The 71,306-nt window shown below is 46.1% G+C and overlaps 4 protein-coding genes across 5 annotated transcripts in view; 2 read left to right on the plus strand and 2 right to left on the minus strand.

Moving 5' to 3' along the window:
- Positions 1-4,783: 4,783 nt before the first annotated feature.
- LOC118232314 (unique cartilage matrix-associated protein-like) lies at positions 4,784-10,424 on the plus strand. Its single transcript, XM_035427210.1, has 6 exons — positions 4,784-4,891; positions 6,221-6,364; positions 6,719-6,787; positions 6,944-7,039; positions 9,291-9,389; positions 9,743-10,424. Exons 2-6 carry the CDS (start codon positions 6,307-6,309, stop codon positions 9,838-9,840), a joined length of 420 nt encoding a protein of 139 aa, XP_035283101.1. The 5' UTR covers positions 4,784-4,891; positions 6,221-6,306; the 3' UTR covers positions 9,841-10,424.
- Positions 10,425-12,533: 2,109 nt separating this feature from the next.
- On the minus strand, positions 12,534-26,333 carry optn (optineurin). Of its 2 annotated transcripts, none has more exons than XM_035426723.1 (16): positions 26,175-26,333; positions 24,865-25,038; positions 23,416-23,615; positions 22,778-22,936; positions 21,057-21,112; positions 20,819-20,944; positions 19,778-19,916; positions 17,950-18,065; positions 17,366-17,515; positions 17,040-17,124; positions 16,509-16,600; positions 16,007-16,091; positions 15,530-15,685; positions 15,140-15,282; positions 14,420-14,514; positions 12,534-13,966 (listed from the first exon to the last, which is right to left on the minus strand). In XM_035426723.1, exons 2-16 carry the CDS (start codon positions 25,016-25,018, stop codon positions 13,845-13,847), a joined length of 1,878 nt encoding a protein of 625 aa, XP_035282614.1. In that variant the 5' UTR covers positions 25,019-25,038; positions 26,175-26,333; the 3' UTR covers positions 12,534-13,844. The 2 variants fall into 2 exon arrangements, with proteins under 2 accessions (XP_035282614.1, XP_035282613.1); XM_035426722.1 differs by having other exon boundaries at positions 17,034-17,124.
- A 1,084-nt stretch (positions 26,334-27,417) lies between these two features.
- ccdc3a (coiled-coil domain containing 3a) lies at positions 27,418-46,301 on the plus strand. Its single transcript, XM_035425165.1, has 3 exons — positions 27,418-28,367; positions 30,097-30,271; positions 45,935-46,301. Exons 1-3 carry the CDS (start codon positions 27,988-27,990, stop codon positions 46,232-46,234), a joined length of 855 nt encoding a protein of 284 aa, XP_035281056.1. The 5' UTR covers positions 27,418-27,987; the 3' UTR covers positions 46,235-46,301.
- A 17,049-nt stretch (positions 46,302-63,350) lies between these two features.
- The window catches only part of camk1da (calcium/calmodulin-dependent protein kinase 1Da), an 89,888-nt gene continuing 81,932 nt past the window's right edge, over positions 63,351-71,306 (minus strand). The window contains exons 7-11 of the mRNA XM_035424668.1: positions 70,598-70,710; positions 68,806-68,884; positions 66,691-66,778; positions 66,338-66,572; positions 63,351-63,583 (exon numbers count right to left, since the gene is read on the minus strand). Of these exons, the coding sequence (XP_035280559.1) occupies positions 63,426-63,583; positions 66,338-66,572; positions 66,691-66,778; positions 68,806-68,884; positions 70,598-70,710 (673 nt within the window). The 3' untranslated portion in view covers positions 63,351-63,425. The remainder of the gene's footprint in view (positions 63,584-66,337; positions 66,573-66,690; positions 66,779-68,805; positions 68,885-70,597; positions 70,711-71,306) is intronic.

A 71,306-nucleotide genomic window follows, 5' to 3' on the forward strand; every position in this document is an offset into this window, starting at 1 on the left:
TGACTGATGCCAGTAAAAATCTTCATACTTGTCATTTCCCCCCAACTTGATTTATACACTTGAATTTGGTTACAGCGACTGCATAATGGAAATGACTTTCCAGCCAGGATGTCACACATTTCGCGAATGCGACTTTGTCTGTTTCAGCGGCTGCAGTGGCTGCATTTCTGCACGGAGGAATCTAGACCGTCTCTCGCACCCAGCATCAATCACAGCATACCCGTGCCCCGTTGCCCTAGCACAGTGTGTGATTCACACAGCGTGAGGATAATGTTGTATGTCTGGCTTCTTTATGCATTAGCTTCTCTTTGTTTAGCAGGGCACAATGTGAACGATGTGCTCGTTATTCAAGGAAAAAAAGGGGAACCAGCCATGACAACAGACCCCTGTTTCTCGGCAAGGGGAAACTGGGAAAATTGCCCTTTTCGAATGTGACTAGCTACATTAGATTGATGTTTTGATGATGGAAGTGGTTCACACAGAACGTTATTCTTGGAGCAGGGAGTTAAGCCCGGAGAGAAAAGGCTTTCTTTTCAATAAATGCTCAGATGAGCACAACTTCTTGCGGAAGTGGGGATAATCCTTGGTGTAATGTCAGGGAACAGCATACTTGTATTTTGCAACATGTTGTATTATACACAACTTTCACTTCAGGAGAAATAAATGAAAATTTTTCATCTGAAAGGTTCCATTCTTCTAAAATCTTCCCAGTGATATCTTGCAAGTTGTTACTGACTGTGAAAATGGTTTGTGGATTTGTGGTATGTTATATTTTCAAAGCAAAGACAGGTATGTCCAGTGAGTTATTATCTTGACAGACCCAGGCTATAAAGATTAACTGGGAGAAAGGAGGATGTGGAAGTAAGCACTGATAACCAATTTGTGTGAGAAGGTAGATTAGGGCTTCTGGCACAAAACTCACTTTCAGGCTTTTCTTGCACACAATGGGAGTACTGAGGCCAAAGACTTTGCAAAGCAGGATATTTATTGTGTACACACATTGTAAGACGACTGGATCATAGCCCTTGGCTACTTATTGCATTGTGAAGCTTTAGCTCGGTGGGCTAATGTACCTGCACTGAACATGAGCTCACCTAGGCTAGATCCGTAAATTACAAATCACAAGAAATCCATTAGATAAGCTAAGATACTGTACCTGTAATAATGTTGAGTGATATCTGAATAATAAATAGCCAAATCTGGTTTTGTGGACTATTTTTTGGCAATTCAAAGGTCAAAGAATGACATTACGTAGCTTACCTACGATTTCATTATTATTCAGGTTGCAGTTTGAATCTAGCTCATTTTTTTTGCACAGTAAAACATTTTTTGGCTACACATATTCATGACAGTTGTGTTCATTTATACAAAATAATAAGCACTAAACACTTCTTTTGTTTGAAACACAAGCAAACAAATAATGTAGAATAAAAAAGAGAACTCAGCTGTAGTTTGTTTTCTGTATGAGTTAAATATTATTGTAACAGCACTAAGTTTGCAGTGAAAATGGAACCGTATGTTATGACTAGAGGCTGTAAAATTTCCTTGCTATATACACTTGGGTTTGGATGGGTAGTTCTTGGATTCAAGTTAAGTTGAGGCTTAAATTTCAGGCCATTGTTGGTTCACAACATATGCTCGCAGCAGCGCCTGCAATGTCTTTTCTATAGGACCCAGCCTAAGCTCATGGAATTTACATTTGTCAACCAATCCCCTCAGGACCCCCCCACCCCCACCAATGCCCCACCCAATGCAATTACAGCAGTGGTATTTTTTCGGTCACAATAGTGAAGACTGAATTAGGATCACAGTGATCACATTTTACTGTTTTTTACTTTGTTGCTATCATCACTTCTCTTTTTGCATTTCCGAAGTTCTTGGGCAACCTCACCGCAAAGAGTGCTTCACAGAATAACCTCTGATTTGCCCAACATCACCCCCGCAGATTTTCTGAAAACAGCACGACTGATTTGACGCGTTCAGTCTGCACAGCAGGTCAAATGGAGTGCTGCAGTCCTGAGGGCGGACCGGACAGTTTATGATCCCGCAGTGCACAGTGGAGGCCGTTGAGATTTACTATCTGAATGGTCCTTCGTTTGGGGGATACATTTCTTCCACATTGTATTGGAAGCCTAGATCAACAGAGCACACGTCTCAATGCTAGCAGTACAGATGAAACAGAAGACTGATCCATTGCCTCATTTCACTGAATGATCCTGTCCCTTCGGACAGAGACTATTCATTCAGGGCTGAAATTAATCTGCTGTGAAAACAGAGATACGACGCCCCCAACCCCCCCCCCCCCCCCCCTTCCCCAGTCAGAACCTCAACCCTGTGGCGAACACTGACAGAGCAATTAATATGATCCGAGTTTTTTTAATGAGGCTGGGTTGGTTCAGGCTGTCACACTGACTTCAATGCATACTGCTATGCTCACTGCCGATTATACTGTTTCAAATGTGCCGGCCAATCAGGTGCAGCGAAGCCGGTTATGGTAAATCACGTCAGTGACAAAGGCGGCCGTGTCGCGGTCACCTGGGAGCAGAAACCGAGGGGCTTTGTCTGCGCGCATTTGTCTGCGAATTTCCATGCGTGCCTATTAAATCTGAGGGCTCCCGAGTGTCCTCGCTGTAATGAGAAAAACAATTTTTTGCTTCTTTTTTTTTTCTCTTCCTCAACAGTTTTTCTTTCATGCTGCCTTCTGGAGACGTGAACAAGGGCCCACGTGTTTTCTCCACACGTGCGCCGTTGTCTTTGTTTCCCGTTTTAAGTTTGATTCAGCAGCAGTTTTTGTCGGTTGGGGCCTAAGCTGGGCTCGTCTCACCCTCACTGTACCCAGCTCCTACAACGGTCAGGCATTGCTCAGGCATTTTAAATGATAAAAAAACAAAAACATAGAGATACCCTTGTGCATGTGTATTAACGGTGCAGAACTGTTCCCTTCCCCCCACGTAAAGATGCTGAGACCCCCCCCCCCCAAATCCCGAAACTGGAATTTCACAGTATTGCCCCCACCCTTACACTCCACCCCCCCCCCCACCCCCCAAGGCCTCATTAATATGCAGCTATGAAAGAAGCATGAAATTGGCTGTCAGGTGGATTAAAATGGAGTGGGACCCAACCCTACCCATTGTGGAAGCCCCCAAGCTCAACAACAGATTCTCTGCACGAGGAGCAAACGGCAGCAAGGACAAGAGACCCCCCAAATTATGCTGATGGTGCGAGCACCCGAAGGTTTCTTGCGGGTTTAAAGAAAAAAAAAAAAAAACGTAAGGGTGACGATTAATTAGCCTCATAAAGTGCTTTAATTGCAGACAAATGCACCCTGCCTCTGCGTCGGCCTGGAGCCCCGGATAGACCCCTCTGATTGGCTGTTGACCCAAACCAGAGCTGCGGGTGGGCGATGGTTTACTCCTTGAAGCGTCCTTCAAGATGGAATATGCACAAATAGAACCAGGGTGCTACACGCTGAACAAGTATGTGTTTGTTTCCGCATGCTTGTATTGGAATACCCAGTTTAATTTTTAGGCCTATCCTGTCGCTAAAATGTCTTCCACAGACTACCTATACCTGTATAGGCAGCAGGGCTGCATGACCATAGGGTAGGAGCGAGGGCTACACTACTTACTGCATGCAACTTACTGATAGACATGCTTCCTTGAGGGCCAACACTATGGACCCTGCAAGGCTGCCAGCCATAGTACTGGGACAGAGATGAGTTGATTCTGGAACGAGAACTTTTGTAGGATGTTGAGAGTGAGTAGTTTATTTGTCCATTTACATCCAAATAAACTGGATGAAATTTTGTTTGGATGAAATATTCAGCCTGAAATGGCCTTAGAAGTAAATATTTACTAACAGCCTGCACTGTACTCAGGCTCACACCTACATGTGTAGCAATGTGTTTTTCTCCGTTTCCACGGCTCCGTCTGTCGCCATGAGAACAGCTGTCTGGATGTCGATTGGTGAGGTTTAATGGTGGAGGTGCTGAGAAGGCGCTGATGAAACAGGCTGGTGTCTCCCGGGCTGAAGCACATGCTCACACACACACACACACATGCACACACACACACACACACACACATGCACACACACACACACATCCCTGGCACCTCCATCCAGCATCTGTGTTACAGTCATCAGCGGGAACCCCTCCCCTCCATCCAAAAGTGAGCACTGACATGAACGCTTATACACGAGTATAGTCACACTCTCTGAGACAGACAAACACACAGACAGACGCTTGCACACACGTTTAAACATGCGCATATATACACTAAAGCACTCTTGTTCACACACTCTGATGGTCGTGCACACACACACACACACACGCACACACACAGGCCCCCAAGCGATGTCCTGTCGCCAGCACCTCTCTCTCAACAATTTACACATTCACTCAGCCTGGGCCTCTGCTGCCAAACTCCAGGTGGGAGAACGCGCTGAACGGGAACAGAAACCTGCACAGTTTCCTCCAGGAGCTCGGAGAGCCAGGCTGAGAGGGGTACTCTGTCCCTGCGGGAGGTGCTGGGTTAACTCCTCCAGACCTGGCCGGAGGGGAGGGAGCACAGGAGGCTCTGTGTGTCCCCACACCACCTCCTCTTTGCCCCAGTTCAGCGCCACACGTCCCTGTTTACCCTGGACCTGATGCCAGGACAGAGAACATCCCACAGGAGATGGGTTCTGGCTGCATGCTCTCTTTTGCAGTACATTTTTCCTCCATCCTGAAATAGATATCATTCTTATCAGCGCATGGCGCCAAAGAAAAGCTTCCTGTCCGTCAGATCATCCGACAATCCGATTATACGTCAGGTTTGAAAGACTGGAGCCATTTAAATAATTTTTACATGGAAGCCCACAGATTATGTGATTATTCATAATTCACTGGAAGGTACAGTAAATTAGACCTCTTACGTAAGGAGTATTATAGAGCATTATGTAGATTAAATGCCATGTCAAGACACCTTTAACATTGTTTGTGGATTTCTGCAGAAGTAATGATTTCAGGCTCTCTGGTCGGAAAAATGATAATATGATGATTGAAAATACCATAGATAACCGAAAACCAACCAAAAACCTATTTTTATAAATCTATTTGGGGTTTTGAGCAGCAAAAACATTCTTTCCATGCTTTAAATATAAATGGAGAGAAAGAGAGAGAGAGAGAGAGAGAGGGAGAGGGAAGGAGGGGGGAGAGAGAGAAACATTTACAGGTCACAGGTGAACTGCATGCTCAGCACACTGTATGAGCCAGTCAGCAACACCAGTTGATCCAACGGGAATGTCTACCCAGGAGTTCATAAACACCGAAGGCCAATCTCTCAGCAGTTTCGCCGAACGTCGCGGTTGCGGAGACCGTTCTGACAACCGCACATCACGTAACATCGCTTTAATATCCACTCCCAGGTCCCTGGGACCGGCGTTTTTGCCCGGGAGATGTTTTGCAGCGTTCTTTCCCCGAGGTGTCACCGCGTTTGCGTGATTTACGGCAGCGGTGCTTCTCGGATTCCATCCTCGGGCCGACGAGCTCGAAGTGACGCCGGTCACCGTCGCGGCATGCTCCCGCTTGCCCGTAGGCCCCGAGGAGAGGTCGGAGGTCACCCGCACACAACACGTGACCATATAAGGGTTTCAATTGGTTCCACAGAAGAGTCGACCGACGATGACGGTTTGAAACAAACACATGCTGCTCGTAAAGAAATATCCCTCATTGCGTATTTTATGAATGTGAGGCACCGTTATAGACGCACTGCACTTGAGGCAAGGAATAAAAATGCGCTCGACATTTTGGAGTAGTTAATGACACCTTTTGCGCATCCACTGCCTTTAAAACATGCATCGACTAGACGAACACATTTTGCGCTCTCTGCAGGATCTCCTGAATAAAGCGTCAACTCTTCCACCCCTGAAGGGGTGTCTTTAAACGCTGGGGGAGGCAGCGGTCCACAGTGATCCGAGCGAGCGCTTGAACAAACAGAAAAGCCCAGTTTATAGCCTGATCTGAAATCATGAGCGTAATGAAAACCATGCCAGACCCGGGCGCCAAGTCCCATCCTGATGATAGAGAGATCTGTGCTGGGCCAAACGTCCACAGGGATATGGTGGCTTCTCATTGTGTGTGTGCGTGTGTGTGTGCGTGTGTGTGCGTGTGTGTGTTTCTGCTGAGCCCCTCCCCTATCCTTTCCTCCCTCTCCCCTATCCCCCCCCCATGAAATTCCAGGCTCCACTCAGGAGTAGCGCTCCCTCACTCTCTTCCTTCGCCATTGTTCTGATCTCACCTGCTGCACCCTGCTCAGCCCTCCAAAAATGAGCTGGACCCGTCCCGTCACCCTCGCCCTGCTTGCTGCGCTCCTCGTCCTGACCCGTGAGTATGACAGGGGACCCCGTTCTGCAGGGACACCCCTGCCCTTGGGGACAGGGAGGTACAGAGGGGTTAGGGCATCAAAGTTTGCAGTTTGTCAGCATTTCTACTTCAAGAGGACAATTTTTTAGGCGAGGGGCTGGATTAACCCACCTCCACCTCGTATTTCTCAGTAAGAGCAGTATTGTAAAGATTTCATGTGTTTAAACATAGCAGTTGATTCCTGACTTTTCCTTTGGAAAACTGCTCTGATTGTGAGATGTGATACTGTGAATGCGATACTCACACGGCAGCTTTGAAAATGATTTCCTGTAGAGGTTTGATTCCGACCCGTTCCTTTCTCCTGCCGTCCCACAGTGAGCCGGGGGTCCCAGGGCGCGGCTGTGCGGGACGACCCCGCCGACACGGAGACCGGGGCACCGCAAGGTGAGCGCAACCAAACCGCCCGATTCCTCCCCGCGCCTCCTCCCGCGCCTCCTCCCGAACCTCCTCCTATGAGTCTCAGCGCACTGTACGCTCAGGTCCGTGTGTGCGCCAGTAAATTTAACCTCTCACCTTCCTTCCCCCCCCCTTCCCATTCAGGAGCGGCGAGGAGGGTCTTCATGGCCGAGGCGGAAGCAGCAAACTTCTTCAGACGCCGGAGCAGGAGAACGGCAAAGTCACAGGCTGAGATAAACGGTGAGGCGAATTCTAACACTAAACTTCATTTGGGAGGGTACATTTTGGGGAGGGGGGGGGGGGGCACTGGAGGAACAGTCCTTCTACACCATAGATGAGGACAGAGAACAGATAGCCCCCCCCTCCTCAAAAGATTCTCTTGTCAGACAGTGTAGCGTGAGATTTGTAAATGTTAAACCCTGAGGAGTTGAGTGGAGCAGGCTGTTGTTTCGGGGTGGTAGTGCGGTCTGTGGTTGCACCTGGGTAACTGCCTCCTTGGCTTGGAATTGAGAAGAAAGGAGTCCACTGGTAATGCTGCGCTCGAGAAGCTCTAAAATCCAGACTGGGTCAGCTGAAGGCTGCTGCAGGAGTCACAGGTTACTCTGGAGCAGCCAACCTGCAATTCCACTGTCCCCTCCATCCCCAAAGCCAGTTTTCAGGAAAAGCAGCTACCGTTCGGACTCCTCCCTCCCCCTCCCCTCCCCTCCACGGCCCCTGTCAGTGAAGGACCTGTGTGATTCGCTGGAGAAAAACAGGCGGACTTTCCAGGAAAACCGCTGTAAAAAAAAGAGGGGTTTCTGTCCCCCAGTCAGGAGGCCGGTGAGAGTGACCCGCAGTGAACCTGCTGGCACAGAGGGGAGAGTCACACAGCAGGGAGCAGGAAGTGTGTGTGAGACGCTGGAGGAGGAACGCGCATACACACACACACACACACGCACGCACACACACACACACACACACGCACGCACACACATACACACGCACACACACACACACACGCACACACACACACACACACACGCACGCACACACATACACACGCACACACACACACACACACACGCACGCACACACATACACACGCACACACACACACACGTACACACACACACACACACACATACACACACACACACACACACACACACACGCACGCACACACATACACACACACACACACACGCGCACACACACACACACACACCTTGGCAGGGCAAGAGGGAGTATGGGGGGGGGGGGAAATGATAGCAGGAGAGAGAGAGTGTTATACAGCTATGTTGCTTGGAAACCACTGGCTTTCTCAACTAGGAGGTTAGGTGCTGGGGGTAGAGACCAGCCAAGTATGTTGTGCTATATATGGACCCAAAAAAATTGCTTTCAGCCAGTTGATGATACAATGTTATATGATGCTTGAGAGGATGGAATGTCAATTGAAACAGAGTATTATTAGTATTATTAATAGTATTATTCATGAATAAAACAAAATAGGCAGAACGGTAAAAAGTTATGGATTGAGTCCAGTCTCAGTTTACCCTGGCTAGCTAATCCAGGGGCTACTCAATGATTTTGGGACACCTCCAGCAGAGTGTGGGCTGAGACGCCGCATGATCTGATCGACCCTTTCGATGCCTTTTTCGCCAGCACTCAAGGCACCGTTGCTTTTTAGGCATTGTCTGGAGAGACCGCACTTGGCAGAACACACCGTGGTCAGAGGTGCCAAAGAAATCACAGGGCGGTTATGCAACAGGCCTTGGGAGAAAAAAAAAGGGCACGTATCCTCTTCAGAACTTCCCTCCAATAACTTCAGTCAAAGCTTTCCAACACGCTGTTACGTAACAGCAGAGTAATTATTGGCATCACTCACCTGACTCAACAGGTGATGAAGGTTTACGCCCTTTGTGGTTTCTTAAATTTGACAGACACTCGTGACTTCACTCAGTGATTTTACGCTCATCTACGGGCCGTAGACTCATTCAGCGCTAAACTTTAAGGAGATATTCCTTGAAAACATTTCCCAAAATTCTGTTCTCAAAGCTTTAACCGGCTGAACTGAACTTTTTACACTGTCCAGAAGACAGATCTCAGGGTGCAGTTCTAGACCTGCTTGCGTATGACTCCACCAATCAGAAGCCACGTTCACACCTCAGAAGCACGGGAAGAGGAATGCGAAGAGCTGCCTGGGGCAAATCAACTGTTACGCCAATCAGGATTATGATTGGGCGGTGTTCTCATGGTTAAACCTCTGATTGGGTACAGAATTTGGATACAAATTAAATTGAATGAAATATTTTTTTAAAACCTAATACCTTTAACCCAATACCTTTAGCCTGTAGTGCACGTAAAATATGCATTAAATTCGCAAGGAATATGGATAAAAAGAAGGATTTAGGCTTAGCTATGCGGTGAATGAATCACTATTCTCCCCATCCATGAGGCAGTTGAATGAGAGTTTCTACAGCTAAATGTCTCTTTCTCTCTCTCCCACCCCCAGCTGAACAGAGGCAGAGGTTGGCAGTGGATGAGCGCAGGAGAGAGTATCACGAGGAGCAGAGGAATGAATTTGAGAATTACGCGGAGGAAGAGCGTGATGGTAAGCAAAAAGGGGCGGGCGACTTTTGTTTTTAAAGCTGTCAATCAACTCACCAATTTCAGCTTGATTCATTTAATTTAACTATAAAAACTAACAACAGGCACTTGTGAACACCAGTTCTAGCCAAAATAGGGATTACTACAGTAGCCCCCTTATACAACAGACCTGGCAAATCAAGTGCAGATCATCAGATAAGAAAAATATGTAGCAAAGACAACAAATACTTATGCTAAAATATGTAAAGAATTCAGAAATCACCTGAAAGAAGTTTAGCCAAATAACAGCTTGGGAAAGCTCTTGACCTTTGACCTCGGAATGAACTCACAGGAGTGCCCCCCCCTTCCCCCCTACAGAACAGAACGAGAGGACCCGGGAGAAGGTCGAACAGTGGCGGGAGTTCCACTACGACGGGCTCTACCCCTCCTACCAGTACAATCGCCACCACGTCTGAGTCTTAACACTGCGTGGGGAGATATATGTAGGAGGGCCGGAAGAGAGCGTGGGGGGAATAGGCCTCCTTCTCCAGACCCTGCCCGTCCAACTCATCCCTCACAGACTCTGACACAGTCCCCAGCAAACAACTGCATTTTTTTTAATGCACCGTTGTCCAAGCTACAAACAATAAATAAATTAGGTTACCGCAGTTTGTATGAACATATTTTAGATGTATCAAGTTTCATTCAAGCTGTAAAACTGTAAAATGAGGTATATTTGAAGATAATACTTCTTTGTTCATAAACTTTATTCAATCTTTTCGTACACAATGTTTAAAAAAACTCTAGAGATTATTTCATATTAATTAGAGCAAGATTTATGTCTACGCCAGCATGCAGATTTTTGTATTTGACACCCTTGTGGATTGTATTTCATGGCAAGGTTTGTACAGAGCATTCTAAGATGTGTATGATATAGAGTTAGTCATAACACAAATGTAATATTATGCCTATGGAACTTGTTGTTGTTGAAATGTGGATTACTTGACCAAGAAAATCTCACTGATTATTTTGGTACTGGAAAAGCCTGTAATTCAGAACACCAGCAGCCAATAAATTCTATAATTCCAGCAAATATGGCTCTTCCATAAATAACAGCACTTTGATCGATACATCTCTCTCTCTCTCTCTCTCGCTGTCTCTCACACACACACACCCACACACACAATGCACGCATGCATGCACACACGCAGGCATGCACGCGAGCACACACACACAGAATCCTCTGAAATGATTGTTACCCTTGATTTGGAAATATGAGAAAATTATATCCTTCCAATGCTGATATGCTGAAATGAACATTATACCAGTAATGAAACTGTGTGAATGGTAAATGGTAAATGGACTGCATTTATATAGCGCTTTTATCCAAAGTGCTTTACTCTCTCTCTCTCTCTCTCTCTCTCTCTCTCTCTCTCTCTCTCTCTCTCTCTCTCTCTCTCTCTCTCTCTCTCTCTCTCTCTCTCTCTCTCTCTCTCTCTCTCTCTCTCTCTCTCTCTCTCTCTCTCTCTCTCTCTCTCTCTCTCTCTCTCTCTCTCTCTCTCTCTCTCTCTCTCTCTCTCTCTCTCTCTCTCTCTCTCTCTCTCTCTCTCTCTCTCTCTCTCTCTCTCTCTCTCTCTCTCTCTCTCTCTCTCTCTCTCTCTCTCTCTCTCTCTCTCTCTCTCACCACACACTGTAGAATCAAAATGAAACGGTCTGCATCCAGCTGCTAAATTCAGAGCGCCGGCACGAAAGCGCGAAAAGGCCTCACTGCCTTCCGTTCAGAAACACTTTCAACGCCGGCCACAACAAATGATACAACGTAGGTAAAGCATGCACACAGGAAGCAGGGTTACATCAGTGTAAAACTCTAATTTAGTCACAGATTGTGCACGGCAGAGAGGCAGAGTGACTTCTCTGGTCACACAGCACGGCTCAGTACAGACATTTCATCCCCAGTTGCGTATAAAAAGCAGAAAGCAACGTTAAAAATAAAGGCACTTTCACGAGGAAGACAGTTTAACCATCCTGCCGTTCGACAGACTTTTACGCAGTGAAGTTTTTTTTGGTTTTTCATCAAATGGCCTCTGCTGCAAAGAACCGACTTCCTATGAAAACAAAGGCAGTGGAAACGAGGCCAAACCGCAGGTCGTGCGCAAGGCCTCTGAAAATCAGGCAGAGGAAATGATGAAATACATTTTTAAAAATTTTTAAACTGCACTGTAAACTGTCAAGTCCACCGTCAAAGTGCCATCTTTCACCTTCTTTCCGGGGGTCCTGCTTAGTTTGTCGACATTTTGGAATGACCTCAGGATTTTTGTTTTCACAAAGCGAGTTCACGACTTAGCCAGACTTGTTACTGGGGTAACCGAGTCCTAAGCCCAAAGCTGCAAAAGTGCAGGTTTATGCTTAAATTAGCTGGATAACATAAGCCTATGAGCCACACGGTGAAATCACACACCACACCCCAACAGCAGAAATGAACGCGAGGTTCTTGTCGATGAACAAGCCATCATTGTAAGAAGAGCATTTAGAAGGGAACGTGTTTTTAAAAGGCCGACAAGATCCTTTAAGGCACTTTACGATCATCTTTATGAGTGCTACTGATTTAGTTGTGAGGGAATTATTTACTTTCAGCAATTTATAGTGGTGCACATTGCCAAGCTGGAGCGAAGCAAGCCCTAACAGGGGCACAGATGCTGTATTGAGCTCAGTTTCCTCTCACTGCTACACTTTATATACAGTTGGTGACGCTGAAAATATAATTAATTTTATTTGTTCACTTGTTCCATACATAAAATGCAACGTAGTGCTTTTCACAATAAAAGCAAAATAAAAACAAAGAAAATAACACAATATATACAGTAGATAAACAAGCAAATTAAAACAAGGCAGAGACTAAAAATTAAAGAAATAAATCGGGAAAATTCATCGGATTTCCTGGTTTCAAAGCAGATAATATCATTTGCAAGTTGCAGGTTTCACAGTGGTAATATTTACATAATCACTAAATAAATGTTTTGATAGCAATTCCAAATGTGCTGTGAGGTTAACCATGAATTTGCAGGCTACATTACCTAATCAAAAATATCAGAATTTCAATAAAGAGGCTTTGTTTGCAATATATTTTTTATTATATTTATTTTTTTAACTTTGACCTGCTGCCAGATCCTTTTACAGCTGCTGTCACATGCTGAAAAAATAGTATAATTTTATGTCTCAGTGTGGCAGCATTATTAGAAAGCAAATGAATGGAAGTCTTCTTATGTAGGCATAGCCAAGGCCTATTTAATTAATCAGCAAGTACCTGCCAGGAGCCCTCTCTCATTTTGGCCACTCCGGCTCAGTTTGATTGGCTAGTTAGAATTGTTTTCTCTAGATGAGTTCTTGATCTTTAGAGATTAAAAAAATATGCCCTCTCTAGTGTTGCCATAATTTCGCGATCTGCAACCCCAATGCAAAATAAAAAAACCACATACAGCAGGTTACATTATGAGAGTATGTAAAAATTTACAGGCATTTACAGAAACATATTGCTTTCGTCGATTTTAATGTGTCATGTGATTCCGCAAAGGACCACACCACCTCCCTCTGAGTCTATATAAGGAGTTTGATCCTGTTTTCAGTGTGCAATTCATCTCCCCTTTATAGCGGTGCAGGTGCACGCAGTTATCCAGGATGATTCAATCCCAGATTAACTAATCAAATCGTAAGTCACGTTTTCAGAAGCGAAGTAAACCCGAAAATTGAATTAATGAGATCATTTTATGAGATACGCTCCAAATTATACAGGGTCTCCTAAGCGACGTACGTGAAACAGACCCTGGTCTCCAAGCGCTGAGAATGTCATAAACATCAATCATGTCATACAGCTTCATACGTTGCCAAGCAAAATACGACAGTACAGTTTCAGCGGTGAAATAAATATTGTGAACAAAACTAGATTGCCTTAATTTCAATTAAAGATGGCATCCTCAACAGTAAAGTTTATATATTGCAGTCAATGGTATTCTTTGCAGCTATGCTCTGCATCCTCTTTTTTTCACTAGTTGCACAGGCTAATCACCTACATGTAAATTTGCATATTTTAAAAAGTTGCATACTGCACCTTATCTAAGCAATGCGAGCATTTTAACATATATTTTATTGTTGTTCTTTTATTCTCACGTCTCACCACAGGCTCCTGAATGCACCTCCTTTGCACCACAGGCATGAGCGAGGCACGTTACTTACTAAATTACACATCCCATAATATTACTATTATTCTTTGCTTCGCTTGGGAAAAGCCCAGACCACTTAACGAATAAGCACTGTCAGCGAAATAATTGTGATACTATCATTTTACATGAGTATTTTATTGGATATAAATATTACGCGCCCGTACAATCACAGTGCTTTGTTAAACTGTGTCACCACGGCTGGGCACAGTGCTCTATATATATATATATATACCGCTGCCTCGGCCTGTCGCTATGCAACGGGATCAGATGATGCAGTCCATGATGTGGATCTGGAGGGTGTCCAGGTCCGGGAGGATCTCGTTGCACTTGGGGCAGGCGTGCTCGGGGATGTCCTGCTGCTGCTCCCAGTCTCTGCTCATGGCACCTGGGAGAGGTGAGAGGGCAGGCAAGGTCTCACACTACACCCCCTGTGTTTTACCTGCACCGTGGCACACGTGAACACTGAAGAAGTGCACAGCCTCACTCTGGGGATATTCTCAACGCAGCCCCGCCCACTGTACACACACAAGCCCTCACTGCTGCTCAGGCAGCGTTCTGTATGGCTCTTTGCAGTGAATTAATAAACAAACCTAATCTAGTTCCTTTCCTTCTCCTACTAATTTCCTTCTTTCCAACTGATGGGTTTTGCAACACCACACATGTCCTTTGCAAATATCCAGACTGATATCTCTGCATTTAATTTTCGTAAGTACACACATGGCATGTACAATAAAAACCTGTATGATTTTGTTACACGGCAGCAGCAGTCGCTCCATACAGTACAAGATGTTGCAAGACGGTGTACGGTGTGCCGTGGTTTTTTTTTTTCCCCTCCTACCTCTGCCCTCCAGCCGGCCGTGCTGCTGGCCGCCCCCCCGGGGGCCGGCTCCACGCGCCACCTCGTGGCGCCTCTGCATCTCGTTCAGCGACTGCCTGCAATAAGAGACCGTGTCAGGACCGCGTCAGGACCGCGTGAAGCCCGTCAATTCAACACCGGGACGACTTCCTCTCCAGCACCGCCTACGCCCCTGCTGGGCTGGGGACGAACACAGAGGGGTCTCTTGTTGTGAATGAAGCGGCTGCGCTCCTCTCAGTTCACTGAGCACAGCGGGGCGCTGAGCGCTGTGTAATCAGGATTTGGCTCGCGTAATGCGAAGCGCGTCTTAAATGGCACTGAAACGGGCACTTCGGCCCTCACGTGCGCTGTCAGACGAGTCACAAGACGCCGACCTGCTTCGGCTAGGAGGTCCGCTAATATCACACTCAGTCCACAGAGGCAAGATGGCCACAGCAGGGACAGACACTAGATGACCGTGCGGGTCAGGTGACCACAGCAGTGACAGACAGTAGATGACCGTGCAGGTCAGGTGACCACAGCAGTGACAGACAGTAGATGACCGTGCAGGTCAGGTGACCACAGCAGGGACAGACAGTAGATGACCGTGCGGGTCAGGTGACCACAGCAAGTGACAGACACTAGATGACCGTGCAGGTCAGGTGACCACTGCAGACTGTGCAGGTCAGGCGGTCGATGAGCAGTAAGTGGGCGGAGCTCTACCTCCCCATGGACTCCATCTCGTCCTGCAGCTGGCTGTTCTGCTTCTTCACGAACTCCAGCTGGGCGGCCAGGCGCTCCTTCTCCTCGTGGATCTTCTCCCTGGCGGCCCGCTCCGCGTAGAAGTCTGACGAGTACACCTCCGCCTGGAGAGGCACACAGGCGACGTCATACCCCGTTGCCCCCAATCACCATCGCACCATCCCGTCTCATCTAAATACCCGTTCCCCATTCAACCCATCGCACATCTCTCCTGAACAAACACCTTCACGGGCACAACCACCAGAACACTCTGTTGAATACAGACTGAAGAGTCCCCCCCGTGCCTTGCTTGTGATTCCGAATCTCATTTGCACTTAAGTGCCAACAGATTTTTTTTTTTTTTTACAGCACCTGCGCCTGGAACACAGAGATGGTCTCCAGCTCCTGCTCCTTCTTGAAGATCTCCTGCTTCATCTCGTCGATCTTCTGCTGCTTGGCAGCCAAGGCCTTCTCCGCAGAATCCAGCCTGGCCTGGAGCTCCATTATCTCCTCTTTGGACACGGGGGGCTGCGACCGAGCATGGAATTGAGAATGCAGCATTTACCCCGTGGGGCACAGGCCAACACATACTGTACAGCGCTCTTGATTCCCAGCAGCGAAATTTCCTACAGTGAAATTTGACTCGACCAAACAAATAGGCCAAAGTAGATATATTGATGCCTGGGGTTAAAGCGAAGCAAGTGCAGCAGCAAGGCACATAATAAATTCCTTTTAAATGTGACATTTCAACAACAAACAATTATTTTAAACAAGACACATTACCCATGGTTATTCGTGGTAAAAGGACCAATGTAAAACAACAACTACAAAGTTTTGGCTACAGCTAACCTCTTTTTTCTTCATGTCCTGCTTCAGCCCATTATAATCCTCATAAAGCTTGGTGTATTCATCCTTTACTCGAGCCATATTGTTCCTATGAAGAGAAAGGAATCATTTAATACAAAAACTGTGGCCGTTCCGTACTCATAAGACTCTCCACTAGCGTAGCAGAGCCAATGGCGTTCCTCTGCTGAGCATCTCAGCCAATCACATCAGCGCTGAGGTACACCGGTTGATCATCTGGTGAGGGGTACCGTATTTGTACTTCACCTTCATTCCTGAATTTTTACATTGCATAATGTCTCACTTGCGTGAGTGAAGGGTGTGTGTGCACCCTGCGATAGATTGGCGGCCTGTCCAGGGTGTATTCTTGCCTCTAGGCCAATGCATGCTGGGATAGGCTCCAGCACCCCCCGCGACACCGCCCAGGATAAGCAGGTATAGGTAATGGATGGATGGATGGATGGATGAATTGATAATATCTTTCTCTGTAGTCGTCTGTGTCACATACCTCTCGTCCTCCGCCCTTTTCTGCTCAATCTTGACGGTGGTCTGCATGCTCTCCACCTGCAGTTTGAGCTTTTCATTCTCCGCCTGCACTTGCTGCAGAAGAAAAAGTCCTGCAGTGAATTTGACTTGCCAAACAAACAGACAAAATGCACAGTGCCGCAAAAAAGTATTAGCCCCCTTCCGGATTTCCTGGCAAACTGTCCAGGTCCCAAGGCAGCAAAGCATCCCCACACAGTCAGACTAATATTACATTTGGTCTAAATATCTAAAACCATTCAGTGTGACAAATATGCCATAATAGAGGAAATCAGGAAGGGGGAAAATACTTCTGCACGGCACTGTAGGTACCTTGTCCTGAGGCTAAAGTGAAGTACAGCAACAAAGCAGAGAAGAAAATTCCTTTTAAATGTGACACTTTAAACAACAAGCACTTCCCTTAAACAAGATACATTACCCATGGTTATCTGTGGTAAAAGTTCCAACGTACAAAATAAATAAGTAAATAAAAAATTTAAAAAAAACTTACGCTAACCTCTTTTGTCTTCATTTCCTGCTTCAGCGCATTGTAATCCTCGAGAAGCTTGATGTATTCGTCCTTCACTTGGGTCACATTGCTCCTATGTAGGGAATGGAATCATTTAATACAAACACTGTGGGGATTCTGTCCTCATCAGACTCTCCTCTATCGCAGCAGGGCCAATGGCGTTCCTCCGCTGAGCATCTCAGCCAATCGCATCAGCTCTGAGGTTACACCGGTGTTATCACCTGGTGAGGAGCGCCGTATCAGAGGCTCGTCTTCATTCCCGAAATTTTCACACTGCAGAATGTCTCACTCGGTAGGTGACAGCGGTCGCGTACCTCTCGTCCTCGGCGTTCTTCTGCTCCACCTGGATGGAGGTCTGCACGCTCTCCAGCTGCAGCCTCAGCCGCCTGTTCTCCGTCTGCACCTGCTGCTTCTCCACGAGCTGAGCCCGAAGCATGGTCAGCTCCTGCTCCATGTCCCTGCACCTGCACGCGGTCATTTTTTTTTTTTAAGCACACTGAACGTCGACATTCTGGAACCTTCTCTTACTCTTTCCACGGGGCCGTGTAGAACGGCTGACTAAATCGCTCCGTACAGTATAAAATTATTACGTGAACAACGTGGTCTTCATGAAACAATAATTTGTCTAGCAACACTGAAAAGGCTGATGCAATTCAGGCTGAAAGAGTTATTATTGGCCAATCACGCCCAATCATCTGTCCTCCTACCTGTTTGTTTTGTTTTTTGTTATTTAGAGCCATGTTGGCATCTAAGGCCATTTCATGGCAAGAACATGGTAATGATAACATTTCAATATATAGAAAGTAGTAATTGATCAATAGAAAACCAGAAAATTAAATAAAACCTACATAGGATGTTTCAAATGTACTTGTGATAACAGCTCTAAAATTCCTCCTACCTGTCATGTAGGCTCTTCTTCATGTCTTCTGCATCGTCCAGCTTGGTCTGAGCCTGCTGCAGGTCTTTGAATAGTTTGGTCATCTGACCCTTCAGATTCCCCAACTCGGCATCAGACTGAAACACAGAGCAGAGGGGAGGTAAAATACTCAAGAGTATGAACGGCCATGATCCTGAAAATATCACCAATGCCTCCAGTCTAATTTGACATTATTAAACCTGCTGTCTGTTACTATCCAGTACTGAGCCATTATTACACTATACGATTCCTGTCAAGAGCCTGCAGGATTCGATAAAAACAGTATCTAACAGTTCATTATGCATCATCCCAATGGCTGTAGTTGTTATAATGTCCCAAACTGTATAATGCATGCTTGATGTAAACAGCAGTAACTGGTTTTGCGCAAGTTAAACCTTTGCAAAAACCAGACAAGAACTGCATACAAGTCACACTAAAAAAACACAACTGTAACTACGAGAGAAACAGCAACACTGTGTGCTGCCTGGGTCCTTCATATTAAGCCCTTTGAAGAGTATGCTTTTGGAATGTTTTTTCAAAATTCTAAGACAGTGTTCTAGAACTCCATTGCTTTCAATTACCAGTAGTGACAGTTAGTTACATAAACTTTAGAATGTTCAGGTAAGAACATTTTAATCACACTGGAATGCTGTTACACCAGCATTAGAATGTTCAGTTAAGAACATTCCAATCACATATCTGTGAACTTACACCTTAAAGGGTTAAATTGTGTCGACATAAATGTGCAAAATGTCCAGTGCCAAAATAACTTATTTTTATGCAAGTTGTCCAAAATACAGTTGATGACCAATTCATAAAGATTATATTAATAAACATTCATAAAGATCACACCTTAAAATAAGCAGATTTTTAATATTTCAAACTGTGTGTTAATGCAAATCTTCCATACAGAGGTATCTTTGGATTAACAAAATAGACAAAAATGATTTTCCATTACAAGCTGAGTCATGCAAAACTAGAATTGCTTAATGGATTAGATAACATTGAAGCTGGCCCAGTAATTTGTTTTCTGCTGTAATTTAACCAGGCTATTTCACTGTGCAGAGACAAATATTTGGATATGTCAGATAGCCGTGTTACTTTAATCAAAATGAGTCATTCGAAATGGTCCAATTCTACGAACTGAGATAGTAAACTGTTCCAAGAAATATTGAATAGGTCCATTTGCTGGTCCTGCAATCAATCTCATGCGGCTCAGTGGCTCCTTTCTTTAGCCATTGTTCCTTCACAGTTCTTTGTGCGCCAAGCTAGAATTAATCCCTCGTAAAATCACAGGCAAGTTTCCAATTAATGTTATTGAATCAGCACTTGCTCCACGTCAAAAATAGATGTCAGAAAAACCATTTTGACCTTTTGCTTTATTTCTGCCTTCAGAGATAACTTGCCATCACGACCCATTTCAGAGTTTTTTTTTTATTTTTTTTTTTTAATCTGCTCGGACAACTGAGACCAAGGCCAATACAGCAGTGAAGCAGAAACTGCAACCCGTGCTCAAAAAATATCTTCTGAAGGCTGATCTGACAGATGGAACATCACGTTGCGCAATTTAAAAATGCCTTTATTATCGCACACAAGAACTGCATTTGTTAACCACTTGTGTGTGGTTGCACAGTTTCTTGATTCTGATCAACGCATTATAAACAGTCAACGGATGGCGATGGATTGGGTTAACAGTTGTTGCACAATTAAACGACGCAAAAAAAACCCCCGCGTTCTCTAATTTTTCCACGTAGCCGATCGGCCCTGCTTCGGTGGTTAGCGATCGGTTGACCCCCACAGCCCAAAATACCTCCTTCCTGGGAGCCTCCTGTGGAGGTTCTCCCTGGGGCTGGGACACCGTCGCAGGCTCCTCCATCTTCCCTCCCGCCAGCGTGGTCTGAGTCTCAACCTCCACCTGCTTCACAGCCTCGAGCTCCAGTTCCGAGATCCTGTATCAGAAGAAGCTCATGTCACCAAGCTCCATGTAATGGTGCACACAACACAATTAAAGCCCATATGCATCTCTTCTGTTCTGAATGGTCTGCATTGATATCTCGTATGAGTCTGTATTCACAAGCACTTAAATGGTGCTGGGCTGACACAGCGTCCAGAATGATACAATGTGTAGCATATATATCTCCTTTTATTGTGTATCCTCAGATATGAGAGAGAGGCAAATCTATTCTACCTATAGTGGGAACCAGAGTAATTAGCACAGGTGAATTGAGGGTTAAGATTACACCCTGTGTAGTCTTAATTCACACCTTTCACCTTTGCTACTTATAATGAATATAAACGACCTTTACCTTTGCTGTTTATAGGTCTAGCCTTTATCTGTTTGTTTTAGACCTGACAAACGGCCTTGACTGGCAGATTGTTATTTTTAAAGTGAGATAAATGAATTTACCAAAAGGGTGTGGGCTCTACTTTTTTTATTATTCTACATTGACATCTTACCACAATTCTTGATAGGTCTTTGCAAGCTGAAAATTTCCAATTTTCTGAAACCTTAACTAGAATAAAGTGTCATCAATGAGTATTTTATTCGTCCAGCAAGTAACTTCGCATGCATCGTGTGTAGTCAAAAATCCACCAGTGCTGATGTTGTCTTCATGTTGGCCACTTTTACTCGCACTTAAAACTTTTTCAAAAAACTGCGTCGTACACAGCTGGCCGCACGCAGCCCTGTCATGCTAACTGTCAACTTTTGCCGTCTCGTCTGAGATACGGACTACCAACACACTACAGCCTACTGTGTTTGCCGGAGAGAGCCGCTATAGAAGTTATGCCAGGAAAGTGCCGAGTGTTATCTCGGTGCTTTTGAAGGGGTGGACTGTGGCCTGGGGCCTACCTCTCTCTCGCAGCCAGGAGCTCGAGTTCCAGCTTCTCCACCCTCTGAGTCTCCTTCCGCAGGGACTGCAGCAGCTGGCTCACGGTCAGCTCCTCGGACTTTTGCCGGCACATTGTCGAGTCAGACCTGGTTGTTTGTTGAGCAACAGCATTGCAACACCCACAGTTAGTGTGGTTACGGGCCTCCGAGTTTTTGCTCGCTAGTAACACCAGTCATGAGCAGACCATTTTAAACTTACATCTCAGAGTCCTTCTGTCCATCCTCCAAATCTTTTGTCACGTTCACTTCTCCCTTCTGCAATAACCAACATCACGCAGGCATCAATTGGAATACAATAAACAGTTACTGAATTATGGAATTCTTTCCCTTTTTACCATATCCCATAACACACAAACAACGACTGTACGACTCATGCTTTTTGTATTGTTCAGCATGTCTAAATAATAATTTCGAATGCATTGTTTCTTTATGGAAATAAACCTACTGAAAAACACATCCATGCAGACAAAAAGAAGTATTGATGCGAATAAATGGAACACTTATTAAAATGCTCATTAAAATTTATAAGGAAGCAAAAAGCTGTCACGACTGAAAAGAAAATTAATACGGTTAATAAAACGGTGGTATCGAGTTTGTGGGTATCTTGTGCCGAAAGAAAATTGATAACGCAGTCGCCCGCTTTGCATTTTCAATTCCCTGTCTGACGCATCGCCTGTGACATATTGGAAATGAAAACGCGGTCATTCATTTTAAATGTCATTTTCGTTGAGGTCTTAGTACTACGAGACTGCAACGCGCAACACTGTGCAGAGAACAGTCGCTGCAGTCGACTCACAGACCGGATGGGCCCCATTGAATAACACAGCCACTATTGGTGAACTAGCCACCGTCTCCACACGGCAGCAAGATTTAGTTAACCAGTAAACAGCTGCCGATCTCTCAGTAGCCGGGCCCAAAGATCTATTTCCCTCATGGCCTGTGCTGCAGTGCTGTTCTTCCCATCTATCTTCACGATAGTTTATGATATATCACCAGATATGACAGCTAGCCAGCAAATTAAAAGTCTCTGGCATCTCAAGTGGCTAGCTATGGACAATTAATCACATCTATTACAGTGTAGAACCTGAAGTGCTTAGTAAGCTATCCTGAGCAGCAGTCCCTCTGCAAATAATTTCCACGAGGAACAAGCAGGAATTGTTAATATTATTGCAAACCAAAACAAATGAATGTTTTCGCAGGTTTGAAGAAACGCTCCACAGAAAATCACTGACATGCACATAGCATTTCATTTATCTAATTAATATTTTCTCTTAGACTCACAGCAGCTATCAAATGGAATACAGGATTTAAACTTTAGTACTGGCACAACTTAAATTTAGCACTGTTCTCACAACAAGGAAGTTGAATCCATACGCTGAATTATAATTTCCTTGTACTAAGACTGTCAAGAGAAATAAATGGAAATGAATGATCGTGTGACAATTTGTCACACATGATGCGAGAAACTGAAAATGCCAACTGGATGACTCCACTTCCACTTTCCTTCAGGCAAGAGATGTGCACACACTTTCCGACAAGGAAACAGGAAATTGTACCATTATATTTTCATTAACCAATCAACACATTCTCTTCAAACCTGGCATATTTTTGATTTTATTAAAACATCAACATTTGAGTGGCCAATAAAAGTCAGAATCATACTGAAACCCCAGACTGAAAGCTGCACATTTTACGTTGAACTGCTTACATTATAGGACTCCCTCTAGCATTTACATAATACAGCGAGCGAGCACATAACACAGACATACACCATCTTTAGTATCCAAAGTCAATTTGTCACCATTACCTGACGTTACTGAAAGTAATCTAATCTCAGGCTAATCTGAGGCGTGCGGAGGTTTCCGAGAGCAAGTGTGTTTTTCTGTTTTTTTTTTTTTTTTGCGGGTGCCCGTGACTCACCGCGATCCTGATCTCGATGAAGGAGTCGTCGGGCGAGCTGGGCCTCATCTTCAGCTGCAGCTCGGAGTTCATGGCCACCAAGTCGCTCTTCTCCGCCTGCAGCCTCACGATCTGAGCCTTCAGGGCCTCCAGCTCTAAAGCCCAATGGCTCGTCTCCCCCTGAGAACAAGGCCACAGGGCCACGTCAAACCAACCCACTCACTGATCCCGCTGTTGAAGAGCATGTTCTTTGGAACGTTTTTTCCAACATTCTAAGACAGTGTTCCAGAACTCCACTGCTGTCAATTACCGGTAGTGATTGTTACATCAGCACCAGAATGTTCAGTTTAAGAACATTCTAGTCACATAATTTGTGATCTTGCACCAACAAATGGGTTAAGGCTGCTTAGCTGTGGCTGATCTAGAATGGTTTGTGAAGACATGGCTATCTATATCCCTCATGGTCAAAGCACTTGACAAGCAAGACCCTGAAAAACATTTCTAATATTAAAGGGTGTACATGATGACACTGCAATCAAAAAAAGTGTGCCACTGGTTAGGAAGGTACCCAATGCACCTATGGGACCCCGAGTCCAGAACTCGACTGAAGAGGGAACAGCAGTTCCTCACGAGCTCGAATTGCAGGTGGATGACCTCACCTCCTCTGCCCCTTCAGCGCCCTCCAGAGCCTGTATCCTCTTCCTCTGGTCCTCGTTGCGCCTGGTGAGCACGGTCACGCGCTCCTTCGCCTCCACCAGCTTCCCTTCCAGGAAGTCCCTCTCCTCCTTCTGCTTGTCCTTCCAGGCGGACAGCCCCTCGAACCTTTCCTTCATGGTGGTGCTCGTCTGCTTCAGGGCCTCTGCAGGGATGCAAATCTTGTCAATACACTACAGACAGAGTACACTCCAGCAGAGACTGCATGATTCATATTCTCTGCACACTCGGAAATAATGATGAAAAAGTAAATCTAAAAAGTAAATGTCAAAACATAAGCAAGGTTTCACAATATATTGGCAAATATACAAGTTATTGCGACTTCAAGATATTACATTTCTGTAAAATATATTTATCCATAAGCTTTACTCTGGATATTGCATAAATATTGCAATATATCCAATTTCTGTAAAGGAAATTGGATATAATTACAAATCAACTAAGATTTGGAAAAACCCAATCCAAATTAGATTTCTTGTATTTAGACCACAGTTAAATGTGGCACATATCAGATTTTGTATATTGGATATATGTAGGAAATTGGATATACATATGCGTTGCATAAAAGGACAAGAGTAAATAGGGTCATATCCATTGATATGCTCTGGACTACACTTCCCATCAGACCCTTTGCGGAATGTTCTGTGACACAGCTCCCTTCTGAATGCACTCTAGCTGTTTGCTGTAGAGGCCCTTTAATGATCCAGCCACTGGATCACATTCATCCGGTACTTCTATTGCCTCACAATGGACTGATAGAGTGCAGAGTAATTTGGACCAACAGCAGAAAAATGTCTTTGATAAGTTTTTTTTTTTCTATTTTAAAAGAGGGATTTGCTGCACTGAAATGTGGTGTTATACTGTTGGTATAATTTTGTCATTTTAAATAAAGTTTATTTCTGACTTACACTCAGAAATCGAAAAATCACATTTTTTTAAAGAAGGAATATCTTGGATCTAGTTTATCAGTGAGACCATATGAAGAAATCTAATTGTTGTCAGCAGGCATTACATATGAATATGAATGACTTTTCATATATTTTTGATGGGTACTCATAATACCCAAAGTTTCCTGCTCATTCCTCAAATCACTTTTGAATCTGTGTCCTCCACCCAAACACTGACGCAAATTCCCACAAAAAGACATAAGTTTGCATATAACGCAAAAGACCCTGTGTACCGAGCAGCGAGAGAACGAGTTGTTATCTTGATTCTATTGACAAATACCACTATCCATGGCAAACTACATATTGAGATCTGCCAAACTATGAAATGGGCACGCAGGTAAAACCTTCAAAGATAACAAATCTTCATAGTTATCTTGACTACTTAGATGATTCATAGAATGGCCTTTGTACAGCGCAGGCCGTGAGTGCGAAATGGAAGCCACTCACCTTTCAATTCACTGTTCTCCTTTATAAGGACCTTCATCTGCTGGATGGTGTCTTCCAGAGTGCCCGTCTTGGGAACAAGGCAGTCCCCGTCCCCAGGCTTGTGACGGGAAGGGCCCTGAATGGCCCCATTCTCCACTGGGGGATTTGAAGCCATCCTGTTTCAACTTTATTTTCCTGGAATCCCAAATAAGAATGTTGTTACGTCCCCTGCCTCTGCTTGCCTGGGTAGTGCAGGTGGAGGTAGTTGCTTAACTGCTTAATTGCCTGATTGCTTCCACCTGCCTGTGGCCCAATATAAGCCCAGTAGTATGAGGCAGGGGAGATTTTCTTTTGGGGCTTGTGATTTGTGTGGAGAGCTTTGGTTTTGGTGAACTTTGTGTGTTTTTGTTTGTAATTTAGATTAATAAATGTCTGGGTTTGTTCAACTTCTTTAATTTAACAGCACCAGAGAAGAAAACACAGACCGGGAAAATGGCGATCATCATACCACTATAAAAAACTTCTGCAAACAGTAGGATGATTTCAGGTGTAGTGGGACGTAAGGATGAAATGGATTGGTGCGCTAGAACAGTATTGCCAGTCACCATTATTGGCAGTTAGCCAATGAAAAAAATTATTGGGTTATTTCTATGGAGGTACGTGTCACTTTAAAATATTGATTGGTGTGATGTTATTGGGATATGTACAGCCTACTTCAGAACAAAGCCAGTTTCATGCATGTATCAGGTAAACATTATGACCAATGTCACTTATATTTAGACTACTTGAGTTAGAGCCCTTTGATAGCTTTGAAAACTATTGTGAGTTTAATATTTTAGATAGCCGGGTGTGGCATTCAGTATCTGTAACAGTGATAAAGAGCTTGTTTCACAAAATAACACGAAATTCAAAGAAAAAAAGTTTAAAATATATGGACATGCATCATGTTCCAATCTTAACCAGTTAAATAACTGAAGAACAACAAGCAATATACTCGAATTCATAGGTGTTCAAATTCAATAAGCTCACATTAGTTACTGCGTAATGTTTTCATTCGAAACTAGTCTCTCTTTCGATTTCATTACGGCCCAAATCAGATTCAAAAACAGAGTTTCGCTGTTAAATGACAACGTGAATTCTCGGAAGTCTTTAATTCCAGCCTTACAAAAATACAGTTTAAACTTAATCGTTAACAGAGAAACACAGCAACAAATTTTCTCACGATCAAGCAAGCTAGTTGACAGCAATACACCTATGCTAGTGGCTCGGTTCTATTTTCACGACACCATTATCGATATAACCTGGGAGACGATATTTACGATTTTACTCACGAGCGATGGCGTATTTCCTTAAAGCAGCCTAGTCAAACAAACAAACAAAATTATATTTAGGATACGAATTCAACACTCAAACCACTGTACTCCGAAAAACTAGCCCAAGTCCTATTTCCTGGTTTTGACGTCTCATCGTCCTGGAACTCCTCCTGGATCACATGACAATTGCGTCATATTCAGAGGCCATCCATTTTTTTTCTTGGGGGATTTCCCATGAAGCACGACCTTGCTGTTGTTGACATCTGCCGGTCATTTGAAAGCACCAACCGAAAAAAAGGCAATGCATGACAATTTAGTGCTACAGGGGTTATTCATTTATGTGTGTAATTAAAATATGAATTTATTTTGATAAAAATGAAATTGATTTACATTCAAATCCACAAACAGGTTAACTGTATACCAACAGTTGAATGTAACATTTCTTAATACCGAGAATGGGATTATAAAAGAAACAAAACAACCAAATAGAAAAGAAACAATGATGTATCAGCTACCCAGAATCATATCACAGAACTGCCCAGACACGTCTAGGCCCACTACATTGCACACTTAAGTGCAGCCTTCTGACAGACACCACTGGATGGCAGTGCATCCTATGAATTGCAAACAAATCGGAATTAATAACCACTGTAATTCTCCTGAGTAATTATTCTCATTTGTATCAGAGCAAGTGATTGTTGAATACATCACATGAGGAACTACACTTAGGGGAGGGCAGCCTGCGTTCAATGTGGTTATAGCTCCGCTTCAGAAGGGAAACTTTAACCCTTTTAGACCCATTACGAGGTTGACTTCAATGTGAAAGGCGCACTTTATTTTATCTCATTTTATAGTAACAGTAGGCGTTTGAACAGTTTCACTGTTTGAAAATTTCACGTTGTTTTTACTGTTTCGTTGTACCCATATGTTGCTTTCATTCAGTCGTCTAGTGACCAAACTACGGTAATAACGCTAAAATAAAAAATCTTACGGGACATCGTTGCATCCTCTTGTTAGACTATCCTACGTACACTCTTGTTTTTCTGTATGAAATGCTCGCACAAACGAAATCCAATTAAAAACTTCTCTTACTCATAGATTACGCACACATTCCAGTCAGTGTAAAAAAAGAACAGTAGAATGATTGAAGGAGTGCAGCAATTGGCTGGAAAAACTTTGAGGCTATCTGATTGGCTTCCGCAAACTAACCTTGCAGATAATCGTTCTGACTAAACTTCAGGAAGAATTCAAGAGCGTCTCAGATGGGACAAGAATCCTTATACTGTAGGACTGTGCCAGGTCCAAAATCTACGTTTTTACAGCAGTCATCAGCAGACAGCAGACCAGTATTCTATTTTTTCTCAGTTCATTGGTGAGTGTTGGATTCTTCTGGATGATCTCTCCTGGATTTTTAAAAATGTTATTTGTGTAGGCTACACATTGCAAAATTGCAATAATCAATGATAGCCAACGCACATCGCTGGACCTTGTCCGAGAGAAAAAGCCAGCCCTGGGAGTACACTTTCATGAGCCCAGCCACAACTCCGTGCGCCGAGGAATCAACAAGTGATTTATAACTCTGCTACTGAAATAATCTAAACTCGTTATAAACAAAGAAAACGTTAAAAAAAATGGCAAGATACTTCAGTTTAATGAACAAGGAATCAAAGTAAAATTAATTTGTGTATTAATTTTAATAGGGTCTTCAAACGTAGTTTCCTGGGATTTCTGGAGTCAGAAAGTCAGTTCATTCTGTCCATTTGCAACAAAAGGATAAAAAAAGGATACTGCGGTTTCGCGAATGCATATCTAGATTAAAGTGCACAACGCGATGCTTCCAGTGTTCTTATTGGCCCTGGTATATCTTGCTTGTCAAATAAGAGTTGGGATAGGATGCCAGTTGCCTTCCGAATGGAGACCGCTCAGCGAGGGATGCCGAGCGGAGCTGGCGGAGATCATCGTGTACGCCAAGGTGCTGGCCATCCACCAAGAGACGTACAGCAGTAGCCTGTACAACTACCTGCCCTACCAGTACGAGGGCGCGGATGACGGACTTTTCTACTCGGCGGAAGTAGAACTGCAGTGCGACCAGGCGTGGGGCAGCATGCTTGAGGTGCCCGCCGGCTCGCGCCTCAACCTCACGGGGCTGGGGTACTTCTCGTGCCATTCGCACACGGTGTTGCAGAATTACTCCTACATCTTCTTCCTCAGGTCAGTGCGCGGCAGGCAGACACTCGCTTTTTGAACTTGCTTAAATAGAGCTGTTGACGGATATTTAATTACTATAAATAGGTCACTGGAAAAGCACTTGGACGGAAATTATTTTATTTATTTTTTATTTTATTTAATGCCTATGTCCTCGGACCCTCAGCCTTAGAGCCAGAGACCAGCACAGAGTTATTTCATAGAAAAATGTATGTAGCCAATTGCAAAATTATGAATGTAAAATGAATGAAGTTAAGCTTGCCCATTGAAGCAAGCCAGTGTCCGTCAGGTAATATTATTTCGCCTGAGTTTTATGCCTCTGTTATCTGGCCCACTGACTGGAGGTCAATATGAGCATTATTCAAGTTTATTAAATCTCATAACCCCCCTAAGCCTTGCTATGGAGTACATTATTTGATTCTCTGTTGGACGAGATGAGGAAAGGTCAGTCCGGTGCTGATGGATAGTTTAGACAATACCTCTTCGCATAACTGCGGCTCACAGGCTGTTCCTCCAGGAGTCATAGCGGGAGGAGGCAGCCAATCGCCTGTGTTCAAGGTGATGAGTCACAGGAGAGAGCGAGAGAGAGCTGCAGGATGGTCCTGCAGGACTGCAGATTATACTGTGCAGTCGCAGGAGGGCGTCTTAGTGTATCTGTTCACTGATGCTTTCTGCAGACCAGGGAGGAGAATTTATGATCCCCTTGTGCTGGAGACCAGATTTTAAGATCCGCCGTGTATTTCCAATACACCCCTTTCATAATATATTTAATCAGAGAGTAAATGAAGCATGTGACTTTGTCATTAAAAACACACGCATGTACATATAAATTCTCTCACAGTACATTGCTTACTCTTACCTAGTGAATTTGAGTACATCTACCTGAAGTATTGTTAACATGCAGCATTTTTTATAAGGTAGCAACTTGGCTTGATTGCTGGCGCACAAAAGTTCCCCACACATTAATAATTAATTGCGATGAAAACAATCACATTCAAAAGCCAGTGGTGCCCCCCCCACCCACCCACCACCCCCCACCCCCCCAAAAAAAAAAAAATGCAGGAGCTAACAACTGGTGCAGAGCCAGTATTTAGTTGTAATCACATGCAAATGCATTAGGGCTGCTTAGGCACATCCGTGATTGATTACATGGTGAGGTTTTGCTACCGTTGCCCAAGCTTGATGCAGCCTATCTTTCCACTCCTGCTGGGTTAAAAAGGTCAAAATGATTGATGCATTCACATTGTTTGGAGCCTCAGTTCAAGGTCCTTTCAAGCTGGTAAAACTGCAGGTCAGGACTGTGCGTTGAATCCCCCCTCCAGACACCATTATTAATCATCCCGTTTCCTTGATTTCTCCTTCAGTTTGTATGGCACACTGGCCCAGAGAAACATAAGCGCGTTTCCTCATTCACAGTGATTCCCTCTCTCCAAAATTTCCTCTTGTCACCCCTTCCCCCCAGCAAGATTGGCCCTCTTGCCGGTAACACATAAACTGTTATTAAAAGCAGGCTGTGTGTAGAATTCTGTACTTTTCACCTTGTAGTTTTAGATCAAATGCAAGTGTATTACTGCAGTGTCTGTGTGAATACTATTGCATTTCTACAGCAATCACTCCAGTAATGATCCATATTTATGCCAAGTAGGCCACAACAAACAAGGTTTAATATTGCATTAACCTCTGCCAATAATATCGGTTGTGACATAACGGTAATGGTATTGCGCTCTGTCACCAGGATGGATGAAAATTACAACATCCTTCCACACGGAGTCAACTTCCAGGACGCCATCTTCCCAGACACACAGGAGAACCGCAGAACCTTCTCCAGCCTGTTCCAGTTCTCCAACTGCTCCCACGGCCAGGCCCTCCAAAGCTTCAGCCCCGACTGGGAAGCCCAGGAGGACAGTCGGGTAAGACCTCCACCCACCCTGCCCCACCAACGTCGCGCGGGGGGCAAGAATTCAAGAAAATGGCAGGCATTGTAAGGCCCCACTACAGTGGTGAGAGTCAATATTTGTACTCACATCCATGCTTGTTAGACACATTTCACTACGCATAGCAGCACAAACACAAACACACACACACACGAACACACAAGTGCACACAAACACACACACACACATACATGCACCCACACAAGCATACACACGCACATGCATGCACACAGGCACACACACACACACACACACACAAACATTCACGATAGCTTAGATGTACTCAGATGCATCCATCGACATTTTTCATGTCATTAATACAGTGTCGTTTGTTTATGCGAAGGGCTCCCCGAAAGCTGCTCTTAACTCAAACACCTCTCAGCTTTCGTGCAGCTGGACCTATTCATCTCAACAGCCTCATAAACATAAATGTTTTTACTGCTGACATTGTGGATTTGTAACAATAGAGCACTTAGCTCAGCAGAGCTGCGCTCGTCACGCCAGCGAAGCCAGGCCGGGAATACATTTAATTCCCTGCTTTACCGCCTCTGTTTCCCAGAGAGGTGGCAGGTGCCAGCCTGCTGGTGTGTGTTCCAGAAGCCTCTCTAGATAATGGTACAGAAACTCAGAGGAAACAATGTCCAGTAATAACCACTCAGACAGGGCCCTGGTTCAAAGAGAGGGAACTACTGTTTTTAATACCTCCTGTTCTCAACCCAGGATACAGTACTTCCTGTTCCCTTCATAGACTTCTGATGTTCCTGGATTCTACTCAGGATAGCTTGTTTCCTGTAACCTGCTCTGCACAGATGTATAGTTCCTGTGTTCCACACGGGATTGTTTGTTCCAATAGTCTAGTCTCCATAGACATGTCATTTCTGTGTTCGGCACAGGATGGTTTGTTTCCTGTAATCTAGTCTACATAGACCTGAATAGTTCCTGTGTGCTACACAGGTCACTGATCTGTTTTACTGTGCTCTGTGTAAGTTTGTATATTTCCTGTGCACTACACAGATATATGTGTCTACACATGTAATGTTGACAAGTGTTTAAAACTGCTTTAAAAGCCATACAGGTGGTTTTGATTTTCTGCTGTCTTCTGCTTTTAATGTTGTGGGTGAGCGGTGTGTGCATTGGGGTATGGTGCTTTGAGCTGGGGCAGGGAAAGACTGCGTTGTGTGTTGATGTTTCCAGAGAGGTGAGGTGTATGGGGGGTTGTGGGTTTGGGTGTGTGTACAGTACTCTCTAGTGCCTGAGATGTGGGGGTGTGTATTTGGTGGAAGTCCTTACCCCCCATGTCTCTCCGCATGTCTCACAGAAGTTCTCTTTCACTACTCACTGAACCGAAAACCTCAAGCTTAAGCCGACACAAGCATCCTGGGCTTCCTTCCTTCTTTTCACAAATCACAGAAAAGGCAATACAGAGAACACACACACATATAAATGCAAGCACACAATCTCACACACACACACACACACACACAGACACACACACACAAGCACATGCAGACACACACACACACACACACACACACTCACACATACAAGCACATGCAGACACACACACGTATACACACTGCAATCATTGCAACAGATGGGGATACACAGACAACTACTAATCTCTCCAAGGCTCTCAAATCAACAGGGCATGTATGACCCAGAGTCCCTCTCATTTGGAGCAGAAAAGATTACAGGCCTTCTCCCCCATTTCTCATCGCAACAGTACTCCCTGGTCCCGAAGCCGCCATTTTCTAACCCCCCCCCCCATTCTCCATCTTCCCCGTCCCCTATTTTCCCCTGTTTCGCCATGGAAACCCTTCAAAGATGGTCAGAGCGACCCCTGCCGCCTCTCCCAAAACACACACGCGGAGAAAGAGAGGAACTGACACACTATCGTCTTATCAAAGGAAGGGCTTTGGGAAAAGAACAATAAATCAGACGCTGCAAACGAAAGCGCTGGGCTCCGCTCCGGAATGAATAGAATGTGCCGGAGAAATATACACATCTCCCGTCCAGCTGCTCGGTGCCGGGCGGTGTCCCAGCCTGTCTGTCAGCGGGCCGGCCGTGCGCTTACGTAATTAAGGGCACACGCCGGCGGGACATCAAAAGACCAAAAATCGAATATTTAATCTCTCCACCGAAACCCCAAAAACCGTTTCACGGATTACGCAGTGCGGATGTGGCTGACTCTGATAAGTGCTTAATCAGTTTCGCAACTCTTGTCAGTTTTGAAGATAAAACCACTTTTTTCTCTCTTTTTTTTTTTTTGCTTGAATATCGGCTTCTCACAAACAGACGGAGGGGAATATCAATTCCAATAAACGTACTGCTTTGCGCATTGGCTAGCTCCGCATGAGCCTTAGCTTTTGAGTTGTGCGTCTGCTTAACTTTTTTTTTTTTTAGGGGGCTGAGGTTATAGTGTGAAGTGGGACTGGAACAGTAGACCAAAGATAGGAAACTGATAGGATGTCAGGAGAAAACATCAAATCTGCTTTTCAAAATGGACACTTCCTGTTGGTTTTCCCATCTGTGGCCCTTGTGATCTTTTAAAAAAGATTCACATACATTTTTTTGACTAAGAAAATCTGGATTTACATCCAATGTTGATCTCTGCAGACCCATTCTTGAATACCTGAACGGTAGTATGAAGTATTAAGGGATTTAGAGAGCTTAGTAATGGTGGTACCTGCTATGGTTTACACCCCCACCACTAGCACTCTGTAGATTAAGCCATCGGTGTTTTCGCTGGACATCGACTAACACCGAGCCCTAGAAACAGCAGATTGTTTACTTCAAATTAGATCAGGATTTGTGGAACTCAGGGTTGAAGATCTCCTGCTTGGGAGGCCTCAGCTTTCTCAAAGGGGGATGGGGGGGGGGGGGGGGGGGGGGGGGGGGGGGGCAGGGTGAGGTGGGGTGAGGTGGGGTGGGTGACCTAACATGACTGGACGTGAGCGGAATTCCTCTGATCCCCATGTCCCTGTGATCTCGGCCGTGCCTTCTGTGAGCTGATGGCTCCTCAGGTCTCTCCGAACCGTCTGCAACGGAGACAAATCCCCTGGCCCCCCCTGGCCCCCCCCCTGGCCTCCCCTCCGGCCCCCACAAGCCTCCCCTCTGGCCCCCCCGCGAGCAGGTCGACAGTTGTAATTAGGCAAAAGGTCAAAGGCCGAGGAAGCGTCAGGAGGGGAGTTTCCATGTTATCACCAAAAAAAAAAAGGTTTTGGGCATTTCGGGCAGCAGCAGATCTGGGAAAATGTGTTTCTTGAACAAGATTTTTGATTTAGTGGGGCCTTTAGACACATTCCATAGGGGCCAGCAGGTGCAAGTTTACAAAATGAAGCAATGTATTTTTAAAGCAGGCAGCAGAATATAACCACACCCTACTATACATAAACCTCCACACACTGAATAGATTTTGATTCAGTACTGATTGCTCCAGATGAATTATTTGACCTTCTCCACCAAATCTACCCTACAGCACATTCAAATTCATACATATCAGGACCTTCGCAGTGAAACTTCAAAAACACACAATTCAGAGAAAGTGTGCAAAGCGATGAATGGAAGGAGAGACTGAGATTGGGGGAACAAGGAGAAAGGTGTAGACGGTGGCATGTGAAGCACTTAATATAGATCCTTCGCTACCGTGCGCTGGCACAGATGGAGGTGATTACGATGCCATGACAACGCCATGCTCGGCCGGGAAGCGGGTGGAGGATGAGGCCTGTTGCATTCTGGGTTTTTCCTGTGGGAAAGCAGAATTTACACGGCCTCAGACTGCACACCCAGGGCACCCGGCAATGGGACCGTTTCTTTAGTCAGGCGAGCGCGACTGTCCCGGAGCTGTCCCCCCCCCCCCCCCCCCCCCGCCACGGCAACACGCACCTTCACGACATCATCAATCTGACGCGCGTTCGCTGGAATTCGCATTTCTCCAAAAAAACGCCTCCGGTTTAACCCCCCGTTTTCCCCCCCGCCCGTCAGGGAGTTCCGGAATGCAGAGTGAATCCGCAGATTCCCTTTGAATCCCGTTTGACGCCGAGACTCGACCGCAGAGGCACGGCATTCCGTCCTTTGTTGCCTGGAATGCGAACGGAACCATTTTGAAATTGTTTTTTTTTCAGCGAGCAGTTTAATCTGAAGAGTGAATCTCTGGCAGGAGAGAACACTTTCTCTCAGTCGGAGGTTGAGTCCGTAATGGCTCCTGAGGTGTTCAGAATGCAGATCTATAACAGGCGTCTTCTCATTCCTTTCTCAGTGTTTGTTTCCGGCGCTTCTCCTGTGTGTGATGAACAGCCTTTGATCTTTAAAAAAATAAATGGATAAGAGGAGTTTCATCTAATTTGTCATACCCATTTAATAAACTGCTACCATTTTGCAGCTGGAGAAAGGAGAATGAAATGTGAATGACACTCTGTAGTAATAATAACTTAATATTCATGGCAAAGATTATATTATTTTATGAAGCCCGTTTTATTGGATGGGAGTGGGTGTCGCAGGAGCTGAGCTTTTGCATTTGCGAATTTCCACTTTTGTTTCGGGGTACATTTTCGGTTGCACCGTTTTTGTTCTCGTCGAAATTTTGCTGCCAACATCGTCTGTTAATTGCTGTGTTTGAAAACATTCACTTTATATTAGACATTCAAAACCTGGCAGGAAGTCTCTGCCTTAGTTCTGTCAGCGTGCGATAAGAGCGATGCTGTTGCCTCGGGCTGCCCAGGGGCACTCTGGGTGATTTCCCACAGTTCTCAGCACCAACCAAATGCCAGCTCTCACCAAGGATAGACAAATCTCTCTGTGTCTGTGCTATTTCCTGACTTTTCGTTTACATAGATAACGACTTGGCCATGATGGTGAAACACCATCTTGAATGTTCCACTCCTCTTTCAGATAAGTGCTACTGTAAACTAATGCCAGAGTTGCTTCGTCTTATTATAGTGAAAGCATTCCTGCGTAGACATTCAGCAAGTCTGAGTATTATTATTTTTTTTCTTTTGATGAATGCTGAAAGTGAGAGGAAACCAATTAGATACATACAGGATATACATTCACAACAAAGGACCAGATCAGGTCAGGGTCTCAACACAGGAAATAAAGGTGATCACATGACCTTGAAGATTTACATCAATTATTAAAGAAACAAGAATAGTCAACCCTCTTTCCACTTGGATACAAATTAGATTCCTACAGATTCTTATATTCTTATTCTCTCTCCCTTCCCTCTCTCTCTCTGTCCCTCTCTCTCTCTCTCTCTCTATCCTCATCTCTGCTATTCCCACTCGCACACAGCATGCATCCTAAGAAGACGGAAGTCTGTCTACAGGTCTGGATGAAATTCGGGTAGAAAACGCTGTGCTCGTTACTCCTACCCCACACCCTTAACATCCCAGGCCCGCTGTTATCCACCAGTGGGTGCTTACAAAACAGTTTTGACATCTGGAAGGAAACAGACGAGCTTAACATCTGCAGTACAACAGAAGTCGCACCAAAAATGATTTACCAGAAGAGGCTAGCTTGTCCCCAGAGCTCCCTGTTAGAGAATGAAAGATTGAATGTGATCATTTGTACCTTTCTCGTTTTTTCAAAAAGTAGAGAGTTTATTTTCTTGCATTTTGCATTGTTGGCTTTGTCGCGATTCCCCAGCGAGTCATCAGTGCATATTATTTTCATGCCAAAAGCTCGGGCACAAGACAAATGTTGAGCCCTCAGTCAGCTACAAAAAGGTGACATTATTCACTTGATAACTTGATTTGCTTGGTAATTTAACAGGCCCCAATAGCACAAAGAAATGATCACCATATTGCGGTTGATTTGCGTTCCATTTTTTACGTGCACATTTTACTAATGGCTCCTTAACTGGAGATTGAGACAATGGGCCTCATTCACGAAACACGCGTACGATCAGATTGGATCGTAAACTGCGCATAAGAACGTTTTTAGAAACATTTTGGCATTCCTTTTTTTTTTTTTGTCTTATTTGTATGTGTTCCTGGCTGTTTCCTTTTGAACAGGATTGCGCATACAATTTACAAACAGTCAGGAGCATTTATAAGAACAAAAGCGAGAATAATTTAAGAAAGGTTTTGTGAATGAGGCCCGTTAACCCTTGTGCATTTCAGAGGAGTATTACGAAGCTGACGAAGCCCTCAATACCTGAGCATACCTGCTGGGTGGCAAGTGATCATAAATTATGGAAATTCAAATAGCAGCTAAAGAAACAGAGAGAACAAGCCAGTTCCAGATTAATACATGCTCTTTTAATTAAGCGTTTCATTCCCCCACTGAGGAATGCGGATGCAGGAAGGCATCTGAGGTTAATTGTGATTAATGAAACAGATGCTCAGATGTTCGCAATAATTCAGGCAATCTCGGGGACGACCCCAGAGACAGGACCCCATGGTGTAAGATGCCGGTGGCAGTAGCCTGTGGAAGAAGGGCTGTGATTACCTGGCACAGGCTGATCTGGCACCAAACGTTCTCGAAAGCCTGCCGCAGTGTCGTGACAGCCTAGTGACATTAACATAACATAGCGTAACATAACATAACATAACATAACATAGCATAACATAGCGTAACATAACATAACATAACATAACATAACGTAGCGTAGCGTAACATAACATAATAAACATAATATAACGTAACATAACATAACATGACGAGAACATGCCATTTAGCTAAAAAATGTTCGCTATTTTCCTACCACTAAAAGTGTACCTAGTGCTCAGTTTACTTACAGACTCGATAGTGTCTAGCACCGCATCAAGCCCGGTCTTGAGAAACCACCAGAGCTGGAGCGTTACTGGAACGTTGCAGTAAGGTTGCGATAATGTTGCACTACCAGCTCAGGGGGGGTCTGTAATCCCCAGCCTTGTGTGGTCTTCCCCACGTCTCACCGCCCACGGTGCCCAGCGAGGGCGTGTCGCAGTGGCGCGTAATTAACGACGGGACTGAAGAAAACCCTCATTGTGTTCCTCTCCCTTTTCAAACGTCGTGAGTCGACGGCTCGGAAAAGCATGTGATGTGGGTGTGATTTTCTTTTTTTTTGTTGTTTTTTTTTTGGGGTGCATGGATTGACCTTACACCATAACTCCCCCCCCCCCCCCCCCCTCAACCGGGCCTTTTTTGGCGAGAGAGAGAGAGAGCTGACCTGTATCGTTTTCAAAATATAGGTCAAAGTTAAATCAATACCGTGACCTTCCCGGATGACAACAGATTACAAAGCCAACCCCTTGATCCCAGCCCCGAGCAGGCCCCGGGCCTGTGCGACAGACGCAGGAAGCTGTTATCTTTTAACAGGGCAGGGATTTGCGGTTCACGGAGGGGGACCGCTGCTTTGATTCCAGCCCCCACCCCCCCACCCCCACCCAGTGGGAGTTAGCCCCTGTGAAGAGGCATGCGAAGCGGTAGCCAGAATTTCACATATCACTCAGTCGGCTCTTCCTTCTGTTTACAACGGCGGGGATGAAGTGGTCTGGATGCATGCGTCTGGCTCTGGAAGCTTATTAAAGCACATTCCTCCTGACATTTGTGTGTTTTTTTTATCACAAGTATTTACAGGAAGAATTTATAGATTGGGGTTCTGCGTGTCTGCCGTGGATTCTGCTGATGAATATGATATTCTGAACTCCTTTCTGTGACATCATTTGGTCACAGATAATGTTGAGGCAAGATCACTGTTGTAATGGTGCAACAACCCCGTGAGTTAGCTAGCTAGGTCAGTATGGTAAATTGGCGGAGATTTCATTTGGATTCGGTCGGATTCCGTGCAGGAAGTGTTCACACATTTGTAGGTATCTTTAGCTAAACATCACTGCAGATCCTGACGCTTGCGGACACGTAGCTACCGGAGAAACACATGAGGCATCGAGTTACGAGACAGCGGTGCCTGTTTCGGTTCGCCGCTCTCCCTCCCCTGATGTGAGTCCGTGGAGAAGTTTCGCTAGTTTCTCAGCGGAAAGAGCGAACGATCGCCTCGGATGCCGGGCGCGCTCCGGTGCGCTCCCGATGCTGTCTACTGGCTCGCGGTCAAGCTCCCCATAGCGACGGAGCGTAATTACATTAGCCTGCCCTCTGCGTCTGTATTGTGGAGTTCGTTTATTTCTGCGCTCGCGGAGTTTCAACGCGAGACGTTCCAGTGACCCAGGAGTTGGCACAGCGGTTCGTCCTGCTCTTCTTTCTCGAAGGGCAGTCCTCCCTGGCGCCTGACAGAAATGTCCAAACATCTGCCCGTTTACTGCCAGGGGCTGGCCAGGTTCACGGACGTAATCTTTTTAAAAGTCTCGGTTTGATAAATCATCGCGGGGGGAATTGCCACAGAATTACAGGCTAGTGAGGTCAGTAAAAGTCAACAGTTTGATTTTATTGGTTACCGTGCAGCTGGGTACACACAGACCTGCTCCCCTCAACCCACAGAATTCCTTTATTAAAAAGCCAATGAATTCAGTGTAAATACTTAAACATAAGTATGCTGGCTTCTTTGTTGTCTTGGCTAGTTTTCTCAATAGAAATACCATTTCATTGCATTTTATCTCTTTTAAAAGGAAGTTCCCTTATCCCTCATAAATATATATATATATATATATATATTCTAATTCTCTCGTTCAAGGGACCACACAGACAGGCCCAATCCCCTTGTACAGCGTGCCCACAGGAGTCCAGTAATGTCCCAACAATCTGAGTGTGTGGAAACAGGTCATCTTCCATAGCTCCCTCGAGAGAGTAAGGAAGTCCAGCCCCAGGACTGACAGACAGGTAGCACGAGGTAGCACAGCTAATGTTGCCATGTTGCCTTTGGTTTACCGTATTTTTTTAAAATAATGGTGACTGCATTCGTTTCAAAAGCTCTTCACCTACTCCACCCTAGTCAGGGAAGAGGATGATATTTTGGGTAATGAGACATTGACGTTTTTCTTATGAAAAATGGTGAGACGGTTCATTTAGGTACTTGCAGGGGTAGTGAGGGGTGGGGTACTTAGAAATCTCAACAACATGTTAATTCATTTTTTGAACAGAGGTTCTGAGAATGAGCAACTTATTTTCTAAGCCACCGTGAATGCAGCAAACCAACAAACATAACAGCTGCATTCCTCGCGCAGATTCCACCTACCAAGTCCGCAGTATTTGACTAGCAAGGAATGGTAGGTCAGAATACATTTTCAATTAACTTGAGTGGTCTGTACGCATGAGTGCACTATCAACACAAATAGTCTGTCAGTGCAGATAAAGATTTCAAAATAAAGAGTCTGTCTGCTGCAGCAGTCAGGACAGTGAGCAGGCAAACTCAGAGGATATGTTCAGTCGCTAACTTTTACTGTAGCCGTGGTCCGTACATCTGTCTGTGTATGTCTGTTTTTCTGTAACTGTTCCCGTAGCACCATCTGTTGCTAGAGAAGTCCTCTGTGTTGTTTCAGATGTTTCCGTGGGTGTTGTGTTTGAACAGAAGATCTTGTCTGAGCTTGTCCTTTTTTCTGGCTTCTGGCTTGTTATGGTCAGACCAGTGGTCGAGGAGCCATCTCATCATGCCTGTGTTTGTGCGACACACGCACACACACTCACAGAAACACACACACACACAAACACACACTCAGTTCTAATGTGGAGGCGGTCCTCTCTGGCCCAGGTGTACACCCTTAAAGGTGACTTGATCACAGGTACAATGTGTGTAACATCCCGTGTAATGTCCAGCCATCTCCTGTATGGCGTCTTGCGGAAATTCACATTGTTCATTAGCAGTATCGAAGGACTCGAAGGATAGCATTTTGGAACCTGGCTAGAGTGGGTTTAGGCCGGCCAGTGTTCCGCAGGTTGCCAGGTTGGATATCTTCTCCCAGCTTGGGCCAGTTCTCATCAGTGGGAGACATTCCTGTTGTCCAATCCGTGGCAGCTCACACCTGGGGTATTGTGCAGCTTGTAGGGTACAAAATAATCCCTCAAATTAGTGCCCATATTTCATCTGCTGTGCCCCTGGCATGGGTGTGCTTGCACGTTCTGTCGTTCCAAATTTAAGTGGAAAATGGATGAAAAATAGTTTAAGAATGATTGTATCATTGATAGACTGGTTGCCAGATTTGTGACCGATCTAGAAGTCCTTTGTCTTAGATAATGATCCCAAGGGTCGCAGTCTGACTGTGATCCCATTTACCAGAATAGCCTGTCTTCTTCCTCCCAGGGGGTTTCTCTGTCTCCATCTCCAGCTGTGACAAGCAGACATTTTGTTTTCTTATCATCACTTTGTCACCAATGAGAAGTTAGCAATAGTACGAAGTTAGAAATCAGAGTACTGGTCATGGATGCAAAAATACTACAACACACTTAGCGCCTGATTTGCTAAGACCTTTAACATACGCAAAACCTTGTAGCACATGCAAAACTAATACCACAACTAATGACCATGAAAAACAAATGCCATGACTAATCATTGGTCATGTTATTGGTTTTTGTGTGTGCTACTGTAAAAGGATTTTATCCTAAGTTCGATGTTTACACGAGCTGGTGAAACTGTGGTCGGCCATACTGCAAGGATAACGTATTGGTTCAGACGCATCATTTTCTCCCAATATTATAAAAAAAACAAGTACATATACAACAGCTCTATAAATGGAAAGGCAAGAGCCACTTGTCTGGAAGGAGATTGCAGTGACAGCGTGTTTCCCGTCCTGTCAGATAAAAACCCTCCTGAAGCCGTCTGACGCGTAACACGGTCTGCCGGGCAGAGATCAGGTCGGAACCCGCAGAGAGGACTGGAGTCAGGATCATCACTCACCCAACGAAAGCATCCCGCTGTCTGGCCCGTTTTACCGCTAGCCTGTCAGACGGGGGTTCGGTAACAGACGTTTTCAACCCCGTCCCCGTCCTGCAGTGGCGTGACCACATCGCATGAAAAGGGGATTTGAGTCTGCAGACAAGGTCTAATCAAGATGGTCTGAATTATCCTCTGAAGATTAATCTTAAGTAGGGATATTACAGGACAGTAGGAAGCACCTGGATGTATCCAGCTGGATGGGATCTCTCTCTCTCTCTCTCTCTGTCTCCCTCCCTCTCCCTCTCTCTCTCTGTCTCTCTCTCTCCCTCTCTCTCTCTTTCTCTCTCTCTCCCTTCCTCTTGTACACTGATGACATAACTGTGTTGGTGAGAGACAGAGAGGAGTGCAGGCATTGGAGGACATCCTCAGGGCCTATGAGGTTGCCTCCACAGTGAGGGGAAAACTGGGGGAGAGTGAGTCATGGGCATGCGGGTCATGGAGGGAGGGGTCCTTGCCTTGCCTTGACTTGGCTGCCGGTTGGCTTGCAGTGGTGCCAGGCAGGGGTTAAGGTACTGGGAGTGTTATTACTTTTACGGTCCAAAATTAGGAGGGGGTCGCAGATAAGCTGCAGAACACAGTCTTGGAGCATGGACCATCCAGGGGCGACATGGCTCAGGAGGTAAGAGCGATTGTCTGGCAGTCGGAGGGTTGCCGGTTCAAACCCCGGCCTGGGCGTGTCGAAGTGTCCTTGAGCAAGACACCTAACCCCCAACTGCTCTGGGGAATGAGAGGCATCAATTGTAAAGAGCTTTGGGTAAAAGCGCTATATAAATGCAGTCCATTTACCATCCATTTACCATTTACCATGGGTGTGGAAGGAGCCTATTCTCCGCATACCCTGTGCCACTGAGGTCAGTCACCCTACAGCGGCGGTTTGTGGCGTAAGCCTGCGTCAACCAGCGGGGCGCGGTTTGGCCACAGCCCCAGAGACTAGCGGGGTGCACTGGGGTCCCCTCCATTGGGGGGGGGGGAGTCCCGCAGAGGTTGCTGGAGAGAGGAGTGATAAATCAGGCCCCTGAAGGGGAGCCCCCCCCCCCCCCCCACAGTTCCAAACAGTTACCATGACAGCAGCAGTAGAGGGGGGTGGCACAAGGGGGAGGGGGAATCTTTTATCTTTCACTTCTACAGGTTTGGGGAGTTTCAGGAGGTGAAGGGGAAGGACTTGTATGCACTTGTGTGTGTTAAGGTCAGGCACATTAAGGCTTTACTGGATAAAAAGAAGCACCACTGGCAGGATGAGCGAAGTCAACCTCGGTCCTAGGGGACCCCTGTGTATGCTAGTTTTCATTCCAACCACAACTGCAATGTTTTTGCGTGCGTTTAGGATGAGTGTAGTTGGGAATTATTGTTTATTTGTTTCCTGTTTTTTGGGGGGGGGTATGATGGGAAGGGGTGGGAGATTTGGATTTGCAAATATGATGTTGGTGTAGGTTTTAAGCTAATTATGGAAAGTTTTTTGTGTTTCAATAAATCGCTCTCTTTCTCTCTCGCTTTCTCTCTCCGTTTTCCCTCCCCTCTCTCTCTCTCAATTGCTCTCTCTTTCTATTCATCATTGTCATGTATTTCCGTCATTTGTTAGCAGCAGTCAACAGCTGATCACACCCTTTGATCGCATTCTGATTCATTTGGAGTCTGTGAGTCAGCTGTGCAGGAAGAATGGCACATTATTTAGGGTTGACTCATTAACAGGTGCATGTGGGGGGGGGGGTGTTGGGGCAGGGGACGGGGGAGGTTGGTGACTGGCAGAGAACTGGTCAGAGAGGGAGTTTGGCTACTGTGGGAAGTATTTCGCAGAGAGTCAGAGAGCAGGCTTTGAACTAAAGGCTATTTTAGACTGATTGGTTTGCTCAGGCAGATGCAGGGCACATAGCAGTTTAGACACACACACTCTCAGTGAGGGAGGTAATGGATAGGTTGTTTTTACAGGTGTGCCATTATTTTGCAGAGCCTGTTTTGTCGTACGGCAGTTATGAAATGGTCTGCCCAAAGTCTGAGTCATATTCCTCGCCTGTACTACATGCATCAAGCATTATGTAGCAAAGGATGGCTGTTTGGTTTCATTTGGTTATGTGAAATTGGGTTAGATACCAACTGTATGTTGGTACAGCTGCTCTCTGAATGGTCGACGCTGTGATGCTTCAGAGGCAAAAAGAAAAATATATCTTAGCACGGCAGATTTGCAACAGTTTACCATTATTAAAGTGTAGTGACCTATTCACAGTAAAATCTAATTCAAATATTCAAACTCTCAAGTCAACCCTTTAGAGTAAAGAGTCAAACCCCTTTTGACTCACAGCAGATAACTGAAAAAGCCATATATTACACGATTGCATTAGGGAATGTGCGTGCGCATGGATTATGTATATTTGTGAATATGAAATCGGTACAGAAAACACACAAAATGTGTTCTCCACAGTGGAGCATGTGGCTCCTGCAGCTGAACTTGAGGGTGAACCGTGGGTCATTTTATAGCATCACAATCAGCCTTCCCAAAGCAGCATCACCCGGCGATCTCACCCCAGGTTGACTGTGCCCCCCTTACGTCAGTCCCCCCCCCCCCCCCCCGCCTTCCCAGCGCCCGGCGTGACCCCCGTGGGGTGACCCCCGCGTTAGACGGGTCGCCACTGCCACTGACGTGGAAAATCACGTCCCCTCCGCTGGACGAGATGAAAGCCCAGAGTCCGCACTCCGGCGGGCCCCAAAAGAGGAAAAAAAGGCGGCCCCTCTTGCGAACCCTCCGCTCGGAGGGGCAGTGACCCGGCGCAGGGACCCCCTATGTGGGGGGGGGGGGGGGGCGTGGGGCAGCGGGGGGGGGGGGGGGGGAGAACAGGAGCAGGCTTTGTGCGGGCCGCCCTCTTCACGGGCCGCGGCTATTGTGAGGAGAGGGTTGTTAACGGCGACGGATTTCTCGCTCACCGCATGGGACTGGAGTCCCCTGCTAATCGAGCTACGCTAATTCCCACACATGCCCCCCCCCACCTCCCCCCCTCCCCATCCGTTAGCCAGAGTCTGTGACTGGGGACACGGCTTTGGGGTTCGGGACGTCCCACCAGAGCAGGCCCCACTGGCTTTCCCTCGTTAAAAAGCAACAAACAAACAGGGGACCCAATCATGTATCCATCAACCCCAGCTTTGGCCAGACCCTCAGAAATGTGCAGGGCGCCCCCCCCCCACCCCCAAAATAAGCACCCGGCAGAGATATTTCGTGGTAGCTGACAGTTACTGGCTCCACTGGGGAAAAGGACGTGGAGGACCGGGGTGGTGACCTGCGATTATCAGTCACTGAAACATGCAGAGTGGATGACCCATTAGCCGCCAATCTGTTAAAAAAACAACATGGTAAAATATCCCTCTCTGCCCTTCCCCCGTTCTTTATTCCATCGCTTTTGTCCCCTCGTTCCCTTTTCACACTGTCTCAAGCTCACGCACCCTTCCGTCCCTCTCATGCCGATCAAACCCAGTCAAAATGGGCCTGTTTGACGAGTATATTGCTACAGCAGTGTAACAACATATATGCCTCAGTGGCACCACGTGAACATCACAGGAAAAGGAAATAGTCGGCACTCCGCATATTAAATCAATGGTTTATTATTCACAACATTACCATTTGTTGTTCTGTCATTATGTCGTAACAGCGACTGTAATCAAGGACTGCAAATGAAATGCTAACGATAATGTAATGGAAAACCCCTTTGAATCTTCATCACATCAAATAAATACGGTAATGCAACATCGCGTCTGAGCGTAGATTGTAAATCGAGTGACTGCGTTTCTGCGATTGTCATTATTTTATTTCATAAGCAGAGCCCCCAGAGAACCCTGGGACTGGTTTCTAGCGTGAGTTTCAGTTCTCCGCCACCAAGGTGTCAATGTAGCTTCTGTTTGAAGCCATGTGTCGAACAATCATTCAATTAATTTTTGCAATCATCTCAGTTAATCTTTCAATTACCACTTAATCAGGCACATGGGAAGAAAAATTGGCCGATATTTGTAGGCACTTATCAGATGTCAAATTCAATACCGTGTATTAGGCAATGCTGCACTAGATGAAAATGTTCACCAATAGCACGTGGAAAATAGACAAATTGCTTTTCATTGAGGAAGCAGAACATATTTATGTAATGTGAGCAAAAATAGTAAAAAAAAATGTTTTTCTTTGAGGAGGTAGGAAATGTTTATGTAAAATAAGCAAAAATAGAAAAAAATTGTTTTTCTTTGAGGGGGTAGTAAACGTAGACGTGAAATGAACGATCTACTATGTGGCTTTTTTTTTTCGCAGTGGGAGCACATAACTAAAATCAGGGACATAAAATCAGGACGGCTCGGTCCTATAAATTTTCTAGTTACATCTATCATCATTGTCAGTTGGTTTGTTATGCCTTCTTTCATGTACTGACTTTGATGTGCTTGAACCGGCCCATAAGGAGACAGGCTTTTCGGGCGACACTGTGTGGTCCAGCCCATAGGGCAGCCAGCTCTCAGGCCCTTGTAAAGGTCCCCCCGTGTGGCTGAGGTTCTGATTCCCCCACTGCAACACTTCCTGTACCGTGATCCCATCCTTGTGTGTGACCCTCTCTGCTTTCCCCCGTTTGAATAATGTGAAGAAATACGAATGGTACAAGATTCACTTCTCTTTGCAATGACAAAATTCTGGCAAGAAGCATTGGCATTTTTATTTTCATTTTGTTTGCGACCTTTCTTTTTTTCCAATGATTCTTTTATGCCATTTTGTGGTTCTTTTACTCAGTGGTTCAAGGTTGTTTGCGTGTGTTTATTTTGTGCAAAGCTGCTTATGCAGTACCTCTGAGAGCTGTGTCTCCCCCCCCTTCCCCCAGCTCCTGTGCTCCTCGGTGCAGCTGGCCCTGTTTGAGGAAGAGGAGCGCGTGAGGAAGCTGCAGCAGCGCATGGCGCAGCTGGAGCAGCGGAACCGGCAGCTGAAGGAGCGCGTGCGCAAGGTGAAGCGCTCGCTGCGGCAGGCGCGCCGGGCCGGCCAGCGGGCCGAGCGGGACAACCAGGACCTGCGGGAGAAGCTCGCCACCGCCGCCGCCGCCGCCCCCGCTGGCCGCCAGGCGGGCCACCACCTCAACGCCGTTGAGCGGGAGACCCCGCCCCATCGCTACGCCAAGGGCAAGTGATCGGTGGGGGATGCTCAAAGCAACCCTCCCCTAAATGCCTCCCACCTTCCCCTCTCTCCCCTCTACGTCCCCACCCCAGTCCAGGAGGGTCACCACCTCAGACACCGTCGAGCGGGAGACCCCGCCCCACCGCTACGCCAAGGGGAAGTGATCGGCGGGGGGTGCTCAAAGCAACCCCCCCCCCCCCAAATGCCTCCCACCCACCCCATATCCCCCCGACGTCCCCACCCCAGTCCAAGTTTCCCAAGACTTTTTTTCAGAAGGCTGCTGGGCAGTCTCTGACCCCTCCCTCAACCCCCCCCCCCCCCAGGGTGAAAAATAAATCCACCCTCATTATTGTCCAAGCACATCAGGATTATGTCTCTATGTATGCCACACAGCTCATTTACTGCCTCTATCTGTGTCCTTGAACATAACTGTTCTGTCATACACTCGCCGTTGTTAAAGCTTTCTATCTTCCCGCCTTTAAAATTGGAAACGGCTGAACTCTCGAGCGCGTGCACTGAGGACCCCAGCCGTACGTCCAGAAAGACTGTTTTACATTTTCTAGTTAATTACATTAAACGGTAGATGTTATTCACATAATTGTCATGCTAATTGCTTAAAATGTCATTTGCTTTTTTTTTTTTTTTACTCACCAGCCTTTCTCTTTGAAAAATAAAAGTGGGGTATTTTATTGAGTGTGGCTCTTTTTTCCAATACCACAGAGATATGAGATCTGCCATTTTGTTTTCCGTGTCTCGTCTTTAATGCAAAGACATTTTAAAAATGAGCTCTGCCCTCCCTCAGCTCTTGCTACGCTTCACACAATAATACGTGCGAAAAACCCCTTTGCGTAGATACATGAAAAATATTTTATGACAAGATCACCAGCTGTCTTTGGAAAGAATGAAAATATGAGCTCTATGAGTGCATGTGAATGCTGCAGTTAGCTTAAATGACTATAATTACAAAATGGGTATGAAGATGAATGTGTGCAGGTGTAGCCTTCAAAAACTGAGAGAAATTGACCATTTTGTTGGTGCTTGTGTCATATACAGGTGTGATGCAATGGCTAGAAACACAGAACAAAAGTGAGATTTGACATTTAATACTTGAGTCAATATTTACAATCTCTCTCCAGTTTCTTAGTGCCAATTGTTACTTACATTTCCTACAATAACCGTTTTTTCTGCTATAACCTATGGACAAGTGATATAAACGATTTAATGGATGTAGGCCTAATCTGTGGACCATTTAAGCCGATTGCTTCCTGGTTTTGTTATAGGCTACGGCACAGCAAATAGGTATGAGAGCAGGAGGGGGAGCAGACCAATGAACAGGTGTGTGAAGTAGCAAAGTGTTCAAAGTGTATGACGGTTACCACCTTCCATTTGTATTTCGGCAGGGTGGGGGGTGTCCATACTCGGTTTGCACCTTCCACATATTTTAGCATTATCTCCAGCATTTTGTGGCCCACCCCCTATCACGTCTGAAGGCATGCGTAACGTGCAGTTCAGAATAAATGTATCAGTATGTCGAAATTGGAAAAGTCATATTCAACAACGACTCCTCGTCGTTTACGTAACACAATGATGACTGAAATATGCACTCATATTCACACACGATGTTCTGTGAACTTTAGACACAGGCTCGTCGGCACATAGGCTACGCTTATTTCGGACCGTCTGACTTCCTGGTCGCCCGGCTCATTACCGCGGACCGTTCGGCGATACTCTGGACCGTCTGGGACGAGAGCCGCTGAGGAGGCTGTTCACGGCGCCGTTCACTCGGAGGAATGTTTCGTTAAAATAAATGAAAAAGTGCCCGGTGTCCTCGACTATCCCTCGCGTTTAGCATTCAGCAGCAGTACAGCGGCTACTTCAGGCACCCAGCGTGATATCGGCACACGCAGAGGCTGTTGCCAAGACGCTCCTCTCTTAAAGTTATAGTTCGCTTTCTGGGGTACTGGGGTGTTATTTCAGCTTGAGCGCACGTTTTTGATTGGTTCAGACACTTTTTGTGTGCTGTGCTGGACGTGTTTTACACATTTATAGACGTTTATGATGGCTGGAACAGGAGCAGCATTTGGTGTCTGTAGTTTAAAGCAAATAAATAGCCTACGCGTCCAGTAACTCCGAAGTAACTCGTACAACAATGTTATGCCGTCACAGGTTGTAAATGTGTACATTACCTAACTACTCTTCAATAATAACGGTCCATCTTATTTTCAGTTTTAATTATTCTGCAGAAGTGCTCTGGATACAAACAATAAAGAGCTAAAAAAAAAAAAAAAAAAGCGCTAATCATCCGCAACAAAATGGGCGCTTCAGATCTATCGCAAACAAGTAGCCTAACAATAAATGTACATCTTGTTAAGGTAGCTGATTGCCTTAATTGCCTAGGCGTCTGTGGTAAACACATGAAAGAAAGCAATAAATATTCTATAGATGACCCGTCCCACCCACTTCTCCTTGCATTTGGAAAACTACCAACTAGAAACATATTAAATACTTATTTTATTAGCATATTAAATGCGCAATTTATTTATTTTTAGTGAATTATTCTTTTCACCTTGTACTTTACACAAAATTATTCCCGTCTGTGCTAGAATTGATCGTATCTCCCAATGGACAGGGAGGGCATCCCATCTAATTGAACAGGAGAGAAGATGCCCCCTGTTGGTCAACGTCTGCGATGTCCTATCTTGGCCATGGGTAAGCTTTACAGTATGAAAGCACATGATAGCATGGCGTATGCTCTGGCTGCAGTTAAATCAAATCCGTGGAAAATCCTGATAATTACTGACCCGATACGCTGAGCAGGGCGTCACTAGTCAGAGGGCTTCTGCAACTGTGACCTCTAATTGCACTCCCTTTTTTATTTTCGATTAGAGTTTAAGTCAAAGTGTTCGTTTAATTTGATGGAGGTCTAGGGGGAATTAAATGTGGATTTTTAAAAGCTGCTCTGCAATCTCCAATATATATATATATTTGCAACAGTGAGCTTTTGATCTCTGGTCTCTCGTTTCCTGTCATCGTAAAAAATAAAGTACGCCTCCTTCGGTGGCTGGCTCTGGCCCTTGTGTGTAAAACAATACGATGCTTTTAAAGTGAAGGGAAATTAAATCAAATTAAAAGTCCCCACGGCCGGGCTGACTCTGACACTTACTGTACACAGAGGAGAAACGATCCCTCAGCTGCTCATAAGAGTACGTACTGTCTAATAATCCTTTCTGTAAACCTTCCGCCAGTGATACTGCTGCCAGCAGTTAGTTTATTCAGCCTGAGTGGATAGGCCGCAGCAATAAAAAGCTATTCCTCAGAACCCCGCTCTTTTGTCATCGTATTTCTTGTTCGGTCATGTGATCATGGCCTTGTTCATCTCACCATAGAGACCCGGCTAACCGGAGCGGCTCACAAGATTGAATGTTAGCGGGGCAGAAACCAGTCATCATATCTTGTGTCTGACCTTGTAACTCCTGTCTTTATTAATCTTACTATATAAACACCACTGCATTGCCACAGTGGCCACAGTGCAAGCCATTTGTATGCAGGACTTGAAGGGATTGGATAGGATTTAAGCTTGAAAGCATAGAAACTTCACTTGTAGCTAAGTGTAATTCAACATCTAAAACAAAACTGTTGCTTACAGTATGTAGATCAACAAGGAGCCGCTCTCATTGTGGCCATCAATCCAATTGCTGTGTAACATTATATCAAAAAGAGTGAAAAACCAGTCTGTTAATTCTACAGCTGTGATGACTACAATCTCCCTGAGACCTGAACAGAGATACCGTCGACAAATTAAGCGAATCAAATTTTCTATTCTGTCTCTCCTGTGCAGACCGAGGTGATGATGTATTATTTCCACCCCCCCAAACCCAACCTGAGCTCCGAGCTCTAATCAGTCCCACGAGCACTGTGGACCTTGTATCTGATTGGTACTCTCTCCATCTCCATTGTGAAGGAAAAGAATCCCCACCTCACCCTGGTTACTGTTGCTATGTTATTGAGCCGTGGATCGCACCTGGCACGAGGAGCGGAGAAATGTGAGCGGTCCTGCGCGTCGAGCAAGGAAATTTCCCGGAGAATTCAAGACCGGAATCTGGGGGACTGGCCGTAAAAATCCACTGCCGGATTCTGTGTCTGCTGTCCCTGCCAGCGATCTGTGTGCAGAAAAGCAGCCCATTGGCATGTGACTGTGGAAGGTATGAGTTCATAATGAACATTACATCACATCAGTTATTTGCTGTGAGGCGATGCACAGAGTGGCTTGAATTGCATTTTTATATGTTAGGTAGCTTATTTACACAGCTGGATTTTAAATAATAGAATGAATTACAAGGTATACTGCATTAACACTGCTCCACACTGCTGCCCTAATCAAGTGCTCCACCCTGCTGCTCTGACCACTGCTCCACACTGCTGCTCTGACCACTGCTCCACCCTGCTGCTCTGACCACTGCTCCATACTGCTGCTCTGACCACTGCTCCACACTGCTGCTCTGACCACTGCTCCACCCTGCTGCTCTGACCACTGCTCCATACTGCTGCTCTGACCACTGCTCCACACTGCTGCTCTGACCACTGCTCCACACTGCTTCTCTGTGACCACCGCTCCACACTGCAGCGCCACGAACTACGAAAACTCGCTGACGATTCAAAATGCGCAATACATAACCAGAAGACTAATTTGTAATAAATGACTGGAAACAGCACAAGGCAGCACTGTTCCCAGTTCATGGCCCTAATGACAGGAACAGGAAATCACAAATCCGGCACAGATATATCTTCTGCTCGGAAGTATGTTTTACTGGGCTTCTCTAAACAGCGGCGAGGGACACTACAGGTATTGTGTGTTCCGTCCAATGACATCTCGGAGTACTCCAATTAAAACACTCATCATAAGCATGCAGTGTGGCCGGTGCCAACATACACATCTCTAGTTATTATTCTTCGCATGTGGCCATCCTGGAAAACAATACACGGCTTTCCTCACAGGGTCTGTTCCCCGAAATCACGAATCTCTTTTGCTGTAAGCAACACAAAGGACGCAACCTCCCTCGTATTGCCAAGGGTGAGTGGATATAATTAAAGTAGTATCTGTCCCATTAGCATAGCACGAATGTTAATCGTATTCACTTCGGTTTATCTTCATACCACTCTGAACAATGCCCCAGTCCTGTTCAATAGGGAAACTGCCTGTTTACCAAATGCATGGTGATATTGGCTCATACACAGTCAAAGATCATAGAAACAAGCCCACATAAAGGCATGACCAGTGGCTTCCATGCAACAGGAAAGACATACACACACACACACACACACACACACGCACCCACACATGCACCTGTTGCATTTCAGAGCACCTGAAAGAGAGCATAGAATTAAAGAGAACCCATCCTTCCTTACTGAAGTCAGCATGCGGGGAATTTGAAGTCGGTCTCTGAGACCACAACATTCCTCTGGTCTGAAAAAAGGCCATATTTGGTTCAAACGTTATATAATCAAGTAGTGTGGTTCAGTAGTTACATAACCAAGCTGTGTACAGGCAGTGGGGATTCAATTACCAGAAAATCTGGAAATCTGCAATGTGTGGTCAAATGAATACAGTGCTACAAATAACCTGTCAAACCAAAGGTTTACACAGGGATATAGACAGCATTATTTCAGTTATGGAAATACTTGTTTTTGTTGGCATCAACCAACATTTTCCGGGTGAATATGTTATGCATTCACATACGCAAACATACATTCCCCAGACAGCTGGTGACCCCAAGCCGGATTTGTGCTGGTTGTGGTCTGGCAGTGCTGACTTTGTGACCAGACTTGGTACAGATCCGGCCCAGAGTCACTTGCTATCTGGGTTCTGTTTCTAACACGTGTACATCTAAAATATCAATAAATATTGGCTTAGTTCTTTTGGAAAAGAAAATCAATCCACGTGGTGTTTTATTTATCCTTTCAATATTGTTTTGGTCTTTCGCGGTCTTTTCCGAGTTCAGACTATAAGCTCAACTTCTGTGATCATATTCAAAAAGACCTGTCTGCTTTGAAGGGAAATTAATTTAGTCATTACCAAGCTCTGTGGAAAGAGCTGCAATTGGCTTTGACGCACAGGTGGTTCACAATGTGATTGTAACTGTGCTACACCCTGAACCGCCAAACCTCCCTGCCGCCGTCTGTGCAGAGCAGCCAGCCGAGCTTTGTGTGTTTGTCTGCTTTGCATGAGAATAACGAATATAGACGCCATCAAAGGCCATCTGCCTCGTCCACAGACTCTTTTGGCAGTTTCATTTCACTTGGATTCTTTCCACCCCGGAGACCTGAAAAAAAAAAAAACAGAAAAATCCTTTAAAATATACACCAGCTCGCAGCGTCACACGGAGCTGTCTTCTCCTGTCTCGCGGCAACTCGTTGCTAGGTACCCTACAGCTTTGAGTCTGAACGTTACTTTGCCAGTGCCGAAGGCTGGCAGACCTGTGAAGGGGGGTGGGGGGGTTGGGGGAGTGGTAGGGGGTGCATAATTGCCTAAAAGTGACCCCCACACGGGGAGGGGCACATTTGACAGAAGACCCCCCCCCCCCTCCCCAGCCTTATTGCGCAGGAGCATCTTGAATGCGCAGCTGCAGTCTGCCTGCACCCGCTGAGATAACAGCGCAGTCGGCTATCGCAGTGGCTGCGCAGCTGGACTGCACTGCACACTGAGAAGAACCACAAGCTAGCTACACGAATGAGAGCCCCGGGCCCAGGCAGGGGGGGGCCCAGGATGTGAGGTGTAACTATTTTTAATGGGCGCCCCCCCCCCCCCCCCCAATATATTTCGCCCTGGGGCTGAGAATTCGTAGTTACTGCCCTGCTGAGGACACTTCGGCTGGCCTGCAGTCTCCCAAACGTGAGAGTGCTGCAGCAGTGTGACAGGACTACAAATGCAGCCGCATTTCAAACAGAGGGGGAAAGGAAAAGTAAAGAGCAAAAAAGATTCTAGAAGAATGACAAAGGGGCAGAATTGGCACCGTTTAATTATACCAAGGGGTTTGGAAAATATACGGTGAGTAGTAGTTGCAAAATAATTATTATATTGTATTACATATTGCATTGCTTTATTTGGTAAGTGCTTATAGTAAACTCTTCTATTGTAGAATTGTGCAGCAAGTCCCACTGTAATACCATGGATACCACTACTTCCCCTTCTACTCACGAACAATCCCATCACTTATCATGTGCATCTGGCATGGTATAGCATCTGTGTGTCACGTCTATTTCTTCACAACAGTAGCTATCGCAGCACAGGACAGAGTCACTGTTGCCTCACAGCAAACATCTGGACTTTCTCTTGACATCTGTATCAAAGCTGGGAGGCGGTATTGTGGGTTGAATTAAGGAGAAGCTCCAGAAGATTTTGACACAAGGTTTTCCACGTGGAGAGCCCTCCTCTTCCTCCTGCCCGTGTGCAGCAGGATGATTGATCATCTGGACAGAGCCACCCAAGCCCACAGCAAACCCCAGAGCAGGCCAAAGGCTTCCAGTTTGCAGCATTATGTGAAAGACCAGAGCACATTTCAGAGAGGAGTTTGTCTAATGTGTCAAGCAGTAGGTTGACATCACACAACCTTCCCATGGTGCGCTGCTTCACCACAGCCAACTGCATGCATCCCCATTCTCAGAGTTGCAGTAAGGGTGAGCAGAGACTGCTACGATCTTGGGTCCATATTCTCTCAGTGCTTTCTCGTTTTCTTCGATGGCATTCCTCTTAGGAAATGCTTTCTTGATAAATGTTCTGCGCCTCTGCACCGGAGGGCCCGTCCAGGGTGACGGCGGGGGCACGGTTCACGGCCTCCGACACGTTCGTTCCTCAGCTTCCTCAGATAACCCAGCCGGGATGAGAGCGAATCACAACTAATCCCTTTAAAAGGCGATACGGACATTGAGAGTCCACCCCCCCCTACCCCCTAGTTACCTCCACCCCCCCCCCCCCCCCCGGGGTCCGGAGAGACATTTTGGAGGCACGTACACAGCAGAAAGGCAAAGCGCTTTTTGTTCCTTCGTCCGTCCGGCCGGCCTTGGCCGGGAGCGGGAGCTCGAGCGCATTCAGAGCACGCGGCTAAGCGCAGGACGTGAAAGACTGGAGGCGCTCTCTCCCGCAGAGCTATCCCTGGCGCTGCGGTCCGGTTCCATACCGTGCGTTTGGGCTCGAATAAGTCAGGGCTAGACTGAATAAATCAGGGTGACGCGAAAAGACCTGTCGCCAATTTGGAGCAAACTGGTTTGATTTTCTTTTCATTTTGCCAGCATATACTACATTACATTACATGAAATTTATTCAGCAGTTGATTTTATCCAAAGCGACGTACAAAAGTGCATATCACGGCCGTTGCAACAACAACAAAACACAGGTTTGAAAAGGTTTGAAAGATACTCATTTCGTACAGCAATTTAATGTATGAGAAACTACCACACGGTGGTCGTGCTACAAAATAGCGCTGGAAACTGCAGCTGTGGTTCAGCACAAGAGAGGAGAATGGCAGACAGCGACCCTGTGACAGATTTTGATCCTGTTCATACCTTATCGCAGACTGATAAGGCCTTATCCCTCCAGAGCTGCACAGAAGAAAGGAGAGAGAGCGGAGTAGTAAAGGTTTATAATCCGCAAAGGAGACCTGGAGCCAAAGTGCTGGTTTTTATAGAGTCTGGAAGGCATTCTGTGCACCCAACACCCCTCCAGTCCATCACTGGAGGAATTAAACATGTGCAACTTTCACACTGAAATGCCGCAGCTTTTAAGGTAAAAAGTTAACTCTTAACATCAGTTCCTATACAAGTTATGTTCCTCTAAGAAATGAGGGCATTATACGTTATGGTTTCATATTAGTTAACAAATAAAGTATCTGTTTTCTCCTCTTTCTGCAGAGTACTAACTGCACCAGTGATAAATTAAATAGTGAATTCACTTTTTTCAATTATGAAATGCGAGCAAAAAATACCAAAGCTGTTGAAGACTGTAGTTACATATTGGCGTTGTATTTGATGGGATTCCACTGAGGAATGCTTTCTTGATCATTTTCTGCTAGCATATTAAACGCCCATTGAAAACTGCTTAACCTAGTAAGCTAAGCTTCACTCTGCTAAGAGACAGTACCCGGAGTGTTTGTGTGCACCACGTCCGTGAAGCATCCACAAAACGTGTGTGAAGCGTGTGCGTTGTCGCGGTCCTAAGGCTGGCGGCGTGGTGGTATCCGCGCGGTCATCTCCAGCGCGCGAAGCGGCTAGGAATGCGTCAATATTTACGCGCTGGCTGAGCCGCGGAAAGATCCGGAGCAGGAAGTGGAGCAGGAAGCGGAAGATCCTATTGCAGCTTTGAAGGGGAGCCAGGGAGAGGAGATAAAGCCTTTTGGAGCCGTCTCCCCCCCTGACTGCTCGCAGGCCTTCGACAGCAGACGTTGGGGCGGGAGAAAGACTCTCCTCCGATGCCCCCCCCCCCCCATTTCAGTTACAGGAATGGGACTGCCCCCCCACTATCTCAGAGAGGCCTGGTCAAGATAAAGGCACCCCACCCTACACAGTGTTTGCTCAGGTTTACTCTGTACTCCGCTGGAACACATTCATATTAAACTGTCAATTTTCCCTCTGCTTCTCGGGTGTGTGGGAGGGGCTATAGCGAGTCTGTGTGTTCCGTTTTCTACGTTTGTGGAGCGGTGCATGGGATACTGCCCAGAACATGCATGTGTACACATATGCATGACAGGCGCACAAATGCATGCCCACACATGCATGCACTGCCCTTTGATTGAATATTCAAGTTTTCTGGCCATCGATGGTCAGTTCTGCTGTACGGTACAAGGTCAAGTGCACTGAAATATTATTCACCCAGTAGACCCCTGCAAAAGGTACATTCTTCATAGTATCCATTAGTGTGACAGGGCATCTGCGTAGGTAATTCAAGTTAAGTGCCCTCCTCTGACAGAACAGCAGTGTCCCACCTGGACACAACACCTGGAGCCTCCTCACCAACCCGACACCTTAATCACCATGGCAAACAGCCGCCTACAGCGAACACGTTTACATACCTCTCTCCTCTCCCCCCCCCCCCCCCCCCCCCACCCCTCCCCCCCCCCCCCCCCGGCTGGGAACTGAACCCCCCATTACCAGCTCACTGGCCCACTTCCTTAACAGAAACACCATACCTATGCAGCGAGGTTTGAAACCGCGCTGCATTTCCCACGGAGATCTGGACAGTGAAGCAATTGGCCAAGGAGGGCCTATTCCCTATCCCAGGGAATATGAGCCATTGCTGATTGTGCCCATACTTCTATCTGAGTACAGTGCTGTTTTGGGCTCATTTCTCCTCCCTCTTCTTCTCCCCCCGCTCTTTCTTACTCCACCCTGAGCAACAAAGGCTTCCTTAAGCAAAGATGACACCAGGCTGAACTCCCCTGACCCGGCTGAATTTTCAGACTCGTTGGTGTTACTGTAGAGGAAGAAGCTAACGTTCTATCCCTGAAGCACATTGGATGAAAGCCCCACACCCCCAGTTCACTGTATGCTGCAATAAACTATGATGTATGTATTGAACGTATGAACCAACGTCATTACATTCATGTGTCTATACTGATATATAGAAAAGCCTTCAACTTGTAATATATTAAAGGATTTTTCCAGGAATATTTCTAGACTACCTTCCAAAGTTTCCAAAGTTCAAGGAATAATTTAGAATTTTTCCTTTCCACACTTGATCTGGTTTCAGATTTCCCCCCCCCCCGCTGAAAACACATTTTGCTCCGCATTTTGTGAAAGCATACTTGTAATAAATGTCCCATATCAAATTCTTATAAAAACATTTGTTATGGGACAAACCTGTGACAAAACCACAGGTTTATCTTCATTCACGTCATTATAATGCAGCATATTCAGAGCAAATTCTGATTTACAAGAGAATTTCCGAAAAATAATCCCAGACTGGCAGAGCAGTGAGCAACAGCACCTGGCAGTGTGTGACAGGCGAGCCCTATCTGGGAGGCAACCCCTGTCTGCGGCAAAGGTCAAAGGTCAAACCACAGCAACGAGAGCTTTAGGAAAGCAAAGTCAGAAAACAGAACAACGTCCCTTACGAGACAGTCCAAAGAATGATGTTCCGGGTGATTGTCTTGGGAATGTGAGTTTTAACCCTGTACGACACAAAGTGATACTTTCATCCAACGATGCAACGGATAAAGTTTTAGTCGTCTTTAGCGATCGTGCCGGAAAGAAAGAAAGGCAGTGCGAGAAAGAGAGACGCAGCAACAATGATCATTCAGAATTTATTGGAGGGGAAAAAAAACAATCCATCACTCCCACTTTTCTGCTCTTCACGGTATAAACTCTGATATGTGCACATGATTGTCAAAGGCATTTGTTATATAAGCCCCATAACAAATTGCCACATCACAGTAATATTAGAATGGGTTTGCCACTTCAGAGAAACAGATTGCCTTTATAACATGCAAAGAGTAAATATTTCACATTTCATTGGGCTTTTGGAGAATATTTTTACGGAAATGTAATCACAAGACCTGGAGTTCCACTGGTGTGAAGTCTTTTTTTTAATATATGTATATATATATATAGAGATATATTTATGAGGGTACAATATATTACCTATGCAAATACTTGTGGAGTTTTTTTCAGCGGTTTCAACATGCTTGAGTTTCATAAAAATTCTTTTAAAGCGTGTGGAACAGATTCATAGTTTTATTTATTAATAGCTTTTACGAGCACTAGCAATAACAATTTTCTTTTTAAATCAAAATTTGTACTTCTGGGATGTGTGTATATTGTATACAGAGCACAGACTGTTGTCAGTCGACAATAAAATTAAATTACAGCATTGGGACTGTACCGTAAGAGGATAAAATTTAAAGGCTAAATTTGGCTAGAAGAAATGAAATATTGAATGATTTACATATTAGAACATAAAGCTGTGATAAGCTCATAAGCTAACCACAATAATTAGGAGTTTACACGTTCTCCCCGTGCCTGTGTAGGTTTGCTCCGGGTACTCCGGTTTCCTCCCACAGACCAAAGACAACGTACGCTCCAGCAGTCACTCACAAAAGAGATGTCGATCTCAATGTGACTACCATGGATAAATATAGAGAAATAAAATTTTAAAAGCAATAACATGAAAAATGATGGGTAAAGTTCTGATAAAATCCTTTAAGGCCAAACTTTGGTCTGTGCTCTTGTGTCCTGTGACTGATTCAAAGTATCCTAAGTGGATCAGAAAACTCATTTTTGACAATGTCTCCGTTTTGTCTTAATAGTAAAGATTGGGTGCATATGACTTCAATACAAACAGTCAGTGTGGTGATGGGATCATTGAAATGATACTTATTTGACACAGATTTAACAAGCAAAAAGAAAAACAAAAAACAATACAATGCAATCTTCCCTCACGGATTCAGGCATCCACACCCGCACAATGCCATTCTCAAAGGTCAGTCCTTTATGAAAACACAGTATTTACAGTTTATTCACAAATACACAGATACACAATGCATCCATTTCAGAAAACAAGAAACAAAACAGAAAAATCAAAACAGTCAAGGACGCTAAAGAGGGGAGGGGAAAAACAGAAAACGTCAAAAGAAAGAACGTCTTCATAAGAATCACACTTAAAACGACGACAGACAGAACGATGGAACCAAGGGCCCAGTTGCACCAAACAGACGGTTTATAAATTTTTTTGGGCCCGGTTGTAATGCAAAGCCTAGTAACTCGCTGTGAGATTTTCACAGAACCCAGACAAACTAGCCTGCCTCCTGAAACCTACTGTACGTCTTTGCGGATACGATCACAGGGCGGATTCGGGCGCGTAAAGGGGAAGAAAGACGCATTCGAACAGTGTCTCGGTCTGGAATGTGAGGATCAGACGGACCGCTTCGCCTTCTCCCCGTCTGGAGGGTTCTGGGGGAGACGTTACGCTTCACACACCTGACTTCACCCACCCGCCCGCCCGCCATCGAGGAGGGGTGCCTCATTCAAACGGTTTCCTGAATGATTTCAAGATTTCAAGCCCTTAAATAATACTAGGATTTTTTTTTTACGTGCGGCGGCGTTCTGGCCTACTACGGTGGACGAAGGATTTCTAGGATTCTCTACTTTCTACGTGTCTTTGGTAACCACCTGCAGTTCGATTCAGTGACGCTAAACTGGACTCGGGTCCAAGCAGAAGACTTTTCAAAGCGGAACCCACCTGAACGTGACCGCAACAGGACACGCCTCTGGAGCTTCTTTTGATTAAAGATCAATCAGTCAGCTGCTGCTGACTCAGTCAAAAGGCAGGCGTGCGCAAACATCTGTTAACCGTTCATTCTCAGGGGACACCTGGTGAACTGAAGAGATCTGTGCCATTTTTAAGCCAACCAACCGGCAGAACAGACGAAAGACAAACAAAAAAAAAACCATAGGTGTCGCAGCAGTGTAGCATAATGGCTACGGGACTGGGCGCGTAGCGCAAAGGTTGTGGGTTTCGATTTCCAGCTGTAGCGCAGTATAAGCAGATTTCATATAAAGATACAATCTGTGAAATATAATGTGAAACACGACAGAAAATTCTAAGCAATATAAAAAAGGACCAAGCTCTTAACCGGAATCCTTTCTCATTTGATTTTTATGGTCTTTCCAGTGTAATTTATTTAGACATAATGAGAGGGGCACCTGTCCAACAGTCCCACTGATGTTCAAAGCACAGCCAAAGATTTACAACCGCTCAGTTAAGATGTGTAGCCGCAACAATCACAACGTCCACACGCCTTTCACTATATTCGTCTCAGATCCTCAGCAGGTGCTATGAACTAAAGTAATAAACAATCGGGGAGGATAAATCCAATCAATAATCCAGACATTACGGTCATACTTTGCTGATTGCATAAAACGAAAACCAAATGAGCAATAACGGAAAGGCAACAAACCCTCCTGATTGGATGAACTGTAATCTTCATGGACCTTAAATGGTTTTCGGGTCAAGGATTTCGTTACCGCAACGCCTCTCTTCCAAATTAAATTCAGACGGAGAACAGGAACTGAATAATGGGTTTAATATGAGAGCCGGGCATTCCCAACTCCATTTAATCAGAACTGATGAATTGCATTTCGTCTTCATTTTCTTATTAAAAAAAAGCGTCACCACCAGACAGAAAGGATATTTGGAAAACAACATATTAAAGCAGATTTTTTTTTAAAAGAATGTATGTTCATAAATGCGTTTTAATACATTCCACAGATTACTTTCTGTCACTTGTTCAATCATAGAGGTTTGGAAATATATAAGCAATACAACAGCAACTCAATGAAGATTTCAATTTTTTTTTTCCACCAGCACAAATTACAGTGATGAACTGTTTGTTAGAGGCAGCTTTACAGCTTCATCTAAACTGAAAAATTACAGCCAATATTAACACATTTATAGTACTAACACATTTTAGCCAATTTACATACTATTGATGTCTGATCATTCCCTTTGCACGTATGCAACAAAAATGTTTATAATCCGGTTATTTTCCTATTTTACGCTCCTTAACCCACGATTTGCATACTTCAATCTGAGAAGAGCGCACTTCCATCTTAAAAGGAGCGTTTAAAGCACGGACGTCCAAACGCTCATGGGGCTTAAATCTTAATTGGGTCGTTTTCACATAATGGGCCACTTACTCAGCTAGCCACGGTCAGCCCCGTTGGTCCCCGATTTCACGGCAGGAGCGTTTGACTCATCCCTCCAGAACGACCTGAACATACGATGACTGGATTTTTTTTTGGGGGGGGGATGTTAAAATAAAAAAGGGAAAAACACAGCAGAGATTTTGAGGGCCTTGAGGCGGTAAACCGGTTCGATGTCGGGGACGTAATGAGATAAGCGGAAGCTTCCGGTCTTACGGCTGTTGCTTTTTGACTGAGTAATAAGTAAACATCCTCGCTGAGCGGAGCAGCACTATCGAGAAGCGAAGCCATTCCCAGAAGACCCTGGGAGGCAGTCATTACTGCTTTCATTTGAACCAGTCCCCCCTTCCTTTTATATGTACACAGGGAGAGAGATCTACTGAGATTCAAGAACAAAAAAAAAAGAAAAAAAAAGAAAATCATACCTACCAGTTCAGTAATCATATCTACCAGTTCAATAAGTCATAACGTTTTCTCTCTTTCGCATTATAGCATCAGCCCGTTTCCACAAATAAATAATTTAGTTCAAAATAAACAGCTGATTTTTCAGTGTCAATATGACAGGCAACGTAAAGAGTAAGAACACTCGTCCCGTGTCGGACGGGGAACGTTAGGGGCGAGGGTTCGAAAGGAAGCGGGCAGCGAGAGACCAGACGGCGATAATCTTTGAGCTCAGCTACTAGCCTCACTTCTGTTGCCATAGCGACAAGGCTCCACTGCAAACAACGTGATTGACAGCTCGCAGTGTCGGGAAGGAGGAGCATGAAGACTGGTGGCGTGCTGAATAAAAGAACGTCAAACTGAACCCATGACCGTCATGCAACACACTCAACTCATGATTCAAAGGACAACGTTTGGAAAATAATGATAGGGCAGGACAACTGAAAACAAACGGCTCTGATGACACCTTCTGAATAAATGTCACCTCTTTTTGGATTGTACGTGTTCTTTGCCGTATCACCAGCAAACAAGGGGGGGGGACTCTGAACCTTAAGCGATGATAACAGCAAAACTCAATTTTAGAGTGGGCAAAACGTCTAAAAATCTCTCAGGTGTACGAATCTCACCACGCCCCGATGACATCACCTCAGACATCAAACACACCAGATCAGGGGAACCAGACCTGTGCAGGTTGGATTGAGCATTACGTCCAAATGCAGTTATGGAATTCCCTGAGAACTCATAAACTGGAAACAGATCAATGATACTATACACACTGAAGTCATGGCATTTCCGATGAAGCTGAAAGCTCTACCATCTTAAATTCCATTAACATGTAATAATATTCAAGGTAATAATTACACTGTCACTGGGGCGATGGATCCACTGACTTTTAACAGTTTGTTTCAATGTATCATTCTGTTCAAAACAAACATCATGGTAAAGTTTTTTTTTTCATATACTGTAAATGTGTAGCATATAGAATGATTTTTACAAAAGTCTTATAAAGTAAGAAAATAATGAAACATATTAAATGTTTCCATTGACAAATAAATTGTACAATGTTATGACCCCATTGTGGGATTTTAAAACAGTTTACAATCTATACCGTCTGTCAGATAAATAGAACTTAATAATCAGTTTAGCTTGTCATGTCTGAGAATTCAACTAAAAGCTACTGTACAGGACATCAAGCAATGCTTTTTCAAAAAAAAAACATCCTTCAACAGTCATTTGGTACGCTTTTAAGCACTTCAGTACTGCGCGAACGGATTAAACCGCGGAGACACCCAGGTCCCCTGAAATCACGACGAGAGGAAATGAAACACTTGATTAATCAGATACACCTTTTTCGACCGAAAAAAGCAAGCAGCACAACCCGCAAAAAAAAAACAACATAAAGAGAGACGACAGCAGAAACCGAAAAAAGGATGAGCCACAGCTACTAGAGTTACTCGACTGAATTACAGATAAGAATCACTAGGTCGTTAAAAAGTTGGTGTTTGAATTGTGTAAAAATGATCCTTTCCCGTGAGTCGTCCTTCGCCTCCGGACCAGGCACACCGAGCCTTTTTAATGCGAAGATCCGCTCTGGACACACGGACTCTATGGTGGGGAGTCCTCCCCGCTCTGGACACACGGACTCTATGGTGGGGAGTCCTCCCCGCTCTGGACACGCGGACTCTATGGTGGGGAGTCCTCCCCAGAGGCGGGGCTTGGAGCCGGAAGGTGCGGAGGAGATCCGAGGCGGGATCCATGCAGATGCGATGTGCTGGGAACGCCATGCGGGGGGGGGGGGGGGGGGGGGGGGGGGCGGGGGGGGCGGGGGTTTGGGGTGGGGGGGGTCTTCGTGTCAGAAGGAGACGGTAGAAAATATGGCGGTTTCAAAGTCCTCTGCTCATCCAGTCCTCCCAGGTGCGTCGGAGGGGCAGGGCGAGGGGCGGGCTGGGGGGGTTGTTTTTTCTTGGGGGTGTGTGGTCACTGTAAGGGGGGGGGGGGGGGTGGGACCGGGGTGTGGTCTCCCCCCCCCCTCACAGTGCCGTGGCCTCCCAGCTCGCTCCCCGCGGAACCTGGCGTCACTTGGTCCCCGTGTGCACCGTGGTGATGGTGGAGGGGCGTGGCCGGTGCTGCTCCGCCCCCACGGGGGGCAGGACCGCCCCCACGGACGACAGGGCGCCCCCGGGAGAGGAGGCCGCCGACGCCAGGCTGCAGGGCGTGGGGGGCGTCGGTGTACCTGGTCGGAAACAACACCCAGGTTTAAAAAGGGTGGCCCGCCGCTGGTTGCCATGGCACGGAGCGCCACGGCAACGCGACACACGAGCCCACCGACCGCGCGGCACAACCGCGGCACAGCTTCAGCGCTTAGCAACCGAGCAGCAGGGCCCTGTGATGTTAGCGCAGGGGGGCTAGTTCCACACGCCAGCGACAGAAAGACACACAGCAGCAGTGCCCTTAAAGAACTGACACACACGCACGCACACATACATACATACACACATACACACACGCACACACACACACACACACACACATACATACATACACACACACACAGACACACACACACACACACACATACGCACACACACACACACACACACACACATACATACACACACACACAGACACACACACACACACACACACACACACACACACATACACACACACACACGCACACACGCGCACACGCGCACACGCGCACACACGCACACACGCACACACAGACACACACACACATACATACATACATACATACATACACACACACACACACACACACATACATACATACACACACAGACAGACACACACACACACACAGACACACATACATACATACATACACACAAACACACACACACACACGCGCACACACACACACACACACACACACACACACACACAGACACACACAGACACACACACATACATACATACACACACAGACAGACACACACACACACACACACACACACAGACACAGGACTATGGAGTCAAAGGGGAGGGCCGAGAGCCTTCACTGGGTGACCACGCCCACAAAAGAGGAGGAGCAATTATGACAAAGCGGGAGAGAGGCCGTTTGTCAAGCTCTTTCTGGACAGGCGTTCAACAAGGCGATTGTTTACAGCAAACTACAGCATACCCCCTGTAAACGTGAAGGAAACCGCTGAAACGGTTTAAAATTGAAGGTTCCATTTTGTTTGCGGATCACTTCGATTTAATCAAGACGGGAGTGACAACGAGAAGGAGAGTCTTTTCCAACATGGACTTCAGGCAGATAATTTTTTTTAAAGTTAGCAACAAATAATCTTTTAAGATGAATTCTAGTGTTTGGGCCTTTTTTTTTTTTTGTTCACTGCGCACTACCTTTTCAGACTTTCAGCCGTGGTCAGTGAACGTTTGTGACAAACCGAGAAAAATTCGATCGCGTTCTCAAATGTTACCTGGCGCTCAACCCGCTGAAGGCAGGTGAGGTAAACTGAGGCGAACGGCCTTGCGATCGTCCCCCCCTAGTAAAGGCGACGCAGCGGCAGCCGGCACACAACGAGCTCCAGCGGCGCTCAGCAAATCATTCCATCGACAATAAAACACCCACAGACACATTCCGAGACAGCGCTAAGAGAGCCAAAAAAGTGTCACACCGTTATATCTCTTCGCATCAGACATCCAAGTGCGCTTCAAGTTCAAATTAAGCACCGTGTTATTTAATGAATGGTGCGATGCTACATTATTTTTTTATTATTTTACTGACTCAATGTAAGCTAACCGCAAGTGCATGAAGTCCCTGGAATGTTCCACGGGATAACCTGTTTATTCCGCTGGTGTTTTTAATAACTGCCTTTTTGGGGGGGGGGGGGCGAAGGAGGCTGTGCATTAGCGTATCAGACCAGTGTTTTTAAGTACGGAGTGCACTTTTGGAAGGACACAAGCGGATCCTGTTACAGCAGGCACTGCATTAAGGACCGGCGAATGGGGTTTATGTGCCCGACACCCCCATTACAGGCACCGGGGCGGGGGGGGGGGAGGGGGGGGGGTCAGGTTGTGCACGGGCCAGCTGAGCCTGATTCATCTGACTGGAGTCTGGCCAGGCTGTTCCTGGTAGGTCACCTGACTTGACCACAGTGAAGGTGTCTCACAAACTGAGGCTCGCTCACACACACACACACACACACACACACACACATAAGCAGTAACACAGAGCAAATAAACCATTCCCAGAAAGCACGTGTTGCAGTGAGTTATCAGGATAAAGCTGTGAGTGGTAAGAAAACGCTGTGGGGTATAATGGGCTGTGGTGAGCTTTCAGGGGGACATTGTTATTGTAAATGTATGTGCTTTCAGCGAGGGGGGGTTTGGTTAATGATAGGAGCTGGAATATGCTGGTTTTGTAGTTTTACTTCAAAGGGGGAGGGGGGCCGATTTATGCTGGTTGTGATAGGTTGGTTAATGATGGGATTGGCTGGTTAATGATGGAAGCTGGCTAATGCTTGTTCTGATTGGTTGGTTAATGATGGAAGCAGGCTTCTGCGGCTTTTGATTGGCTGGTTAATGATGGAAGCTGGCTTATGCTTGTTCTGACTGGTTTGTTAATGATGTAAGCTGGTTTATGCTGGGTTTTATTGGTTGGTTAATGATGGAAGCAGGTGTATGCAGCTTTTAATTGGTTGGTTAATGATGTAAGCTGGTTTATGCTGGTTTTTATTGGTTGGTTAATGATGGAAGCAGGTGTATGCAGCTTTTAATTGGTTGGTTAATGATGGAAGCTGGTTTATGCTGCTTTTGATTGGTTGGTTAATGATGGAAGCTGGTTTATGCTGCTTTTGATTGGTTGTTTAATAATAGAAGCTATCTTATGCTTGTTTTGATTGGTTGGTTAATGATGGAAGCTATCTCATACTGGTTTTGATTGGCCTGTTTAATGGGGAGGTGGGAGGGCCTCACGGTGCGGGGGCGAGGGAGAGCCAGAGGCCAGGGCAGCACTTACAGTCCTTGCGGGGCGTGGTGGTGGCAGGGTTGGCGACGGCGGCGGTGGTGGCGGGGCCGGTGGTGGAGTCTATGGACGAGCTCTTGATGTGCGCCGCATTCTGGTTCTGGTTCTGGTTCTGATTCTGGTTCTGGTTCTGGTTGCGGTTGTGGCTCGGGTGGTTAGCGCTGTCTATGCTGCTGCTCAGCTGCAGTCTCCTCATGTGACGCACCACCGCCGTGGCGTTGAAGGCTTGCTGGACGAGAGCAACAAAAGGACACAAACTAAACGTTACAGAGCGAGGGAAGAAGAGAGAGGCCAGAGTGACGAACCAGTTTAACCTCTGACATTGACTCCGCGTAACAAGCACTCACCCTCCACTTGCTTTTGGCGAAGTTCTTCCTGATCTGTCGACTGACGGACTCATGGATGTTCTTGCAAAGAGCAGTGTCCCCAGCGATCCTGAGAAAAAGAATAACCGAGAACAAATTTGACCAAATGGTACAAGGGGGCGAAAGTACAAATGCCACCGCACACCATATTTCACAGCCCAACTCAAAGCCCCAATACACTGGTCCAGTCAAAACAGGAATGCAATGCGTAACTAAGCACTGGTTTAACACTGCTGACGGCCACAAGGTTTAAAAAGGTTCAGCACAAGAGACCCTCTGCACTCGTCCGTCACTCATCATCCCAGTGAAAATATTTCCCTTTCGGACAGAGCAGGGGCAGAGGCTAGTGCTCAGTCAACACGCGCCCTTAACTTAATCCCTGCGACCGTCGACTCCCTTCCTTCACAAACGTCTCGGCCAGCTCAGCAAACAACAACAAATAAAAAACCGCTAGCGTAGAAAACATTCCGCTCGTTTTTAATTTGGTAACTCAAGAGTTACGGACCTCTGTGGAGCCACTCCAGGCCAGAGGCCTTGATGGAGCTGAACTGGCAACCCCCATAACTATGCCTCACATGGTATTCCTGAAGCTGCGTGCCGCTCCTGAACTATGAAAACCCAGACAGAGCTCTCTGAGGGGCGAGACTCCAGGCCCGAGCCTCCCGCTGCTCGGGGATAACAGGCCCGCTAATACCCGCTAATAAGCTAAATCCGTAGCCACTGAACACAGCGCAGTCATTTCATGGCAGAATTACTGCCCGGCAACAGCCAGGCAGAATGATAATGCTAATGGGATCCGACTCGTCAAGAGATCTGAACCCCGGCCAATTTACTATTTCTGATGACAATAATGATGAAATAACCTACCTCAACAGGCAGTGAGTCCAGACAGAAGAGACTGCTCCATTCCAATGTTTAATTGGCTAAAGATTACTTGTGCTCTATAGCGCCCCCTGCTAGACGTAATTTTGCTGTGCCACATCCTGCACTTTAATAAGCTTTGGTTCCTCTGTTGCACATTTACAATTCCAAAGAATGTAACTTCAGGGTTTGAGCACGTTTACTGACGAGGGGTTAGGTTTACATTTTTACAAACTTTACAGTTTGAGTTCGCAAAATGTGGTTTTGACGACGGACCGCACAAGGTCCATCGTCAGAACTGTTAATGCAGTTTGAATGAAGAGCTGACTGAGAAAGCACCGTGTTCGTCCAGTGAAGTGCATTTCCTCACAGACATTTCACCCCGGCAAGCCTTCCTCAGAGTATATTAGGACCATTTCTACATCACCACCAGGCAACAGCGAAACATCGGTAACGGACATCACTTAACTAAATGCACATTTAAATTAAGCAGCTCTTTCTATGGTACTCGAGCCTGCACTCATTACTGCCGTGCGACGTGCTTCGTGACTTCCTGTCCACTCTCCGGACCGCGGAGGACCACGTCTGGGGCGTTCCGTACGTCAGACGGGCTTCGGTGTTTTTGGAGAGGCACTCATCCCGCCGGCAGTGGACCCATCGCGCGGCGGCGGCGGTGGCGGCGTTCCCGCCTCAGGGCGAGTTTGAGGCCCGGCGCGGCGCGTCTGACTCATTCGCTCCAGCGCGATGGCCCCCCCCTTCGGGAGGCGCGCGCTGCGGTTCGCGATCGGCGCGGCTAGCGTCCTCCCGCGTGTCGCTAAGCGCGTCGGCGGCTAATCGGGACGCGTTCATTCGGCAGATTTTCCGTTTCCCCCCCCCGCACACCCGGGAGAGCTGACCTCACCGAAAAGGGCTGAGCGAGGACCCCGTGAGCTTCGCTAACGGGCGAAACGCGGTCGAGGAGCGCTCGCACCCCTAATGGTGATGCGGTCACAGTGTATTTATAACGCATTCCCGATGCCTTCACAGTGCGCCGCCTGTGGCTGGTTTTATGGTCGCGTCTAAACGCGCTCAAATCAGGTTTGTTACACAGCTTCTACAGTGCATTAGTGTTATTTTGCAGAGTAAGACATGATATGGGAGCTCTTTACAATGGGGTTTGAGGATTTATGGGGTATTTCGAGCGAAGAAAGTTTTTTTTTTTTTCCCCAAAAAGGTGCCATGTGACAAAGGACTCACCAGGGGTGTCGGAGAGCCTGGTCACAGGTGTACCTCTTAGCCGGGTCCTTCTCCATTAGACTGCTGATGAAGTCCTTTGCTGTCAAACACATGAGCACATCTCCGTGTGTTACAACCTCAGGCTATGTAAATAAAACTGCCATAAATCTCAGTCCATCTCTCTGTCTCTCACTCGCACACAAACACACACACACACACACATACACAACAATCACACAATCTCTCTCACACACACACACACACACAGGCATATATAGACACATATAGACACACGTACTATGCACACACACGCACAAGCAAAGACACACGAGTGCATACTCGCATCCTCACACACACACACACACACGCGCGCACACACACGGCAGGTCACATATCACCAGAAAAGCATGTAAAAATAACTATTAGCATCTGAAGCCTCTGGGCAGTCGTCACAGCCTTCGCTGGTGTTTGTTTAGCAAACGCACGGCAGATTTGTCAGCGCTGGTTCCTGTAAACTGAGGGGCCCTCATCGTCCACACGTTACTGGCAGCCAGCGGGGAGAGCTGGATAAGTGGCGGCGGCTGTAGCGGGACCCCCTCCCCCTCCCCCCCCCCAGAGTTCGGCCGCCGCACCGCCACGCCGATCCGGAGGGTCTGGAGCAGCCGAACGACCCCCCCCCCCCCCCCCCCAGCATTCCAGCAGCGTGATGTGATCAGTGAAGGGATAAGGGCCAGAGAACGAGCTGGGGAAGGGATAAGGGCCAGAGAACGAGCTGGGGAAGGGATAAGGGCCGGAGGACGAGCTGGGGAAGGGATAAGGGCCAGAGAACGAGCTGGGGAAGGGATAAGGGCCAGAGAACGAGCTGGGGAAGGGATAAGGGCCAGAGAACGAGCTGGGGAACGGATAAGGGCCAGAGAACGAGCTGGGGAAGGGGTAAGGGCCAGAGAACGAGCTGGGGAAGGGATAAGGGCCAGAGAACGAGCTGGGGAAGGGGTAAGGGCCAGAGAACGAGCTGGGGAAGGGATAAGGGCCAGAGAACGAGCTGGGGAAGGGATAAGGGCCGGAGGACGAGCTGGGGAAGGGATAAGGGCCAGAGAACGAGCTGGGGAAGGGATAAGGGCCAGAGAGCGAGCTGGGGAAGGGATAAGGGCCAGAGAACGAGCTGGGGAAGGGATAAGGGCCAGAGAACGAGCTGGGGAAGGGATAAGGGCCAGAGAGCGAGCTGGGGAAGGGATAAGGGCCAGAGAACGAGCTGGGGAAGGGATAAGGGCCAGAGAACGAGCTGGGGAAGGGGTAAGGGCCAGAGAACGAGCTGGGGAAGGGATAAGGGCTGGAGAACGAGCTGGGGAACGGATATGGGCCAGAGAACGAGCTGGGGAAGGGATAAGGGCCAGAGAACGAGCTGGGGAAGGGATAAGGGCCAGAGAGCGAGCTGGGGAAGGGATAAGGGCCAGAGAACGAGCTGGGGAAGGGATAAGGGCCAGAGAACGAGCTGGGGAAGGGATAAGGGCCAGAGAACGAGCTGGGGAAGGGATAAGGGCCAGAGAACGAGCTGGGGAAGGGATAAGGGCTGGAGGAAGGGCCAGCAGTGTGGTATAATGGGTAAGGAGTTGGTCTTGTAACCTGAAGGTCACAGGTTCGATCTTGTACTTTTTTGTTTTATGATTTTTCTACTCACAGCTAGCGTTTAGAAAAGGCAAATGGACAAGTGCTGACAAATTATAAGTGAAAAAGAAACACCGATAAATGCTCCTTTTATCACGCATGCGAGCAAACACACATTTATACACCCGACTCATTCAGCAAAGCTCACCTGAATCAGATATGTCATCCCAGTAAGGTGCATCAAACTCATAGTCTGCCTTCAGGATCTGCTCAAACAGCTTGGAGTCATTCTCATCGTAGAAGGGCGGGTAGCCACACAAGCTAGCGGACAGAAAATGAGGTTAAAACAGAGGAAAACAGGCACACACAAAATAAGACAGCTTGCACCTGTAGGCTTACATACTCTCAGCTTGACCCTTCGAGCAGAGGACATTGCAACCAAATTCAATTTTGGTCATAACCAGTTTCTTTGTAAAGATGGGATTGTAGGGGGAGGATCGCCAGTGAGAATTCCAGGTCGAGCATCAGACAGAATAAAGAATGTATGTAACATAAAACTACAGACACTTGCATATTGTGCATATTGTGTTTTGTTATACGAAGACATAATTTAAGGCAAATAAACAATATCAGAGATAGGCTTTGCGAGTCAAACACGGGTCACATCATTTGGACGTGTTCCATTTCGCCACGAGAACAGAACTTTAAGCTCCTCAAACTTCTAACTGACACGACAGAACTAATTCTGCAGCAGAGATCTGGCTAAACGGAAACGCCATTAAAATTCCTTTCTCCCTGAATACACACGCAGAGAGAATTCTACATCCTCCCAATTTTCTGCTTCATTTTGGCATTATCGAGGTTTGTACTTCTTTCACGCTCTCGCTGCTCCAACCTTGTCCTCTTTGGATTCAAAA

Source organism: Anguilla anguilla, chromosome 7, assembly GCF_013347855.1.
Source record: "Anguilla anguilla isolate fAngAng1 chromosome 7, fAngAng1.pri, whole genome shotgun sequence".
Lineage (NCBI taxonomy): Eukaryota > Metazoa > Chordata > Actinopteri > Anguilliformes > Anguillidae > Anguilla > Anguilla anguilla.

Coding starts and splice junctions, on each gene's coding strand:
- LOC118232314 (XM_035427210.1), top strand. CDS start 6,307: ATGAGCTGGACCCGTCCCGTCACCCTCGCCCTGCTTGCTGCGCTCCTC. Junction 6,788..6,943: donor GGAGACCGGGGCACCGCAAG/GTGAGCGCAACC, acceptor CTTCCCATTCAG/GAGCGGCGAGGAGGGTCTTC. Junction 7,040..9,290: donor GTCACAGGCTGAGATAAACG/GTGAGGCGAATT, acceptor TCCCACCCCCAG/CTGAACAGAGGCAGAGGTTG.
- optn (XM_035426722.1), bottom strand. CDS start 25,018: ATGGCTTCAAATCCCCCAGTGGAGAATGGGGCCATTCAGGGCCCTTCC. Junction 15,686..16,006: donor AGGACATGAAGAAAAAAGAG/GTTAGCTGTAGC, acceptor GCTCGGTCGCAG/CCCCCCGTGTCCAAAGAGGA. Junction 15,283..15,529: donor TCTCTGTGTTCCAGGCGCAG/GTGCTGTAAAAA, acceptor GTGCCTCTCCAG/GCGGAGGTGTACTCGTCAGA.
- ccdc3a (XM_035425165.1), top strand. CDS start 27,988: ATGCTTCCAGTGTTCTTATTGGCCCTGGTATATCTTGCTTGTCAAATA. Junction 28,368..30,096: donor TCCTACATCTTCTTCCTCAG/GTCAGTGCGCGG, acceptor CTCTGTCACCAG/GATGGATGAAAATTACAACA. Junction 30,272..45,934: donor AAGCCCAGGAGGACAGTCGG/GTAAGACCTCCA, acceptor CCCTTCCCCCAG/CTCCTGTGCTCCTCGGTGCA.